Here is a 72,089-nt window from a genome sequence, read left to right as displayed (position 1 = left end):
TTAATTGCGATCGTGAATTGAGTGTGTTAAGTTGTGAAATATTTGTTGCAGACAGTGTCAGAAAGCAAAAAAGATCCTGTTTCTGCAAAACTTATCAAAATTTATGCTGACATCGAAAACTTCGACGTAACATTTGGTCGCTTGCCATTAAATTCAAATAGTATATTGGAATTTTTTAATGATTTGCAGCTTAAGATTCCGCATATATACACCTGCAACGCAAGTGTCCGTCGAACGGGCATTCTCAGCCCTACACTTTATATTAAGTGAACGAAGAAGTTCGATTAGTGCAGAAAATCTAATGCCTTACAACAACAATCACGCCCAATCACATGAGCTGCTGCTTTCAAAAATCATCAGCCAAAGAACGAGAACAACACGGTTTGACTAAATAGTGTGCCTCTGTGTTACGCGATAAACTTTTTCTTTTCTATCTTGTTTTTTCTTATTCTTCATAGTTGAAACTATATCAACACCGCCTGTCATCATCATTATTTTTAGTTGATCTTTGGTCGAGTAAGAAACTTACTTCCTCCTTGACAACACGACACCCTTTTAAACAGCAACAATTCCTGATATCTTTGCACTTGCAGCTGCAGATATCAAATAATCTATGGGACTCTGATAAAAATGTTCTAATCTTTTCTTGGTATTTTATGTTAGTTTGACGGCCTTGACATGGTTTCATTAATCTCCTGTATTTGCCGTGGTAGGAAAAAATCAATTGTAAAATTCCTTTTACACTTACAGTTGGCAGTGAAGATTTTTGCAATGTTTTTAGAACGTCAACCGCTAATCTTTCAGATATTTCAAGAACTGTTGTCTCCTTTGTTGTTTTATCGTTCTTCAATTCATGTTTTATGAACATGTCATCAGATCATAATACGTAGGTAAGTGAGAAACAGGTAACTTCTCCGGCAAAACAAAGACAGAACACCTCGTTGTTTGTCGTGTTTTAACTTGAGACATATTTCTACAGTCAAAACAAGTAATAAGTACTAATTACAGTTAAAAGCTAAACTACAAGCATCAAATATACATGAATAATACTAATTACAGTAAGTATTCCGATTACAGCTGTAAAATTTGATGTAACAAATAAATGAACGACGAACAAGTGAACTGCTATAAGCGCGCGACTAAATGTATGTATGTAGGTATCAACTTAGGTTTTTTCCTTTTGTTAAATCAAACCACTTTATTCGACTTCAAACATAAGATCATGGTACAAGGGAGTAAGGTAAGTGGCCATTCACAGTTCTTAACCTACCCTGAACAATAAAACAAAATTTTTATACTCTCGCAACAAAGTTGCTAAGGAGAGTATTATAGTTTTGTTCACATAACGGTTGTTTGTAAGTCCTAAGACTAAAAGAGTCAGATATAGGGTTATATATACCAAAGTGATCAGGGTGACAAGTAGAGTTGAAATCCGGATGTCTGTCTGTCCGTCCGTCCGTGCAAGCTGTAACTTGAGTAAAAATTGAGATATCATGATGAAACACGTGGTACACGTATTTCTTGGCTCCATAATAAGGTTAAGTTCGAAGATGGGCAAAATCGGCCAACTGCCACGCCCACAAAATGGCGAAAACCGAAAACCTATAAAGTGTCATAACTAAGCCATAAATAAAGATATTAAAATGAAATTTGGCACAAAGGATCGCATTAAGGAGGGGCATATGTGGACGTAATTTTTTTGGAAAAGTGGGCGTGGCCCCGCCACCTACTAAGTTTTTTGTACATATCTCGGAAACTACTATAGCTATGTCAACCAAACTCTATAGAGTCGTTTCCTTCAGGAATTTCCATATACAGTTCAAAAATGGAAGAAATCGGATGATAACCACGCCCACCTCCCATACAAAGGTTATGTTGAAAATCACTAAAAGTGCGTTAACCGACTAACAAAAAATGTCAGAAACACTAAATTTTACGGAAGAATTGGCAGAAGGAAGTTGCACCCAGGTTTTTTTTTTTAAATTGAAAATGGGTGCGGCGTCGCCCACTTATGGACCAAAAACCATATCTCAGGAACTACTAGACCGATTTCAATGAAATTTGGTATATAATATTCTCTTATCACCCTGATGATATGTACGAAATATGGGTGAAATCGGTTCACAACCACGCCTTCTTCCAATATAACGCTATTTTGAATTCCATCTGATGCCTTCTCTGTATAATATATACATTAGGAACCAATGATGATAGCGGAATAAAACTTTACACAAATACGGTATTTGAAAAATATGTAAATGACGGATAATGAGATCTCGATTATCACTTTATCATGCGAGAGTATAAAATGTTCGGTGACACCCGAACTTAGCCCTTCCTTATTTGTTCATTGTAAGATAAATCAAGAGAGAGATAAATCATGTTTCCTATACTTTAAGTATAAATTTGTTTAATCACAAACTACATACACTTTCTATATGATAGAATTTAGCTATACGCCGGCGATCAGGAATCCTACCCGTTCCCAAATGAAGTGTTTGTGTAGGAATGTGAGTATCATTTTCTTTGCTCTAATCGATTTAGTAAGTTTTTTCAGCATTTAGAAATGGAAATATAATATATGTTTGTATATTTTATGAACAACTTTTTACATAAAAAATTACCATATTAATTTTTAGTTCTCAACTAAGTTTTTACATTAATAGGCTTCTTAAAGAAATTATTTTTTGAATTTGCAATATCTTTATAGTATAAATACAGAAAATATATTTCTTTCATAAAAAGTAGTTTAAATTAGCTTACGCAACACTATTTCGCCATGCTCAATAGCAATACTGGCAAGATATTTGAATATTGTCGGGATTTTGATGGATCGGCATCTTGAGCTTCGGTATTTTAAGTGTATCCCCAAACGTTTAGGTAATTTATGAAGCTTGCAGATTAAAATAATTAAATAAAAACAAACAAATTGTCTTGCAAAAATATAAATTTGGCTCTGAATAAGTATTCCAGACCCCACTATTTGGCATGGTTGCTTATATGCACCTAACATTCTTCTGTGGTGAACATTTATTAACTTACCACAGTTAAAAAGAGGCATAAATAAAAAACTTAATTTTTCATGTATTTGCTCATATTGTTCTCTTCTTTAAGAATACATATGTATATATTAAAATAAAACGATTTTCTTTTGAAAATATATTAAAGTTTTATATATAACCAATATTTTTGGGAAAACTTTTCCATAAATTTTAAGAAAATAACACAATGCAACCATTTTCCGGTTAAAAGTCGGCCATCTTGGATTGCAATAGAAACTCAACCCCGGACTACACTTGACGTTTCTACATGGACACCTCTCAGCTGTGCCTTTGTTTACATAACATCAGCTGATACTTTCCCTACACCTCCTTTACGATTCTAAAGTTGCTTACTTAAATCTACCGTTATTTGGATATTGTTGGCCTGGGATTGTGGAAAGTGAGTGCCTGGGAAAATTAGCATCACATATGGAATGTGGGAAGTTTTGGAGTGTGGAATGTGGAATGTGAAATTGAAGTGCGGAACTTAGCTATGTTATTATATTACGGTTAGAGAGTAATATATTTGTTTTATGATCATTTATTTCTATCTTACATTAACATAGCATCTCTTAGAACATCAAATTACATTTATAAAATGTTTGCGAATTTATGAGTATTTGGCATAAATTTTAAAAACTTCGATTCGATGGGAGCACCTCTAAACATAGCATGAGATTACTGATTTTTCTTGTGTTTAATATTTACCCAAAACATCAACTTTCTACAGGTATACCGAAACAGAAATCAAAAATTAATAAAATCGCTCCAACCTAATATACATCATACCAAAGGTGGTAGATTTAATATATAATAGATATTTTTTTGCAAACAAAGAAGCAAGAATAAGAGCTAAGTTCGGGTTTAACCGAACATTTTATACTCTCGCAAAGTAAAGTCATATATGGGATTTTCACATATATTTTAATTAAAATTATTGACCGATAAATGAGATATAAAGTCAACCGGAAGTTCGAAAATATAAGGGCAATATTGACCCGCTTTTAACCATTTTTGGCATACTTTCATCTTCAATATATTCTCCCCGAATATCAATTACTAGAACTCACATATTGTTCGATATGTTCAGTAAAAAATTAGTAAAATACACTACGGTCGAGATATTTTGTGTATAGGTCCTTTAAAAGTAAAAGCCCAATTTCGCTAATACCTCGAGGGCAGTACTTGTGTAAAGTTTTATCCTGATTATCTATAGTAGGAATGTTTGATAAACCTCGCATATCATATTTAAATATGGTCAGGTAGTTTCTGAGTTGCACGAAATGCCGACCAACGTGAAATTAGCACGCGCAAGGGACAGGATTTGCAACTGGAAAAATAATAGCATTGTCAACAGTAGTACCACCACAGCGAGGTAACGGGGATTGTTTGCATACACACATGCGCTTTACTGCACGTGGAAAGCGTCTATGTGTGTTTATAAAATGGACGCTTGTTTGCAGTGTTCGACTGGGGCTGCAATTTGGAGTCCTTCACGCTCCCTTTTACCTTATCAAGCGTACGCATGCACACTGGTTCAGGAGCGTCTGCGCATGGTTTACGCTGAGTGCTGAGGATTAAAGGCGACAATATGTGTGCCTAAACAAATGAAATGATAGGCTAATAATAGAATGTGTGCGGCGGAGGGGGCTGTTTGTAAACATCAACAAACCCGCAGAGCATTTTAAAACAAAGCAAAAGCAACAACTAACACTCCATTGGACTATCTGACTGTTAACTGCGAATCTATAAGCGTTTTACGGAAATTCCAAAACCAAAACCGGTGCTATTTCACAGCAGTGCATTTGCTGCGGGCCATTAAATACATGTGTAGCTACACATGTCTATACACATGCATGTATGTATGCATGTATGTATTTATGTGTACATAATGTGGGCGCGCACACAAGGTAAATCAAGCGAAACGAATTTGTATGTTATTTTGGTTGAGAAAATATAAATTCATTTGCCAAATTTGTGTGTGACAGAAGCATTATTGTTAAAACACAACAACGGTACTGGAAGATATGTCAACATCCAAAACATTCGCGTTGTGAAAATTAATTTGGATTGTGATAATTGCACTTTAGGGACACACCGAAGCTATCTATTGGGTTTCACTTGAATAATTTTGCCCATAAAATCGAAAATTAATTAGCCAATCACCCCTGTTGTTTCTTTGAAAACATGACGAAAAACTGGATTTGAGATTCATACTTTTTTCATTCCTTGTTATAATAGGTTCGTATCCCAACCGCTAGTAGCTGCTAGCTATCAAGTTACCCTCTTCTTTTTCTTTATTAGCGTAGACACCGCTTACGCGATTATAGCCGAGTTAACAACAGCGCACAGTCCCTTCTCCACCTGGTCCTTCCAACGGAGTGGAGGTCTTCCCCTTCCTCTGCTTCCCCCGACGGGTACTGCGTCGAATACTTTCAGAGCTGGAGTGTTTTCGTCCATTCGGACAACATGACCTAGCCAGCGTAGCTGCTGTCTTCTAATTCGCTGATTTATGTCAATGTCGTCGTATATCTCATACAGCTCATCGAATTCGATATTCGCCGTGGCCAATGCGCAAAGGACCAATAAATCTTTCATAGAAGCTTTCTCTCGAAAACTCGCAACGTCGACTCATCAGTTGTTGTCATCGTCCAAGCCTCTGCACCCGATATCAGGAGGGGAATAATGAGGACTTTACTTCCCTATTGCCTACTCAGTGACAGCGAAACTAGAGTGCTACACCGGAGATTTCTGGCTTATCTCCGCGTACATGCCACACGATGATGTGGTGGAGCCACCTCCCTTACTGCTGAGAAGGACCTTAGCCGAGGCGTCTAAGACTGGTACCAGCATCATCCTCGGTTCCGACTCTAACGCGCGACACCAAATCTGGGGTAGCTCGGATACCAATAATAGAGGTGAGTCGCTTTTTGATTTTATTGTTAGCGAAAATCTCCGCATCTGTAACAGAGGAAACTCCCCTACTTTTGTGACCGCAGGCAGGATGGAGGTTATCGACCTCACCCTAGCCTCACAAGGGATTGCACCGCGGATCTCGAACTCGAGGGTCCTCGACGATCACTCCTTTTCAGATCACAGGTACATCGAGTTTAGTTTAGGCGGAGAAGGTCCGACTAGGAAATCTTTCAGAAACCCTATGATCACGGATTGGGAAGTTTACCGCAGGACGCTTCGGCTAACTCTCTCACGCGCACCGGGAGTGGACTCGTTGGCCACTACCGATGCGGTGGAGGAGTGGGTTGAAGTCTTCAGCACGGCTTGCAATGCTGCGCTGGAGAGGTCCTGTCTACTACCGAGCTCTCAGATATTAGGACGTCATGTAGGCGTTTATTCAACAGGGCCCGCAGAAGTGGGTTGTCTGATGACTGGGTTTTGTATAAAACAGGACTTTAAATATACAAGTCCGAGTTAAGAAAGGCTAAGAGGATCTCGTGAAAGAGCTTCTGTGAAAAAGTGGAAGGCTGTCACGAGTCCTCTAGATTCAGACGTATTCTCGCAAAAAATCCAGTGTCACTGGGGTATCTCAAGGACGCAAATAGGAAGTGGACCCACAGCAGTGAAGAAACACTTCAGATGCTTCTCGACGCCCACTTCCCGAGCAACACGTCCTCTGCGAAGGGATCTCTCGGGGTGCTGGATGACGATTGTGCGGCCTTTGTCGGCATTCTGGATGAGCGACACTTGACGTGGGCGATTAATTCGTTCAAACCTTTCAAGTCCCCGGGACCAGACGGCATCATGCCAGCGCAGCTGCAACAGGCTGTTAAGGTGTCATGCAGCTGGTTGGCACCTATCTATGCGAACTGCATCAGATTAGGTTACATCCCGGGGGCCTGGAGGCGAGTCAAGGCTACGTTCATCCCGAAGGATGGTAGGGGCTCTCATGTCACGGCCAAGGATTTCAGGCCAATCAGCCTCTCCTCCTTTCTGCTTAAGACTCTGGAGAGGCTGATAGACTGGTATTTAAGGGGGCGCATTCCGAGAGACTATCTGTCAGGAGAACTACATGCTTATCGTAAAGGCAGGTCCGTGAATACTGCCTTGCATACTATCGTGTCATGGCTCGAGAAAGCCATTGAAGCCAAGGACTTCGCTGTTGTGACCTTCCTTGATATCGAGTGAGCTTTCAACAATGTCCTGCCTGAGGCAGTAGTCACTGCTCTTGACGGTCTTGGGGTTGAATCGAACCTCAAACACCTCATTCTCAATCTTCTGTGCGACAGAGTGATCGAAACATAATGGGGCAGCGCGCGTGCGAGGCGAAGCGTTAGTAGGGGAACACCACAAGGTGGGGTTCTCTCTCCTCTTCTATGGATCCTAGTCGTTAACGAATTGCTAAAAGACTAGAGGATCGCGGCTGTCTGGTGATTACCTAAGCAGACGGTGTAGCACTTAGGGTCAAAGGAAAGTTCCTTAGCACCGTGTACGAGTTGACGCAGGGATATCTCAGCGTTGTAACAAAATGGGCGGTCGGTAGTAAACTCGCCATTAACCCAAATAAAACGGAAATGGTTTTATTCAGCAGAAAATATAAGATCCCGTTGGCACCGCTACCGCAAATGAGAGGTATTCGCCTGCAACCGGCGGATACAGTGAAATATTTAGGTCTCATCCTGGATAAGAAGCTTTCATGGAAGCCGAATATCGAGGAGAGAGCAAAAAAGGCATCATTTGCCTTATACTTCTGTAGAGGAGCTATTGGCAAAAGATGGGGCCTCTCACCGAAAGTGTTCCTCTGGCCCTGTGACACCATAGTCAAGCCCATCTTGTTCTATGGTGTTCTTATGTGGTGGAGGGCTTTAGGGAAGACCACACTTGCCAAGAAACTCGAAAGCGTTCAACGGGCTGCCCTAATTAGCACATGCGGTGCATTAAGATCCACCCCAACCATGGCACTTAATGCAATTTTGAACAGTAAAGGTGGCTATCAGATTCAGAGAATCTAGATTCTTGAAGGATCGCGTTTGACTGCATACCGGATCATCTGGATCATGGTGTCGCCTTATCGAACTCTGGCGGCTCCTTCTCTGCCCATATACCGGCGAGGGAGATATGGGTGGGAAGAAGCTGTTGGAGGAGAGAGGCAGCAAGCTTCTTCACGGATGGGTCAAAGCTTGGGGATAGGTCGGTGGAGAGGTCTACTGTCGGAAGCTCTCCATAAATCTTGTTTTAAGCTTCCCGACTACTGCGGTGTATTCCAGGATGAGGTCGCAGTCATCAAGGTAGCAGCAGATTTGCTGCTACGGAGTGCATCCACCTTCAGAGAAGTAACCATTCACTCAGATAGCAGAGCGGCAATACTAGCCTTAAACTGATTCACAGTGCGTTCAGGGTTGGTCGAAGAATGTCTAACGTCGCTATCTCTAGCAGCTAGAGTTTTTGTGATTAGACTGGTATCGGTGCCGGGCCACAGCGGAATTGCAGGCAATTGCAAAGCTGATGAGTTAGCAAGGAAGGGCAACCTACAATCATTATCCGTAGAATGAGAACGGATCGGTGCTCCTGTATCCTCTTTCTACTATTAGATAGCTCGGCCACGCGGATGCTAGTCCAACCCTGGGCCAGCATCGGCACTTGTGCGGTTGCAAAAGCCTTTTGGCCCAAGATAGATCGCAGGAGATGTAGTGATCTCTTATCCCTCAGTAAGGCTAACCTCTCATTAGTAGTGGGACTCTTGACAGGCCACTGTCCTATTGGCATACATGCGGTAAGAATGGGTATCTTACCAGATGCCGACTGTAGAAGCTGTTTGGAAGAAGATGCGGTAGAAACAAGCCATCATTTCCTGCTTGACTGTCCCGCGTTTGGGAGGTCAAGACTTAGACACTTGGGGGCGCGTACCTTCGGACATCCCACCGAACAGGCGGGTGTTGAAGTTAAGCGTCTGTGTAATTATGTATTGGATACAAAGCGCTTCGCCAATCTGTAAGTCCGAACACGGGAGTTCTTTATCAATGGCATCACAAAGGACTACATTATTAGTCTACGTGTGATCTTTGATCGGCCATTTAACCTAACCTAACCTAACCTATACTGGTTCCAAGACAGGCGAAACTATCTACGACTTCAAACTTATGACTGTCAACAGTGACGTGCGACGACTATTTGTTTGATGACAGGAGATTTTCGTTCCATTTGCTTTGCCTTCTTGTCCAGTCTGGAAAAAGCTGAACTAACGGCGCGGGTGTTGAGGCTGATGATATCAATATCATCCGGCCGGCATCGCCGCTTTGTTGTTGTTCAGACGGGTAATTGCTATTCGAACTTCTTCATGTTCGGGCAATGGAACGTCTGCTGCATCGTCATCGATTGGGGAATCAGCTTCGTCTTCTCCTGGCGTTGTACTTTCACTGCCATTCAGCAGGCTGGAGAAGTGTTCTCTCCATAATTTTAGTTGTAGTAGTATAGTAGTAGTTCAGGAGGTGTGAGTGGGTAAGGTTTTTAAACCAACAAAACAGGATATATTTGTGTTTTTTACAGCAACATGAGTAATATAATTTTATTGAATTTAATGACATATTATTGTACAACCTTTGAAGTATATTAGAAACGATTTTGAATGAAAAATATTAATAAATAAGCCTGTAACGGTGAATCAAGCGATTACTCGAGGTAATTAGAAAGAGTTTTTTTCCATTTTTGCAGCACTTGGAAGTAAAAAGCGCGATTTTACCTCAAAAAATCAAAAATCGCGGTTAATTTGTTAATAAAAAATAGAAAAAAAATGAAAAAAACTCAATCGAGTTGTAATGTTCACCGTTTTTTTTTTCAAGGCGCTTCTGGAGATTCACCGTCACAGGCTTATTTATTAATATTTTTCATTGAAAATTTTTTCTAATATACTACTTCAAAAGTTGTACAATAATATGTCATTCAATTTAATAAAATTATATTACTCATGGCGCCGCAAAAAAAACACAAATATACCCTTTTTTTTGCCTTTAATCCTTAATAAGGCGCATGGGGTCAGGGCCACTTGAAATTAAAAAAAAAGTTTTACAGTGGTTAGATCGCGCTCGCGCTTTTTCTAGCTTCTTCACTCCGCGCGGGGTACGCAAATTAGTCGCGTCCAGAACATCAACGCGTACGCACGTATCGCTGCTCTCTAGAACGCTGACCCCATGCGACCAAATGCGACCAGTTACGTAACATTTTTTGGAGGAGGTAAGTTTTAACTCTTGTTATACGCTCGCAACAATGTTGCTAAGGAGAGTATTATATGTAGTTTTGTTCACATAACGGTTGTTTGTAAGTCCTAAAACTAAAAGAGTCAGATATAGGGTTATATATACCAAAGTGATCAGGGTGACGAGTAGAGTCGAAATCCGGATGTCTGTCTGTCCGTCCGTCCGTCTGTCCGTCCGTCTGTCCGTCCGTCCGTCCGTGCAAGCTGTAACTTGAGTAAAAATTGAGATATCATGATGAAACTTGGTACACGTATTCCTTGGCTCCATAAGAAGGTTAAGTTCGAAGATGGGCAAAATCGGCCCACTGCCACGCCCACAAAATGGCGGAAACCGAAAACCTATAAAGTGTCATAACTAAGCCATAAATAAAGATATTAAAGTGAAATTTGGCACAAAGGATCGCATTAGGAGGGGCATATTTGGACGTAATTTTTTTGGAAAAGTGGGCGTGGCCCCGCCCCTACTAAGTTTTTTGTACGTATCTCGGAAACTACTATAGCTATGTCAACCAAACTCTACAGAGTCGTTTTCTTCAGGCATTTCCATATACAGTTCAAAAATGGAAGAAATCGGATATTAACCACGCCCACCTCCCATATAAAGGTTATGTTGAAAATCACTAAAAGTGCGTTAACCGACTAACAAAAAACGTCAGAAACACTAAATTTTACGGAAGAAATTGCAGAAGGAAGCTGCACCCAGGCTTTTTTTAAAAATTGAAAATGGGCGTGGCCTCGCCCACTTATGGACCAAAAACCATATCTCAGGAACTACTATACCGATTTCAATGAAATTCGGTATATAATATTTTCTTAACACCCTGATGACATGTACGAAATATAGGTGAAATCGGTTCACAACCACGCCTTCTTCCAATATAACGCTATTTTGAATTCCATCTGATACCTTCTCTGTATAATATATAGTACATTAGGAACCAATGATGATAGCGGAATAAAACTTTACAGAAATACGGTATTTGAAAAATATGTAAATGACGTATAATGAAATCTCGATTATCACTTTATCATGCGAGAGTATAAAATGTTCGGTGACACCCGAACTTAGCCCTTCCTTACTTGTTATGGTTGCGAAAGGTAAGTTCCCTTTTACAAAATGTTAAAATGAAGGTATTAGTTTTGCCTTTTACAAAATGCATACACCACCTTGTAAACATTCTGTAAAAGGGAAAATTATAAGATTTCAAAATCATAAAAGCAATTTGTTGTTGTTTTTTCAAGGTGACACCCGAAGTATCTCGGGTTTTCTTAAAAAGAACACAGACTACATCAGCTGTCGAGACCTATAACGGCATTATTGGCCGCATCATTCAAAAAAATGGAAATCTTTTCAAATTTGTTAAAGCTCTTATTGATGAAGAGTTTAATATACTTTCTTAAATTTCCAAGCATTTTAATTCGAATTGTTAGGTCTCTTTCATTAGGGGTTATTACATAATGAAAGAAACCCTAACGATTTCGATTTTCTTTCATTTTTAAAATTAGGCTTTCCTTCATCTTTAAAGTTATAACGTTCTTTCACTTTCTTGTTAGGCGTTCTTGTTTAGGCATTATTTTATTTTTAAAAATTAGGCGTTAGTTCGTTAGGCCTTTATTCACTGAGCCCTACTCGTCACCCTGATCACTTTGGTATATATAACCCATAAATCTGACTCTTTTAGTTTTAGGACTTACAAACAACCGTTATGTGAACAAAACTATAATACTCTCCTTAGCAACTTTGTTGCGAGAGTATAAAAAAACAGCCAGAGGCCATCTTTTTGTTCTTCTTCCAACATTATAATTGCTGCAAAGTTGGTCATTACAATCTACACCGCCTTTGGTACTATTGTAATAAGTAATTATTTCTGGTTTCTGAGCGCTGGTTGTTGTTTCGTCAATGGCGTTATCATAGTGCATGGTGGAAAGTAATACAACAGCTTTCTTTGGCTTAGGAACATATGAAACTATAGTCATTTGATTATGAAATCAGAAAACTGAACTACATGGTGGTCTATTTTTGTTTGGCAAAAATTCGGTTGGAATATCAGGTTTCCTTTTATTCAAAGTGCCAACAAGGGTCAATTTGTATTCAGGCTTTAGCAACTCCTTAGCTAGTTTTGTACTTGTGTACCAATTGTTAGTTGTTATGTTTCGACCACTACGCTTTGTTGGTTCAACTAGACGTTTTACAATCTCATCTGGAGAGTTAGATATCTGATATTCTCCATCTGGTTGTTTTTTAGAATAAACTTCAAAATTGCACATGTAATATTATATGTTTTCGAGTCCACCATGGCTTGGACTTTTATTCCATACTTGTTAGGTTTGTTTGGCATGCAAACCTTCTCTATAAACCGACCACGAAAACCAATCAACTGTTCATCGATAGTTACATTCTCGCCGAGGCAATAAGCAGCTAAAAACTTTCTCTCTATATTTTGACGGCAAAAATCTTATCGCTGCCATATTATCAATTTTTAGTCTTTCCTCACGATCTGACGTATTATCAAACCGTAGACATCTCAACAAAAATAGAAAACGTTTAAAAGACATTGTTAGCCTAAACATTTCTACGCCTGATCCATCTTCTGCCCATAAATCAATAAAGTTCAAGTGCGACGCTTTTAGGACTCCAGCCATAATTAGTAAGCCCAAAAATGCATTCATTTCGATATCACCTGATGGGAGTGCATCCCGATCTCTTTCAAACTTTGCCTTTATTTTACCTATATACAAATTAGTATTTGTGACCAAAAGTTCAATAACATCTCTGTCAAAGAATAATTGAAAGCATTCAAGGGGAGATTTGGCATTTCTGGCATACTCTTTCACTCCCGGTAAGTGAAGAATAATATTTTGTGCTCGGGCTCTTACTGCGTTTGACGGTGGTACTTTAGACCATTTCTCTGAGTATGTCGAGATAAAAAATAGTTACCTTCCGATGGTTCGGAGATGTTTTGAATATCTTCGGATTCTTCAATTTCGCTTTCTGAATCATGAGCACTTTCAATAGCAGCATCATTTACCGTTTGGTCTTCCGAATCCGAACCAACTACATCTTGCTCTATATCAGACACTTCGTCCAGCCATTGCAATATTTGCCTTTCGTTAGACATTTCAAATCGGTGAAAAACTAAAAAAAAAGAATCAAAATAAACTCAAAAACACATAAAACAATTACGCAATTTATAAATACATACACATAAAGAAAAATAATTAACAATATAATTAACAATATACTAATATAAACTAAAAGAAAACACAAGTAAGGAAGGGCTAAGTTCGGGTGTCACCGAACATTTTATACTCTCGCATGATAAAGTGATAATCGAGATTTCATTATACGTCATTTACATATTTTTCAAATACCGTATTTGTGTAAAGTTTTATTCCGCTATCATCATTGGTGCCTAATGTATGTATATATTACACAGAAAAGGCATCAGATGGAATTCAAAATAGCGTTATATTGGAAGAAGGCGTGGTTGTGAACCGATTTCACCTATATTTCGTACATGTCATCAGGGTGTTAAGAAAATATTATATACCGAATTTCATTGAAATCGGTCTAGTAGTTCCTGAGATATGGTTTTTGGTCCATAAGTGGGCGAGGCCACGCCCATTTTCAATTTTTAAAAAAAGCCTGGGTGCAGCTTCCTTCTGCAATTTCTTCCGTAAAATTTAGTGTTTCTGACGTTTTTTGTTAGTCGGTTAACGCACTTTTAGTGATTTTCAACATAACCTTTGTATGGGAGGTGGGCGTGGTTAATATCCGATTTCTTCCATTTTTGAACTGTATATGGAAATGCCTGAAGAAAACGACTCTGTAGAGTTTGGTTAGCATAGCTATAGTAGTTTACGAGATACGTACAAAAAACTTAGTAGGGGGCGGGGCCACGCCCACTTTTCCAAAAAAATTACGTCCAAATATGCCCCTCCCTAATGCGATCCTTTGTGCCAAATTTCACTTTAATATCTTTATTTATGGCTTAGTTATGACACTTTATAGGTTTTCGGTTTCCGCCATTTTGTGGGCGTGGCAGTGGGCCGATTTTGCCCATCTTCGAACTTAACCTTCTTATGGAGCCAAGGAATACGTGTACCAAGTTTCATCATGATATCTCAATTTTTACTCAAGTTACAGCTTGCACGGACGGACGGACGGACAGACAGACATCCGGATTTCGACTCTACTCGTCACCCTGATCACTTTGGTATATATAACCCTATATCTGACTCTTTTAGTTTTAGGACTTACAAACAACCGTTATGTGAACAAAACTATAATACTCTCCTTAGCAACATTCTTGCGAGAGTATAAAAATCACACTTTTAGCAAAATGAAAAATCGCCTAACATTAATGAAAGAAAGCCTAACAATCAAAAATGAATAAATACCTAATTAGGCGTTTCTTCATTTTTATACTCTCGCAACAATGTTGCTAAGGAGAGTATTATAGTTTTGTTCACATAACGGTTGTTTGTAAGTCCTAAAACTAAAAGAGTCAGATATAGGGTTATATATACAAAAGTGATCAGGGTGACGAGTAGAGTTGAAAACCGTCTGTCCGTCCGTCCGTGCAAGCTGTAACTTGAGTAAAAATTGAGATATGATGATGAAACTTGGTACACGTATCTCTTGGCTCCATAAGAAGGTTAAGTTTGAAGATGGGCAAAATCGGCCAACTACCACGCCCACAAAATGGTGGAAACCGAAAACCTATAAAGTGTCATAACTAAGCCATAAATAAAGATATTAAAGTGAAATTTGGCACAAAGGATCGCACTAGGAAGGGGCATATTTGGACGTAATTTTTTTGGAAAAGTGGAAGTGGCCCCGCCCCTACTAAGTTTTTTATACATATCTCGGAAACTACTATAGCTATGTCAACCAAACTCTATAGAGTCGTTTCCTTCAAGCATTTCCATATACAGTTCAAAAATGGAAGAAATCGGATGATAACCACGCCCACCTCCTATACAAAGGTTATGTTGAAAATCATTAAAAGTGCGTTAACCGACTAACAAAAAACGTCAGAAACACAAAATTTTACGGAAGAAATGGCAGAAGGAAGCTCCACAAAGGCTTTTTTAAAAATTGAAAATGGGCGTGGCGTCGCCCCCTTATGGACCAAGAACCATATCTCAGGAACTACTCACCCTGATGACATGTACGAAATGGGTGAAATCGGTTCACAACCACGCCTTCTTCCAATATAACGCTATTTTGAATTCCATCTGATGCGGATATAAGACTTTACACAAATACGGTATTTGAAAAATATGTAAATGACGGATAATGAAATCTCGATTATCACTTTATCATGCGAGAGTATAAAATGTTCGGTGACTCCCGAACTTAGCCCTTCCTTACTTGTTCATCTTGCAAACGTATCCGGCATCAATGCGTTTGTCATACACAAAGCAAATACTGATAAGGGTATCACGCATATAAGGCGGATATTTTTTGGAGCAGCAGCACCAGTGACAGATCACCAAAAACGTCGCCTACAACTTCGTGCTGTACCAACGACAACAAAGAAACGGCTCCGTGAAGTTCATGATGTGGACGAGACGGTCTAGAAAGAATTTTTTGTCGTTCTTTCAACAACAAAATGCTTCAAGTGTCATAAATTTATTTGTCTTCAACACTCGAGAGCTTACTGCGTCGGATGCAGAACAGAAGAATCCGCTGATGAGACTGATTAGTTTTTTTTTTAATTTGATCTCGGCTATGCCAAAAAAATAGTTTAAGAGAAGTTACGTTTTTTAATTTTTTTTTATTAGATATAATGTTCCAGTTATGTTTTTGTTTCTTAAATTTAAAAATAATAAAGAACTTTATTAATTACTATAAAATTAATTTCATATTATTTCGTTTTGACATATGTCCTAATATTTGTTTGGGGTCACTCAAGACCCCATGCGCCTAATTGTGTGATTTTTTCGAAGCGCTTAAGTAAGGGGTTAAAAGGAAGTAGGAAAGTCATTCCACCAGGATCTTAAAGTGATGGAAGAAAGGTATCAATATTAATGGGATCGTCGCTTGATGGCAGATTACTGCTAGTGCTTAAAAAGAAAAAGAGGCAACTGGGAAATTAAAAAAGAAAAACTAAAAACAAGTGTTTTTGTCGTTTCATGCGTTCTGATACTTGTAATGTCAAATAAAAATAAAGGCTTAAAATAAACATTTTCTTTCCATCTTACAAAATCATTGACACTTCCATAAATTTTGAGCTCACATATATGTATGTATAATAAGTCTTAAATCTGGGGCAACAAAATCACTGTAGACCAGTGTTATCGAAATACACTAATCGCTACTCACAATCCGTTTATTGTTTCTGATAAAAATATTATAATTACATATACAACATAAATAATATAACTATTTCACATATATATTGCTCCAAAGAAATTGAGATGGATCGACTTATCGCACTCTCAGTATGAATAATAAACATGGACAATAAACGTTTATCATACTCGACACAGATCAAAATGTTAATACATATGCAAACCATCAACTACTTTGGGTCATAAATGCAATATGTCAGTATATCGTTATGCAATTTTTTTTTAATATTTCGCTAGAATCATTTTGCACTCATGGATTTGCAAATTAATGTCGACAAATGATCTGAAGGTATATGATGCTGAGTGAGTGTGTGTGTGCCGGCGTGCATTTATGTAATTATAATTATAAAACCAACACACACACATAAGCGTGGTAAAAAAGAAAACATTGCAAAAATAACAAATTCAACAAAAATTAAGCATAGCGTGAAAATGAAATACATAGAAGTATAAATATTATTTTTCAATTAGCAATCAGCGGGAGCATCAGTGGCAATTAAAGTTTATAATAACCCGAGGATAGGCGTCAACTTTAAAATGTCACGCACATAAAGTTGTAAGCTTACACAAAATTAAATGAAAATCAAAAACTTCAACACAGCAACACGTTTTATTTCTGACCCACCCGACTGTCGCCCACAAAAATTTATATGTTGCATATGTCGGATGGAGTTTCGGCGCACTGGTGAGGTGACACATTTGAATGGATGTTTGCGAACACGGCTGGTGAAAATTTCGTGCGATTTAAAGAAAATTTTACATTGGCGCAAATGGCCAAGCGGATTAGTTTCGGTCGCAAATGAAATAATAAAGCCACGGTCCACGCTATCTACATATGCTCTGATTGGTAGCTGAGAGTGCTTTTTGTGCTGCCATAACACTAAGGATATGTAGTTCGGTACTGGTGTATATGGTAAACAGTGTTGCATTTTTCTGCAGAATAACATTTTCACAAGTGGTCAAATTCTCAAAATGCAACACAACACATACAAAATTTTTCCCCTCACAATGAATACATGGCGGTTGTGATTGCAACGTGTCCAGGTGTTTTGTTTTTCAATTTGCAAATTGCAATCCAATGTTTGCATTTCCATTCACATTTGCATACCGTCAGTCGGTATTTGTTTGCCTTAAAAGTGTTCAATTGCCCCTGTGTAGATGTGTCTGCTTACAATACTTGCATACATTAAACAATACATATGTGGGAGTTTGCGTGCTTGTCCATTAGTGTGCGGGTTTGAATAAAATCGGATGTGCCAGGGCATTAATTTAATCTGTTATCTAATTTTATGGAATTGAACCACTTGTTTTAACTTAATCAAACATCTCAATGAAACTTTGTACACGTGCCCTTGACACCCTGCGAAAGTTGATGTTGACGCTGAGCGGAATCTCACCATTGCCACGTTTTCATTATGTTATTCAGAAAACTATAAGAGGCCAGAAAGACAGAACACTGTAATTTAGGACAGAGTACACTACAGAAAGCGACATCTGTGACGTAAGATCAAAACAAACCAAACATTGAGTTCCAATCCTGCTGCCACTTCATTATACAGGGAGAAACACATACTCATCCCCATATAACGACATGTTTAAAATTTGACAGGTCGCTTTAACGCTTCGCTTCCTTATTCAGTCTGGGGAAAGCAGAACTAACTGCACGGTGGTTAATGTCAATGATATCAGCTGCTGCACACTCTTATAGAAGATTTTACCTTCTCTATTTATGTAGCTCTGTAGCAAAGAATCACTATTTTCTCCAGCAATAGATTGAAGAAGTCACACGATAGGGAATCTCGTTGTCTGAAACCTCGCCTGGTATCGAACGGCTCGGAGAGGTTCTTCCCGATCCTAACGAAGGGTTTGTCCGGAAAGTAATTAGACTGATTTTCTTCAGCTGCATCTGTACTTCGGAACGTGCCCACACCGACTGTATTCGGTAGAGGGCGTTCCTCGCTAACAAACGAGCGGCAGGTCAGTTGTCTCCGAGCACCTGGAGAGACACGACAAAAATTTTCGCGCAACGTGTTTCTGAGGTACGCGATTAAAACTGTGTGAAACTCGGTAAATCTGCAACAGAGACGTTTGATATGATCAAGCAGGCTTATGGATCTCTGAGTATGATCCCAAGACAAAGAGACAATCTTCCGAGTGGCACACGCCGGCGTCCCCTCATTTCCGATCCTGATACTCATTTTCTTCTTTTAAATTGACTCAGTCCTATTACTTTCCGGACAAACCCTGTTGTTTTGCGGGGATACCAAATTCAGAGATAGCGGCATAGAGGCAGTTCCTTTTCGTGCGGCTTTAAAATCGACGCAGAGATGGTGTGTGTCGATCTTCCTTTCACGGGTCTTTTCCAAGATTTGACGCATGAAGAAAATCTGGTCGATAGTGGACTCCTTATATACGATACTAAGGAGGATTATCCTAAGATAATTGGCGCAGATTGTAGAATTAGCAGAGCACGCTAATTTTTGTGGAATTGGCAGAGCACACTGAGGTTCCCATCGTCGGGCAAGCTTTCTTTCAACCATGTGTTTTTAAAAAATAATTTTGCGCTCCTTTATGTGACCGCTGCAATAAATTTCATGGTATTTCTTGGACGATGGTGATGTCAGCCTTTACTTTTACGAGCACATCAACCAGGACATATAATGTTTTGCCAGGACCTGATGGTATTCCAGCTTTGGTCCTGGCAAGTTGCAAAAGAATGAAATTTTTGGTTTCACCTGAACTTAGTCCATCCTTTTTTGTTTAAGACGTCATTAATTGTTACTCTCGCTAACATCATAATAATCGCATAACACTACGCGAACAGCCGCAAAATCAAGGCACGAAATTAAAATAAAGAGATTTAAAAATCCTATTACAAAGTTCAAAAAATTTTTTTTAGTTTTTTGGTACATGAGTTCTAACGGGGTTTTCAATAAGAGCGCAACAAAAATTAAATTTATTAAGCCAAAAACGGTTTGGGACATCAATGAAATTCTTTATTCCTGTGAAAGTACATTCGATGCTATTATGTTTAGAAATCGATTTCTTTTGAGTGGCCACCACGGGCATATTTGCAGAATTTCACTTTCGATATTCGTACTAAGTTCATCACTCTTCGCTGGCTTGTTGGCATACATCACAAACTTGACGTAGCCTCACAGGAAGTAGTCTAACGGCGTCAAATCGAACGACCGAGACGGCCAGTTGACTGGGCCCTTTCGTGAGATAACACGTTCAAAACTTGGTTTTCAATAAATCGATTATGTCGTACGCTGTATGGCTTCTGGCGTCGTCTTGTTGGATCCACGTATTGTTCAAGTACATATCATCCAAATCGGGCCAAAAATATTCGGTTATCATTGAGCAGTAGCGATTTCCATTTTCAGTAACGTGCAGGTCTTGATAATCACGGAAAAAGTACGGCCCAATGACGCCACCGCCCCATTAACCGCACCTAACTGTATATTATCGGGATACAATGGTGACCCATAGAGTACGTACGAATATCCTTTCACATGAATAAATAATTTCATTGATATCCCAAACTGTTTTTGTTTTATTTAAAAAAAAATCTTTTGTATCGCTCTTATTTAAAACCCCGCTCTTAAAGTTGAGGCCATGTGTGTTCTTTACTGGCGTAGACACCGCTTACGCGATTATAGCCGAGTTAACAACAGCGCACAGTCCCTTCACCACCTAGTCTTTCCAACCGAGTGGAGCTCTTCCTCTGCATCCCTCGGCGGGTATTGTGTCGAATTCTTTCAGAGCTGGAGTGTTTTCATTCGTACGTACGACATGACCTAGCCGGCACAACCGCTGTCCTTTAATTCGTTAAACTATGTCAATGTCGTCGTATATCTCATACAGCTCATCGTTCCATCGAATGCGATATTCGCCGTGGCCAACTCGCAAAGAACCATAAATCTTCCGCAAAACCTTTCTCTCGAAAACTTGTAACGTCAATTCATCAGATGTTGTCATCGTCCATGTCTCTGCGCCCGATAGCAGGACGGGAATAATGAGCGACTGCGATCAATTTAATTTTTAATTTATACTTCGCGTGTTTTTCGAATTCCTAAATTTTAGTTTCTATAAGTTAATAGTATTGTTAGTGACTTCTCAGCTAAATTTCAAGTCAAAATATTCATTAGTATTTGAGATTAGTATAGAGTTTGGTTTTTCTTTGTCGGGAGAGGACTTTACTTCTCAATTGCCTACTCAGTCCAAAGTAGCACCTGTTGGCAAGCGTTATTCTGCGTTGGATTTCGAACTCTCCAAGGGGCATTGAACAATCGCTCCTTTCATCCTTTCCCAAATAGGGAAACCCATTTATTGTGTAGTTACTATTGACGTCATACGGCTACCAGAACTTTATTCTAAAATTGTCTGGTTTGCTTGGCATGTATTGGGTGAATCTACACCTAGTATTCGGCGGAAAAAACTGCTCATCAACAGCAATATACGCACCAGGTTTATACATAACAATTTTGTGAATTTTCAATAAATAGTAGATATCATGGCAAATTTATTGGTTTGTAAAAGCCCATTTATTTAACTCTTCTTATCAAATCATATAAACTTCATAATTTCAGTAAAGCCATTTCGGCTCATTGTTTTCGAAAAAAAACAGGAAATTATTACACCATGTTAGGAATGAAGGATGTAGTCATGTGTAGAAGTTAACGCAAGTGAGGAAAGTTCTCTGATCGCCATTCACTTGGGAGTGGCCAGAAACGATTCTTTTACATATGACTCAAGCAGCTCACGACTTTCGGTCTTTGACCAAGTACCCTCTGGGTAGCCTAAGAACATCCGTTTGAAGGCGAGCTAAAGTGAAAAGGCGAAACATCCCCTGCATAGGGTTGTGCGCTGGGTTTGGGACCCGCCACGTACAAAACACTCCAATGAAAAAGCAACAACAGCCTCGGATGAGAGACCCCCTTTTGATGACGACCATGGCAAACGAAATAAGGACTACGAATTGAGGGCATGCACCTGGAATGTCCGGTCCCTTAATTGGGAAGGTGCCGCTGCCCAGCTGGTTGATGTCCTCGTAAAAATAAAGGCTGACATCACCGCCGTCCAATAAATGCGATGGACGGGACAAGGACAGAGACGAGTAGGTCCTTGTGGCATTTACTACAGTGGCCATATAAAGGAGCACAAGTTTGGTGTGGGATTCGTGGTGGGAGAAAGACTGCGTCGCCGAGTACTATCATTCACTCCGGTGAATGAACGTCTAGCCACAATCCCCATCAAAGTGAGGTTCTTCAACATATCGCTGATTTGCGCCCACGCCCCGACGGAAGAGAAGGACGATGTGACCAAGATGCCTTTCATGAGTGCTTGGAGCGCACTTATGAGGGCTGCCCCCGCCACGTTGTCAAAATCGTGCTTGGCGACTTTAACGCCAGGGTGGGCAAAGAAGGTATATCTGGCACTACGGTCGGTAAATTCAGCCTCCACGACGAAATATCCCCAAATGGGTTGAGGCTGATCGACTTCGCCGGGGCCCGAAATATGATTATCTGTAGTACTAGATTTCAGCATAAGAAGATTCATCAAGCTACCTGGCTGTCTCCGGATCGAAAAACTATCAACCAGATCTATCATGTTGTGATAGACGGAAGACACGTCTCCAGTGTTTTAGATGTTCGTGCGCTCCGAGGTCCTCACATCGACTCGGACCACTATCTTGTTGCAGCTAAGATTCGCACACGCCTCTGTGCAGCAAAAAGCGCACGCCAGCAAACACAAGGAAGGTTCGACGTCGACGAGGCTTGCACTCCTGATCTCTGACAGCACGCGTCAACAACTCGGTATAAGAGAACTGTGGGACGGCATTTCAAACTCCTTACGCTGCAACCGAAACCATTGGTTTTCGGAAAGTGCAAAAGAACAGCTGGTACGACGAGGAGTGCCGTGTCGCAGCGGAGAGAAAACAGACTGCCTACCTCGCAACGTTACGATCGACCACAACACGTGCGGGATGGGATAGATACCGAGAGTTGAAGAGGGAAGCGAGACTCATTTGCAGACAGAAAAAGAAAGAAGCCGAAATGCGTGAGTACGAAGAGCTTGATAAGCTGGCCGACAGGAGTAATGCTCGAAAATTCTACAAAAAAAATGCGGCGGCTTACAGAAGGTTTCAAGACCGGCGCATACTCTTGTAGAACCCCCAGAGCATACTTAGATTATGGAGTGAACACTTCTCCAGCCTGCTGAATGCCAGTGAACGCACAACACCAGGAGAAAGCGAACCCGATTCCCCAATAGGTGACGATGGAGCAGATGTTCCATTACCCGACCATGAAGAAGTTCGAATAGCAATTGCCCGCCTGAAGAATAACAAAGCGGCAGGGGCCGACGGATTGCCGGCTAAGCTATTCAAACACGGCGACGAAGAACTGATAAGGAGCATGTATCAGCTTCTTTGTAAAATGTGGTCGGACGAAAGCATGCCCAACGATTGGAATTTAAGTCTGCTATGCCCAATCCATAAAAAGGGAGACCCTACAATCTGCGCCAACTACCGTGGGATTAGCCTCCTCAACAACGCATATAAGGTTCTAGCGAGCGTATTGTGTGAAAGATTAAAGCCCACCGTCAACAAACTGATTGGACCTTATCAGTGTGGCTTTAGACCTGGCAAATCAACAACCGACCAAATATTCACCGTGCGCCAAATCTTGGAAAATACCCGTGAAAGGAGAATCGACACACACCACCTCTTCGTCGATTTCAAAGCTGCTTTCGACAGCACGAAAAGGAGCTGCCTTTATGCCGCGATATCTGAATTTGGTATCCCCGCAAACCTAATACGGCTGTGTAAGCTGACGTTGAGCAACACCAAAAGCTCCGTCAGAATATTGATATTGATATCATCGGCCTCAACACCCGCGCCGTAAGTTCTGCTTGCTCCAGGCTGGACAAGGAAGCAAAAGAAATGGGTCTGGAAGTGAACGAGGGCAAGACGAAATATCTCCTGTCATCAAACAAACAGTCGTCGCGCTCGCGACTTGGCACTCACGTCACTGTTGACAGTCATAACTTTGAAGTTGTAGATAATTTCGTCTATCTTGGAACCAGCGTAAACACCACCAACAATGTCAGCCTAGAAATCCAACGCAGAATAACTCTTGCCAACAGGTGCTACTCCTTACTGAGTAGGCAATTGAGAAGCAAAGTCCTCTCTTGACAAACAAAAACCAAACTCTATAAGTCACTCATAATTCCCGTCCTGCTATATGATGCAGAGGCTTGGATGATGACATCAACTGATGAGTCGACGTTGCGAGTTTTCGAGAGAAAAGTTCTGCGGAAGATTTATGGTCCTTTGCGCGTTGGCCACGGCGAATATCGCATTCGATGGAACGATGAGCTGTACGAGATATACGACGACATCGACATAGTTCAGCGAATTAAATGACAGCGGCTACGCTGGCTATGTCATGTTGTCCGGATGGACGAAAACACTTCAGCTCTGAAAGTATTCGAGGAAGACCTCCACTCCGTTGGAAGGACCAAGTGGAGAAGAACCTGGCATCGCTTGGAATATCCAATTGGCGCCACGTAGCGAAAAGAAGAAACGACTGGCGCGCGGGTGTTAGCTCGGCTATAATCGCGTAAGCGGTGTCTACGCCAATTAAGAAGAAGAAGTTAGGAATAAAAAATTTACATCCAAGTATTAATACTTTACCTTCTCCTCTTCAAATAAAGCATTGTAAAAATTGTAATTGTAATTGCATAAGAAACTCTTTAGAAGTGCCCTACTTGACACTGTAATCAATCAATACTACTACTACTACTACTACTTTTTCTTTTGAGAAATCGCCATTTTCTGTCAAAAGATTTTATTTTGCTTATTCCCTCGATTTGTTTTCCTAGATTTAACATTAATTTAACAAAAACTGTTTGTTTTTTTTTTTTAATTTCAAAGGATTCAGTTCAGAGGTATGGTGGTCAGAGCAAAACGTCTTTTTTGAGAGAAGCTCCCGGAGATCAGCTATAGTTCCTTTCCAAATAAATATTTTTAAGAATACTAAGTCTTAAAATACAGTTAAGCGATACCATAATAGGTGTAATAATTTTTGGACCAATAAATTTAAAAGCTTCTTTCAGCTTACAGTTAGAAGTAAATAACCCCTTAAAAATTTCTGATGTTCGAATATCCCATCAAAAAAACGACATGAAGAATTTCCTTGTTTCTTCAGTAAGGAAGATGAACTCTTTTTTGTAATGACGTAAAAGGTTTATTTGAAGAAATTGGTATTCATTGTAATACAACTGAACTGCGTTTTAAAATATCTATTGTATATTGAATCTCAAATGGATTATATGTATCTTTTAACTTTTTTCACATATCATGAGGTATATCGTGGAGTGTATAAACAACTTTTTTCGGAATTTTTTAATGACATCTGTCGCAGAAATGGCTGGGTGAATGAGATGCGTTTTTTCACTGGCGGACACGATTTCTCATGTTTGGATCACCTGAAACACAAAACCCAATTTATTCTTAAAAAGTTCGTGAATGGTTATCGTCCCTAGTAGAATAATGAAAAAATTTTGATAAATAAAAAAGTAATTAACGTTTTTTTTTAATTTTCCGCATGTTTTTTACATAACATTTGTCATAACATTGTCAATAAATTATAAAAAATTATGAATCTAGCAGGGACGATAGCCAGGCGTTTTGTGAACATTAAAAAAAATTAAGCAAATTGGTTGAGTAGTTCGACCGGAATCATGTCGGGCAGTTTAAAAAAGTGTGTGTTTGAGAAAAACACGTTTAAAGTTTGATGTGTGCACTCTGAGCGCTCCAAACGTCGAGCGATATTATTCTTTTTGGGCCTTTTTCGAAACCTTCCAATGGTAAAGTGGATTTTTACATTAATTTTAAGGGTATAAGGGAATAGAAAATGCAAAAAAACAAAAATTTTGAAAAAGATTACCCTACTAAGACCTTAATAAATTATTGATATGTAAAATGTTTGTGTATTTTATTGGCCACTATTTACACATACAAGTACATCAAAGCAAATTGAAAACTGTTTTCTTATTCTTATTCTTACTTTGTGTGGTGCTGTAATTAATTCGATGTTTATACATCTTCTTACAATAGGCAATTATTTAACCGTTTTAAATAAATTTTAATAAAATTCAAAACTCTGTCTCACATATTTCAGAAAAATAATTTTTCTCAAATCTTTTTTTATTGAATTAATGTATGTAGATATATTTTTTCCTTTAAAATCTCAACCCAAACAGTTAACTTACCTTTCACTTACCAAGAAATGTCGTACAAATCCATTGATGCTTTGAACTCAGAACCACCTCAAGTTTTGGGACGCACATATACTTGCTTTGCTTCTAATTTTGGCTCGAGAAGCGACAATCTTGATACTTTATTTTCCTAAAAGATCAGTACAGCTTTCGACTTTTTCATTAGAAACAACCAAAGTTGCTATTTATGTACCTTCGGTGACTACACATGCAAATGCACATTTAAATATGTGTGAGTGCGGATAAGGAGCTGCTTTGTACTATACATATGTACGAATATATATTTACCAATATATGCCTTAAGTTATTTTTGAAAATTAATTTTAGTATATACTTACATGATGTAGTGCATTAATGTGGTACTGCAAATACAATCAGAATTATACCAATACCACTATTACGTCCGTCGCCCAAAACATGTTCGCTTCTTACAAGAAATCAAAACCTTTGGCTGATATAAATTCATTAGTAAACAACTATTTGGCATAAAGATTCTAACAGTTCTGAATACTCTTGCTCGATTGTCAGACGAAATTGGAATCTTTGTTTCAAAACTAATGTTCATCTATTTACTCAGCTAATCCTTTCCCAATTTGAGAAACTCTTTTTTGGTATTTTATTTATTTCTTGTATATACATACATACTCTTTGTACCTTTTTTTCCAAGGGTTGATGTGTGGTAGAATAAATATTTGCATGTGATCTGTTGTGGTGCCGTTCGCACGACAATCGGCTCTACGTAACCGGAACGGACTAGCATTTTCTATCCGGTCGGGGCTGCCAACTTGGCAGAATGCTGCAGCTACAAAAACCACAAAAAACATCCGGAAATTGTAACTAAAAGTAGTGCGTTGCGATTTTTACAGTGGATAAAAATATCGAACAAAGAATTTGTCTCAAATTTTATATTTCTAACCAAATTTCGTGTGCGGAATCGTTGCGAATGTTGGAAAAGGATTACGGTTATTCAGTTTTAGCAAAACCACAAGCCGACGAGTGGTTCAAAGCCCTCAAAACGGTCAAGAGTCGTTGAAGACATGCCTTGGTCTGGACAACCTTCGACCTCTTCAACTGATCAAAATATTAAAAAAGTAAAGGACATGGCTCCTGAAAATCGTCAAGCAAGCGTTAGAGAGATGGCAAGAGAGCGCGACATCTCTAGCGAGCCCGTTCGAATGATTTTGGGTATTATTCGCGTTCTTGCTCAACTTGTCCCGATTATGCTGAATTTGTTTCAAAAAGAGTACCGTAGATGTCCTTGATCGTGCGAATTACGATCCCACATAGATGGAAAGCAAGGCTCGGTGTGATTTTTTTTTGTTCCCCAAACTGAAATTGCTGCTCCGTGGAACCCGTTTTCAGTCGATCGAACAGATAAAACAAAACTCGCTGAATGAGCTAACGTCCATTCCAAAAAGTGCTAATGAAAAGTGTTTGAGTACTGGAAAAATCGTTGGAATAAAAGTATTAGATTACATCTGGTGGGGATATTTTGTATTTTATTTACAATTTCCGGGTTTAATTTTGTCACAATTTATGCTTCAGAACTACTTCACAATATATAATATATTTTTTTCTACCTATAAATTTAACTCTAAAATTGTTTAATTTATGATAGAAGCTACACATTTCACTTACCTACTTAATTAACTGTTACTTAACTTTATTTTTCTCAGTGCTAATGTCAGTATTGTACGATCGCTGATTGCATCTCGTGCAATATTGTCACTCATTCTTTTACTTGCGAGTATTCGCTCAACTTCAATTTCGCTTGACGGTGGCATATATTTAGCTCTCAATGGGTGCAAAGTCTCAACGAAGTGCGCTCATCTCCACCACCCAACCCAATACTTCTTAGTATGTATGTGTATAACATGCATTAATATATATAACACGCACACCAAGAAATGCTAATATACACAAATACGAATATGTAAGTATTATGTGTGTAGAAATTTACTCACCCATTATATGACACATGTGGCGTGCGGCGAACTCCGTCTGCGTGTATGGTATTTACTTTTGCCGGCAACCGGCGTATGCTTCATGCTGGCACAGCGCATTCCACTCATGATCAGTTCAGTTTCGTACGTCGAGTTGTAACCAAGTGCTTTGCCCACAACTGTTCCGTTCTCTGCTCCAACATTTATATCAAAGTATCACCGGAGTTTTCTTTGTGCGCAGGATATACCAACAATTGTGTATCTTCAAATCCATACTAATTGAAATTAAACCAAACGTGTGTGTGGTCCGAAATTTGAATCGAGTAAAATTTAATTAAAAATCTGCTAAAAAGCGTCGAGGATTTTCACAGGCGAATCCGAATTTCTGAGCGCAGGAACACAAAGCAATAAAAACAGCACTTAAACGTTAATTTGCGAGTTTCCTGTCGGAGCTAAATAAATACACTTTTAACGAAATGAGGGAAATCGTGCACTTGCAAGCCGGTCAATGTGGCAATCAAATCGGTGCTAAGGTAAGTGGGAATTTCTCGAAACTCGATCATCGATCGTTTGGCGACCGTTCGACTGATCCAAGCTCAACTCTATCAACTCACAAACGCTCGAGCGAGTTTCCTTTTTTCGCATTGTCAGCGGTGATCATAAAACGAGCAACAAAAAAGTTGAAAAATGTATTGCATTTTAATTTCGGTCAGGCAAAGTTTCGTTGTTTGCTTCTTTTCATAAATTTTGGCTGTATTTTAGGCGCGCGCACATTGTGGCAGGCTGCAGCTTGTACTGCGATTCTCTTTGTTTTTTGGTTACTATTGCTTTTGATTGTTGCTTTATTTTAATGTTTTTTATTTGCGTCAAGTTTTCGTTGCGTTGTGCTTTTGCGGTGCGGATCGTAGAATTTCTGAGGCAAAACCGCGCTTGCGCACTTTTAGGTAATTTGGAGAAAATCCAGTTTTGTCAGCGGATTTCCTTAGTAATTTTTTAAATTGTCAGTAGCCACGAAGTGTATGCCATGTGTACATATGTTTATTTGTGGCGAGCTTTGCATTTTTAGTTGAACGTGCGTAAATGCCTTTGCAATATTGGTAAAGAAGCTGATTGATGATCTCAACCACTGAAAATCAATGTCAAGGATTCCTGTACATAATTGAAAAATCGCAATGCAACATTTTTGAAATTCCAAAGAAAAATATTTTTAATTAATTCGCATCATCATAACAATTGGAATAATAGTTATAATTAATAACGTAATACATACTTTTGCTAGATTCGACTTCAAGATAGTGATCCAATCAAAGAATCTAAAAATTGTAACGAGGTTTTATATTTATAGAATATTAAATTCATTTTTAAGGTGCCAACGAAAGCCGCCGAGAAAGCAAATATTTTGTTTGCCAATTGAAGGCCTCAAATTGAATTTCCCCGTTGCTTAGGTTACTTGCGATAACCAGCTTCTCTAACATCAAATAAATAAACTGATCTTCAAACGCATATTAAATGATTCACAAACATATTTATACGTACTCATACACAAAATTCGAGCGATCTTTAAAGAATTGTGTGTTTACCCCACACATGACTGAAAGGTCCGTGGCGGCTGTATGGAAATCCACACAGTCATACGTACTTTCAGAGCAGAAGCACATCTACGCATATGTGTATATTCAAATGTGTAATCGTTTGTTTAGTAGGAAATTACCTATCGTAGTACATATGTATATACATATGTATGTAACATGTCATACAAATGCATGTAAATGCCTCAAAAAATATAAGTATGCAATTTATGTACTTAAATGATTTCAATCGGCCTGATGCATATTTCCACTTTTTATGCTCTATACAATATTGTAAATATGTAATAATATGTTTGTATGGATAGGTAATAAAGGTAATTATTATCAACATGAAATAATACTTAGTGATTATATACATGCATATGTATTTCGGCATTTCATTGTAATTCTAAGTGTTTATATAAATACTTCATTAATCAATTCTCAAGGAGCTTAATATTGTTATTATGTATGTATAAGTTTGTCACGAAATTTGTAACACTTAAAAGGAAACGCCAGAAAATCTATAATTCATCTACTATAATTGATCAGCATTACGAGCTGAGTCGATTTTGCCATATCTGTCTGTCCTGAAAATTTGCATCAGTATTTTTCTCCCCAAGAAGCGGTTCCGCCATATAGAGCCACTATTGGAGGAGAAATTCACGAAATTTGGCATAGAATGTTTTAAAAGACAACGCTACAGTCTTTGAATTTTTGAAAAATTTCAGATGGGATCACTTTAGGATATAGCTGCCATACAAACAACCGAAATCATGTTCTTTTAGAGAAAACTTTTTCATTTGTCTGGGGTATTCTAGTTTCCGCGCAATCGTTAACGATAAGGTTTTTCTTGTTTTTGTTTTGATAAGGCCTACAAATATGAGTAATTTTTAGCGATTTTCGATAAAATTTTATGTGGTGCACATTTTATTTAAAGAAAATAGTAATGAATACAATAACATAGGTAGAGAAGTGGACAATAGTAAATGTTAATGTTGTGATAAAAATATGATTAGATCGAGTAAGAATAAGAATAATATGTTTATTCATAAATTTTGCTTATGGGCGGTTTATATACCATGTTAAAATTTCTTTTACTAGTCAATAACTAGTTTAAGATTCTGATATGAATATACATTATTATAGTCTGTAGATTCCAAAGCATACGGGGATCGATTAGCCTATCCTTGTATACATATCATATTGATTGAAATTTGAGAGATGCACTGTGATCTGTGCCCCATATAACATGTTAGAGCTTTGGCTCGGATAATACTGTAAATTGTTTAAAATTATAGAGGCTAACTAAAAGATAGTTCTAGTTTCTAGTTTCTAAGTTGGTTTCTAAGTTGGTAATTTTAATTGGAATAACCACAAAAATGTTTCCTGTAAAGGTTAAAAATTGCAATTTCTTCCTATTTTGTTTTAATAAGCTGTTTTCAAAATAAAGTAAAGCTTTTGGCAAAGGACGAATGTCTTGGCCGACAAACTGCAGTTTTCTCTTATCAAAATCACTTTCACTTATCAACATTGTTTCCACCGTTCCAGTATGCACAAATGTATATACATATTTTCTCATATGTACTCACATATATATCGAACTTTATATACAAATATACTATATCAATTCAATACTATTTATGAATATATTTTCTTTAAAGACTAGACGCATCAGCATATCTTATACGATGACTTTACTTTAGTCTGGCAAACTGTCTCATATTTCTTTATCTAATAAACACAATCAACACACATATGTATGTACATATGTACTATACATAGGTGCATGCTTGTTATGTACATACATATGTGAGTGAGTGCTGTCATATATTAAACATTCAGTTGCCTAAAACCCATATTTTGATATTCAGCCAAGTAATCGGAAACGGCTTGCATTTGAGAAACCATATCGCAGAATAGAAGGAGATATGTATATTGTATGTATGTGCATTTATTGGCATAAGAATATACTTAGGACATAAATACATGTGCAGTTACATGTACATACATAAGTATATACATACGCACGCTCAATCTTCAGTTTCAAATTACCACAACAGTGCGCAGAATATCGGGGTCTAGGCTTGAAGTATCGCAAGTTTGAACCTTAACTCGTTGGTTTTTGTAAGTATTACTTGTGTTCTAAGTATGTATGTTCTTTTGTATGTATGTTTTCAATTAACCTCATTTGAAATCTTCATATAGTGTACATGTATGTATAAAACATTTCGTAAGAACACATATGGAAATGCAAATTCTTAATAACCTTATGCAATGACACACAAAGATAAGAATATTCCGTTGGGTTAATAAAATGCAGACATAAATGACTCAAGTAGACACGACGAAGCAAGTGCAATAAAAGTATTTGACTACTTTGCTTACACAAATGTTTCAGAATGACTCATCGGCCAGTAGGCGACATGCGGAAGTAATGTCCATACAATCACCTCGTGTTCTTCGGGACGCAGGACGAGCTCAAATTACGAGAAGTTTAAGCATAAACACAATGCATATCCAAACATGCGGAAAATAAGTGTATGTAGATAGACAAGTGTTTTTAATTAATGATTTCATTTATAGGTCTTCTTTACAAAATTTCGTTTTACATACATATCCTTAAAATTTGGGAATAATCCGGCTAATGGACTATATATTTATACAAACGTATATTTATAGTGACAGCTTTATTTTTAGAAACACTTTCATAATATAGATTACTTTTTTCAAATCTAATTGGAGCTTAGCCGTACTAAATGATTTCTATGAAACTCTAAAAAACCAAAAGAACAAACAATTCCTAAACAGAAAAATGTTAACTTCTACTGCATCAGATCGATATTCGAAAAGCTAAAGAACTAGCTTGCGTACATTCAGACAGACGGACATGGCCATTGTCAAAATGCTCTTATGAAACTTTACATACGTTCATATGAAGAGTGTACTAACCAAACAACTGGTAGAAACTGGTATGAGAGGAAATTCGATTCAAACTGTAAATGTCTTGAGAACTAAAAACCACTAATATTGGCCATTTCAATTATTTAACATTGTTTAATTTAAAGTAAGAGTTCTGTATCTTAAAAAACACCCTTTTTATCATAAATACATTTATGTTTGTTAGTGTAATAATGTTAACCCTGCACCAAATCGAAGAAATATAGTAAAAAAGTGCTTTGTTTTATTGAGCTTCGCGTGTTTCTTTCGAGTTCATTGTCATTGCCGTGAATTATGGTTGCAACGAATATGAATTTTATACATTGCATGTAAATAATTATCTCCAACTCATATAACGATTATTTCTGAAACGAGAACATAAACAAATACATATGTAAATAGAAGGGGTATTCAGAACGAACTTGTTAATCTGGTAATTCGTTAGTTGATAAATACTCAGTAGTGAGTGTAAATTTTGTTCCAAAATAGCTGATTCAATTTTATTAAATACTTACTTTTGAAAAATTTGTTAGAAACGGTTTTGTAGTGGACAGCAAATGTATTCTTCCGCAATGAATCAAGTTAACTTTTGAGACAACAACGGAAAGCAAGCATCCGAGTGATGAGCCAATTTAACGAAAAAGATATCATGCTTGACAGTCTTGTACTTCAATACTCGATAAAATTTGTTAATTTTACAAAAACAAAACGCACGTAAAAAACTGCCGAGTAACGTCTAAAGAATTTACAAAGCTGGTCTGAATACCCCTGAAGTAATCAGATAATTTATACCCACGGTACATTCATTTTTATATACTCGTATTAAAATGAACAATGGCATTGCACAATCCCAAAATGTTGGCTCCAAAGAAATATTTCCAAATGTTTGTTATGTTCACATATAAATAATTCTTCAATAATGTATTATACATATGTATATTTTTTATAGAAAAACGTCAATGCACTCATAAAAATAGAAGGAGTTTATCGGTGGTCAATCGAAAAAAGGAGTATGTGGTAAATTTTTATAACTAATTCACTAGTTGCATTGGATTTATCTTCTAAAGTATATAAACATCACGAACATAAGTCAGATGCCTTGGTCTTCCACTGACCTAAACATGAGCATTTACAACTATAAACTGAGTTAGCCCTCCTACAGCCTTACGCTTTTATATGACATATTTGTGGACTATACATACATATGTGCATATGCACAAAAATGTAATGTGGGATAACCGATTACTAATTTATTATTGACAGAAAAAGTTTTCATATGATCGACTTATGAAGTTTGTCTAACTGCATTTTATGACGGGATATGAATATGACATATCGTACTAAAATTAATTATACGATGCTGCAAATACCAGCAGTTAATTGCCGCTGTATATTTTTATAATTTCATTTTAAAAATGTCTAATCTGGCGCGAATATTTCCAGCTGAGGAATTTTTGAGGTTACTTGCAGTCGAGCTCGCTCTTTCTTTCGTTTTTATATTGGCACAGTTGCATTACCAAAGCAATTCGAATGTACATACCCGTACAAATGCATACATATACATAAGCACACATATGTATGTAACTGTATGGGTACAATAGTTTTGCACAAGTTTAGGCTGCAAGTACCATACATTGTGCACTGATTTGGAAATATTTCATGTCTTTGTTAAAAGAAAAGATTGAAATGAAAGGCGTACGAACCCACACTGATGCAGATAATCATTGTTTTTGTTATTGTATGGTGAAAAAGTAGTTGCAGACGAAACTGTCCGGAGTAGATACATATGTATGTGTGTACATAAATGCTAAGTTATCAATCAAAATAATTAATTAACGCTCATTAAAATCAAAGGACTGTTATGGTGAACAAAGTCTGGACTGTTTAATTATTATTAAAAATTGTATTTTATAAAATATAGTTTTTCAATATAATCACAGTCACGCTCCTATACAGAAATGCATATGCAGTGTACTGTTTCCCATATCTCAAGTATTAGCACTCAAATGGTGATCCCATCATATTAATTATTAAATTAAATTGTTTTTTTCGTATCATCTCTTTATCGGCAACACTGTGATCAAAACTATCGTATATTCGAGTATGTGCATATGTATGTAAATTACGGAGGTACGCCTCAAGTACGGCGACTGAAGAAATGTGAAATTAATCTTTTATGTACTCGGAACCGGTACTACTATACTTGTAGGCCGTCACGTATACATATCAGTCTCAATTGCAACTTATTATAAAATTTTAAATTAAAACTGTTTTCCTATGCCCTAAGATGATAAGATAAGAGCAGATGTACTATTTACTTCCAGCCTTATATGTACTATATCCATGATAACACGCAAACCTTACCACTTAAGTTTTTTAAATTTTTTTTCAGAGTTTTTCGTTCATTCGGGATTTTCCTCAATTTTGTTCTTTTTTATGTTCTTAGTAAGCATAAGTAAACTAAATTATATTATCTAATTATAATAATAGTTTTTAATTTATTACGTTTAATGAGTAAAACACAAATTAGCCTTTTTGTGCTTATACTAAAGCGGCCAATTTTATTGTTTTTAAAGTGATACATATACTAAACTTCGTGTTTCAATTAAAATAAAAAATTAAACAAAGTATCAATTTCAATTATAGTGTAATAAATTCAAAAAATAAAAAATATACTTTTTTCATCGCATGTCAGTCTCTTACATTTCGAACTCATTTTGTAAAGCTCATTATCTTTCAACTGATTTATCTATAGCTGAATGTGTTTTGTTTTTAATATTTTTGAAATATGATGTCATTAACTTATTTCTAAATAAAAAATTTCAATACCACAAAAAGTACCGCTATAAAGTGTTGTCAAATATGTACAATACTTGGAAATTTTGAGTGGTAAGATTTGCGTGGCCACGTTTGTATAATCTTCTGTAATATTTCAAAACTTTCAATTCTTCCGAAAGCAATTACCTACCAAAGTGTCTTGGCCCTCTTACAAAAGGGAAATTTCAAATATCCAAAAATTAAATTAATGGCTAATTGCAAATAAGAAGCAGTATATTTGGAAGACGAACGTATTGATTCATACTTACCTACAAGCGCCGATAGATATGAATGGTATGTAGCTTTCGCGCGGAAGAAATCGTTTGATAGTATAATATTTACTGTCCTTCTTTCCGCTTCTTAACGCCACTTGAGTGCGATCTATTTGGGTGGGAAATCACTGACGCACACTTGTGTGCGTATGCTTCAGTGATGTACATTATTTCAGAACCTTTCTAAAGTATGGTACAATCGTCGCAATTTCTTTATTTTATGCTTCACTGTTCCCTCTAATTAAAATTAACACAGCAACGGGCGCTGCTGTGGCCAGGCCAGCGCTGTAGACATCGCCAAGAAACGACCAGCAACCCAAGACAACGGCCAATGACCGTCTGTGGAAAAAAGGTCTATCCACGAATACGCCGACATACATATGTATATAAAAACATGCATGCAACGTGACTGTAAATTTGTGCTAGCAGCGAAAAGTTGAAACAATTCAAAAAGTCAAGTAAAACATAGTAAAATGTGAGAGAAAGTAAAAATACTCGCATTATTGACACAGAGGTTTTACAAAAAGCTTATAACATATTGCGCGCTGTCTAAAGTGTTTAGAATAAATTCAGTCTATGATATGTAGTATACCCATACAATATACATATGTATGTCACATTATATACAACTGTATTAAAATGATGCCTCATCAATACAGGTAACTTTATTAGCCTTTATTTCAAACCCACCAAAGTGAAAATAATAGAAAGTGAGTCGTTAGGGGGCAATCATTAAAACATGAGCAGTTAGTAGGGTACGAGCACATGTCCCTTATATAATTGTTTGAAAGTCAGGATTGGCAATCTACTTGATACCTGTATTTTTGTATAGGTAAAGTGCTATAAAGGCCTCCTTACATTCATACCCATGTCAAGGTGGAAAATGAAATGAATAATGAAAGAAAACTGAGAAAATTTAATGAAATTATTGCAAATATTCATCGATCTATTCGCTGGCCATATAAATGTTGTTGCTATATTTTTATTGACATTACTGGCGTTTTTGTTGCTTTCCCTAAGAATTTAAGCCTTGTTTGAATTAAAACATTATAATAATAGTAATGAGTACATAAACTTTTAAGCAGTTAATTAAATATTGTTTTTGTATTTGTTTACAACGAGTAGGCAGTAAACCTTTGCTCATTTTCAGCGTTGTAATTTTGTTTTAATTATGGCAATAAACACTTTCTCCAAAAACGAAACAAACGCATTTGCTCTCTAAATGCCGTCCAAGTAGACATACATATGTAAAGTATACATACATATGATTCGATGTGTTTGTATGAATGTACACATGTGAATTTCGAAATAATTTGAAAAAAGAATGAGCTTTGTCCAGTTATTAATTTATCTGATGGCAGATTGTACTTAGAAAAAGAGTCGTCTGCAAGCATGCATAATAAATTTTCAGAACAATAATAATTAAAGAGATCATCATACAGACTTCTTAATTACATATATGACAAAATCAATCGAGTGATGAAAACAAACAGTATTTCTACATTTTTGTGGATCAATTGACTGGAAAAACGATTTTCGAATTTGTAAGTATGGTACATTCTACTACTGGTACTATTTTTATAAGTAAATATTAAATTAAATTAATTCTTGAGCATAAATAAACTTACCATTACTGAGAGAGAGAGAGAGAGGATTACTGCATTACTTGAAATTAAAAACATCACATTCTCGCATTTGAAATGTTTCCCTTTTTTCAGTATTTCTAATTACCGCACTTCGTTTACCCTTTCTCATTTTAATGAACATAAATCTTTCAATTTTAAAGCTCTTGAACGCTGCGAAGCGTTGCATCGAAATTGAGATGCTGCACCGTCATCTAACTGATGTTCCAGAAGCCACAATGACTTCTTACATAACATATGTACATAAATACATAGGAAAGAACTAAACATACCTATGTACATCAATAGTACATACGAAAGAATATAAATAAAATAATAATATGTGTGGTATAATGCACAAAACGTTCAACTGTAACAAATTAGTATAAAAATCTTTCAATTGCTCATTCATATCTGATTTCTAAAGATCGAGATGTGTGTATGGCCCATCCAGCTGAGAATGAACTCACTCATATCGGGGTAAGTGCATCATTACAGACAGCCAGCACACTTTAAAGTATATTAATTGCCATTGGAATTTAACCCAAAAGCACAGTTAAGTGTAGCTATTAATATGTTTTAGAGAAGTTATTCACCATGATTATTATTGCTAGCTAATTGCTTACATCCGATATTAGTGTTTCCTTAATTGAAGTAATTATAGCCTAACAATATCGGATTATATATACTTACTATATCTCGCTGTGATCATTGTGACAGAAACCTATTAGTACCCTGAAAAAAATCATGACATGCAACACACAATTAAATATTAAACTATATAGAAAGTGACATGAAAGAGTCCATTGTCCCCATAGTCATGATTATGTTTTTATACCGTCCGTCCGTGCTAAGCTGTAACTTGAGTAAAAATTGAGATATCGTCATGAAACTTGGTACACGTATTTATTGGCTCCATAAGAAGGTTAAGTTCGAAGATGGGCAAAATCGGCACACTGCCACGCCCACAAAATGGCGGAAACCGAAAACCTATAAAGTGTCATAACTAAGCCATAAATAAAGATATTAAAATGAAATTTGGCACAAGGGATCGCATTAGGTAGGGGCATATTTTGACGTAATTTTTTTGGAAAAGTGGGCGTAGCCCCGCCCCCTACTAAGTTTTTTGTACGTATCTCGGAAACTACTATAGCTATGTCAACCAAACTCTACAGAGTCGTTTTCTTCAGGCATTTCCATATACAGTTCAAAAATGGAAGAAATCGGATAATAACCACGCCCACCTCCCATACAAAGGTTATGTTGAAAATCACTAATTTTGCGTTAACGGACTAACAAAAAACGTCAGAAACACTAAATTTTAAGGAAGAAATTGCAGAAAGAAGCTGCACCCAGGCTTCTTTTAAAAATTGAAAATGGGCGTGGCCTCGCCCACTTATGGACCAAAAACCATATCTCAGGAACTACTATACCGATTTCAATGAAATTCGGTATATAATATTTTCTTTACACCCTGATGACATGTACGAAATATAAGTGAAATCGGTTCACAACCACGCTTTCTTCCAATATAACGCTATTTTGAATTCCATCTGATGCCTTCTCTGTATAATATATACATTAGGAACCAATGATGATAGCGGAATAAAACTTTACACAAATACGGTATTTGAAAAATATGTAAATGACTGATAATGAAATCTCGATTATCACTTTATCGTGCTAGAGTATAAAATGTTCGGTGACACCCGAACTTAGCCCTTCCTTACTTGTTTTTTTTTTTGCAATATTTCCATTATTGGTGGCTAAAGTGGTACACCGAGAAACTAAAAGATCGTTCACTCAGAGCTGCGCAATTCCGGGCATAGCTATCCCGATAATCTTCCAGAGAGTTCACAATGATCGATTTTGTTTGCATCTGTACCTGGTAAAGTACTACTGTTGGCCGTGTGTGTTCGATGGATCTTCTTCTTCAATTTTTTTTTCTATCCCAATAATTCTCTGGAAATAGCTATGCCCCTTTGTGAATTTACATAGTATAACAATTCCTGATTTAAAGAGAATTTCTTCTGAACTCCCGCTTATCAAAGCAGTGATATAAAACTGCCTCTCCTGTGTCAAACTGGAAGACGAACGAATTGAACAAACAACTTTAACTCAAATAGATTAGCAAACAGAAAAAGTTCGATTTTGAAAAAGTTTGGATAACTTTGTTGTTGCTTTCAACCTTAAATTTTTTGGTTGCAGAGCGGTCTGAAGCCAACCAAACATAGAAATGGGCGACAGTAGTACTTTGCATAGTCATTTCCTTAATCCATTTTATAAAAAAAAAATTAGGGAGATCTGTAGAGCTTTTCTAGAAATAACGACAATATTGATAAAATTTATTTCAGTATTTAATTGCAATTTTGATAAAGTTTTCGAAACCAAGCGAAGTGTGAGAGTACATAGAAATTTCATTTAATTTTGTTTTTATTAAGAAAACTATGAACTTAGTGATGCATAAATAGATGACTCATCACAACCACAATTATAAGCCCAAAACCAAATTTTTGAATGCATATTTAAAAATGCTTTTTAGCCAAATTTCCTCGATATTGTGTCAACCGCCGTACACTAATTACAAATCTCCTGAAATGTGTTTGTCACAGTTATGCGTTGCACTCCCAGACCGCATTGCATGAGTTGACTTACAAAAGTACTTTCCTGAGATATTTTTGAAATTATGTATCCACATATCATTTGTCAGCCACAAATGTTCCCCAGGAGCGGAATGCTTTTTTAGCCCCTTCTACAGTTCGCTTCTGCAGCATGCGAACGCTCAGCAGCAGCCTAAAATAGGCGACAACAAATTTATTTCACATTTCGGGGCTATTTTCGGAATACACAAATGCAATGCAATGGTGTACGCATAGGAAAGTTGCCGCATTCCCAGTTGAGAGTGTCTTGGGGAAATGGCGACGCTGTGCCCAAGTGTTAAGTTGTGGAAACTCCACTCGAGCGCAACCGGAAAGCATTTTTAGCTGACACCGCACACACACACACAGATGTGTGCGCAGATACAATTAGTTTAAATTTAGCTCTAAATCAGGGCAACGCAGAGTTAAGAACTGTGTGGCTGTGTGGTGGAGGCTTAGGCAGGCAATAAACTGTCATTTCAACCATAATTACATGTGTACATACTTATTACATACATATGTATGTATATACTGTATATATCTGTATGTAGGTGTATTGAAGAGTCATAAACCATTGATCCTCCAATGCTTTATTTTGGGACATCGAATGACTTTCTTATGTAGAATTACATGAAGTCACAATGCAGTGCAATGCTTTGGGTCATAACGTCTTTCTACTTTATCACCAGAATAATACATCCTAGTTTTAATTAATTTTTTTTCCTTGATTGTTACATTTATTCGTTCACCTTCCATTTCAAAGTAACAATACAACACTCCTTTTACAAATTCGATATCATTGTTGGTTAATTTTCAGCTCATGAATGAGAGGTTATCTTTAAAATTTAAGTACTCGTAAGTACTTTATTATTCTATTTCATTTTATAGAATGAATCAGCAAACGTGTTCTAGTTACTTCAAGTAAAGCGAGTATATGGAACGTCACTCGTATTCGTTTTCTGAATAGGGTACGTGTGTAATTTATGCCCAAATATAGGTACAGCCTAAAACGCACCACAAGCTGTAAATATATAATATATTTACACACACATTCTCGCACTTTTAAATTTAGTCATTGAGCTCGAAAGAGCCATTCCAAATACATCTAATACAACTTAATGAATTAAACACAAACTTTTGCTAATTGCGACAATATCACCGACAGATTAAAATTGTAAAATATATTGTATATATTTTTCGCTACTTGAGTGAAATCTTAAATAAAATAAAATCGGTAAATGATAATAGATTGTTTAATTAAACAAAAAGAAAAGTACATATTTTTCTGTCCCTTTTACCTCAGATTCAGTATGGTTTGTTTCTTAGAGCCCTCACTTCCTTGCACTGAAATCTCGCTTCTAAAATGGGTGTCTATCTGCATACCAGTTTGAAAACCTCCTCTCGTTCCTATGAGTAAGAGTCATTTCATCCCGGTAGAGCTCACTATGAACCAAATACAAGCAAGAATTGACGATTCTGGGGAGTGTTCAATCCAAATAGTCTGAATTTATGATTCCATGACAATTGATGAAACTTGTACCCATAATTGCAAGCCGGAATACAATCAACAATCAATTGTAGATAGTTCAAAAACAAGCACGATCTTAAAATGTTTGAAAGATGAAATCCCTTAAAAATGAAAATCTGTTAAATAACAAATTCGATTTTTTGGAAATTTTTATTTGGTCAAGGACTCTTATGAAGTACAATTACGGTATTACATAATTTAATTTATTGTGTTTTTAGTTTTGGGAGATCATCTCAGAGGAACATGGAATCGACAGCAATGGAATTTACAATGGCGACAGCGATTTACAATTGGAGCGGGTCAGCGTTTATTACAATGAAGCTTCAGGTAAAAAAAACCGTTAAATAAATCTATAAAATGAGATTTTCCCCAGGTGGCCACCTCGAAACTTTTAAATTCTATATTTAGCGGGGTTGTTATGGTCAGTTTAAGTTCGAGGCGATAGTCATTCACACAAATGCAATTTTCCAAACGTTTAATTTGCCGAAGTATCACCGTAGAAACGGCTGTAAGAGGTTAACAGAAGAAGATTACATTTGCATTTCCAAAGTTGCCAAGTACAGTACAATGGCATTGAAGACAAAATCTTTCGTAGCTGATATTCGACATTTTGTTTTGTATTTTGTTCCTATATTAATAACTAATTTTACAAAGGACCGGATTGATGACTCTCACAAAATGAAAGAAGTGAATATTTTTAGTGACTTACCTATTCATCAGAACATTTAAAAATTTATAAACTTATAATGATCCCAGTGAATAGCGCCATTTTCGGAAACTATTTAAAAAAAATATATATATCACACAGTAAGCTAGATTTGTAATACAAGTATGTGTGTGGAGAAATATGTGAGATCAATCGTAAGATCTCATACTTTTCCTGTTATTTTTTTATGTTGTATGTGTCATTAATCTCAAAAGTTAAAAATTAATATACGGATCACACAAAAGTTCGGATATTAGCGTGATTTATTAAGTACGGGTTCACAAATGATCAAATAAATAATGAAAAACCTAGCTTTTGTTTATGTTTACATTAAATTTATACCATACTGGGTGAACGTTAGTTTATATGTCGGCCTCCAGCTTTCAGTTTTGGCTATCAACACCATTGGCCAGTGAGATGGGAAAGGGCGTCACAATTTTGACTAAGAAAGCGGCGATACTCTCAATCGCTGTCATTGTCCCCACAGTGTTTGTCGCAAACTTCCTTGTTTGGTCAACGCTGAGCATGTTGCCTACCGCTTTGGTTGCAAAGGCACTCATGTGCGCACGTGCTATGCATTTTAAAAACCTCAATTGTGATTTAAGACACAGCCACTGACAAAAAATAAAAAAAATGAATATTAGCACGTCGCCAAAGTGGAAGGGGCGACTATGAGGTATTAAACTAGGCTTAACAATTTCCAATGCCGTGGCCAGATATTTCTACATAATTCCATAAAAACACTCTGCTATCTATTCCAAACAGTGCCTTTCATTTTCTACCCATACAAATAAATACTATCGATTTTCATGTGATTTTCTCATTTTAACACTTTTGTCTTTTTAATTTTTTTATTAACTTGCATATGATTTATGCGCTTTTCCAGCTGTGACGCGTTCCTCTGGCGGAAAATATGTGCCCCGTGCCATTCTTCTCGATCTTGAACCAGGTACCATGGAATCGGTGCGATCCGGCCCCTATGGGCAACTTTTTCGTCCAGACAACTTCGTATTCGGTCAGTCGGGAGCCGGTAATAATTGGGCCAAAGGTCATTACACCGAAGGTGCGGAACTGGTGGATAATGTGTTGGATGTAGTGCGTAAAGAATGCGAGAACTGTGACTGCTTGCAGGTAAGTGTTATTAATTTAAAAAGCGTTCCTGTTTATATGTGTATGTTTTATTTATAAAAATTATTGCTTTTCACCTTAGGGCTTTCAATTAACTCACTCATTGGGTGGAGGCACTGGCTCTGGTATGGGCACATTACTCATTTCAAAAATACGTGAAGAGTATCCGGATCGTATAATGAATACCTACTCGGTAGTACCTTCACCCAAGGTATCCGACACTGTTGTTGAGCCATATAATGCCACTCTCTCCATACATCAGTTGGTGGAAAATACTGATGAGACCTATTGCATTGACAACGAGGCACTCTATGACATTTGTTTCCGTACATTAAAGGTATCCAATCCAAGTTATGGCGATCTCAATCATCTCGTATCGCTGACTATGTCCGGTGTGACCACATGCTTACGCTTCCCTGGTCAATTGAATGCTGATCTTCGCAAGCTAGCTGTGAACATGGTACCCTTTCCACGTCTGCATTTCTTTATGCCCGGTTTTGCGCCACTCACTTCGCGAGGTTCTCAACAATATCGTGCTCTGACCGTACCCGAGTTGACACAACAAATGTTTGACGCCAAAAACATGATGGCCGCCTGTGATCCTCGACATGGCCGATATTTGACTGTCGCTGCCGTTTTCCGTGGCCGTATGTCCATGAAGGAGGTCGACGAACAAATGTTAGCGGTGCAAAATAAGAATAGCTCCTACTTTGTTGAATGGATACCGAATAATGTAAAGACGGCGGTATGTGACATCCCACCCAAGGGATTGAAGATGTCCTCAACCTTTATTGGTAATACAACCGCCATACAAGAGCTATTCAAGCGTATTTCAGAACAATTTTCGGCAATGTTCAGGCGTAAAGCTTTCTTGCATTGGTACACAGGCGAGGGTATGGATGAGATGGAGTTTACCGAAGCGGAGAGTAATATGAATGATTTGGTGTCCGAGTACCAACAATACCAGGAGGCCACCGCTGACGATGAATTCGATCAGGATGTGAATCAGGAGGAGGTAGAGGGCGATTGTATTTAATGTTGAGACCAGAGGAATGAGGAGCGTGCGGAGTGCGGCGGGAAAGAGGGGAATAACAGCATTAACTTTACGAGAACGTCTATGGCTATCGGGAATGCATTTCGATTGGCGAGAGAGATATGATAGCTGCGAAATTCTTTAAGACACTGAATTATGAAGAATTAAAAATTTTGCACACTTTTCCGCTGTGTACATGTTCAAAACTGGAAAAGTTAAAACTACAAGACAAAGAGTTAAAATCAAATTTAAATTAGTATTTCGCACATAAAAACAATGTTCCATTTTCAATTTAGTTTATTATGTAGCGCGTATGTACGTGAAATTTTCGACACCAACCTACGCAGGCATATGTATATGTATGTCTTAATTAGAAAGAACTTATTAGTAACTTATATTCGACCATGTTAATTAACAAATCTAGGGCACGTCTATCGCATTTCTCTGCTGGTGGTTTGGAACTCTTCATGAAATCATCAATATAGTGGTTACAATTCAAATACTCGTAATCTTTCTACCCAAAATACTATTTATTTTTTATAGTCATTATACTATTATATACATAATTCTACACACCATTTCAAGCATTTCATTCATTTGCCATCTTCAGTCTGTTTGTACATCGATTTTAACACATCATATTTTTCTAAACAAAATCTCATATGGATTTAGAATTTTTAGTACTAACAAACGGCAAATAAAAAGTCATCTTACTATAGTATGGAATTTCCTTAAGGGGTCCCGTTTTAATTATTCTATATTTTCTTAAGGTCAAGTTTACGTAGACTAAAATATGCATAATTACTCAATTTTTTTTCCTTGCGAAATATAAATTCATGTATCGAAAAAATTTCCGTCGATGAATTCAAATCGTCACCTGAAATTCAAAATAACGTATCATCAAAAAATTCGAAATTGAGTGTCTTATTGATTATGATTAACTACTTCAAATTACAAACATAATATTACATATGTCCAACATTTTCAGGTTCTGCGCTCAGATATGAACCAGTTTTAACCAATATTAAAAATTTGTTTCACTCATGTTCCATTTTATGTCGTTTTAATTCATGCCACTGTAAATTTCCGAAAATGTTGTTACGTTATTTTGCATTTCAGATGACGAAATATACTATATAGTTGCAAAAAAGGCTTAAAACTCATACATATGTACATATGTAGGTACTTGCTTATGTAAACTCGCATTCACTATATAAAAATTTCACAATCTGAATTTACAAAACCTTAATTCGTTACCACACCACTTACTATTTTCTAAACAACTAAGCAACGGGCCAATATAAATTCTCCTAATATATGTATGTACATATATTCGAAAAAATATCTGAATTTTTAAATACAAAAGTTATTGTACCAGTTTAAAAAATATATTCACGAAGCATAATTAAACACGGTATTCTTAGCAATATTTAAGAGTTTTCTCTGACTTATATTAATTTGTATTTTCGCATAAAAATCAAAATCATAATTTTGTTATTCAAATAAAATTCAACTAAATTATACAATATTTGATTTATTATTCGCAAAGCAGTGATGAACGATTTAATTTGAGTGGCTGAAGGCCATATGGTGGCCTAAAACAGGTAAATACCATAAACTATTTTATATAATTATAAACTATTTTTAATCAATTATTTTGCACAAATGTCTGTTGAGCTTGTGAAGAAAACTCCGAAACTAAATAAGACAAGATACAAGTTAGGAGGGAGATTAAGGGATTGTGTTGTTATGTTGTGAACATGAGGGGTATTTTTAGGGATGCACTTTTTGATTAAAATAAAAATTTCGAAACGTTTTACTCTTCCTGCGCCATTTTGTGTTTAATCCACCGAGCATAGATCCTTAATATTTAAGACCAACGTTAAAATAATTCCCACGGAGATTTTTGCATAATTATATGTATACATACATGTGTAAGTTATGGGTTTACTTGTCGAAAGTAAAAATATCTTCTTTTTCTGGTCTTACGACCTTTATTGTTCAACCGCTCGCTTAACTCTAAACTTAACAAAATTTTATATGTAATTCTTATGGTAACTTAATGCGCTTGCAGTTCTGCTGACATCGGTTCCCACGTTCCGCTGGATTTCCAGAGAATCACGCCACACTGCGCTAGACGTATCGTCAGCACTTTTGCGAGTAGAACGGATGCGCGTGTTTTTTGATTGCTTTAAATGTTATTGTTGCTAACTTGTATATTTAATACAGAATTTACAGCCGTCCTCGCATACTTTTGTGGAAATATCTTTTATTACATGCTTCATTATTTAAATGGAAAGAACTAATGAATCTGCAGCAGACATTATTTAAAAATAATTCAGTTGTCAATGCTGTCAATAAACCTTTATCTTACTTCGTATTAAGGGGGTATTCTCATGTAATCACTTCGAAAAATCGATTTTTTTTTTTATATTTTGACAGTAAAACCTATTGAAAACATGCTGTGAAAAATTCAGACCGAAATTCATAGTATTTGATAAGTTACAGCTCATAGTCGCCGACGTGTCGTCTGCAGCTGCTACGTTTCTAAACGAATTTTTCTCAAATCATTTTCTGAAACTGTCATGGTCCTAAAAAAAAAATTATTCAACCGATTGTGTTTAGGATTATTTACGTTAGTTTTAAGTTTATTTTCTTATAATGTTAAGTCTGATCTGGCAATACTGTTTTATCTAAGTTTTCTATTTCTCATCTCTCTTTTATCATACATTTCTGTTTGATATTATCTTTGTTTATTCATATTTCGAAGTTACGGTATTTTAAATTCCTTTGAACTCCTATAAATACGGGAGTTCATGTATGTACAACGCTCTTCTCTGATTGTAACTTAGTGCTGATGGTACTCATCTCAATAAAGCATTGAGAACTCTACCCGCTGGTAAAATTAATTATTTAACATTTTGGTGCCTCCTGTGAGGACAAATATTTTTAAATTTAGTTTGTAATTGTTTGTTATTGCGGTTGTGTGGTTTCATGGCGGAACTTAATTGGCGATCATCGGCGGTGAAAGCAATAAAGCGCATACATGCACGTGTCTTGGAAGGTGCCATGGAAAACCGTGATGTGTTTCATCTCCAACAAGAGCTTAAGTCGCTTGAATCGCATTTTGAGCGCTTCATGGAGAACCATAATCGTTTGGTTGGAGGAGCTACGTCCACCGAGATGGGGCCACATGATGCACTTTTGGAATCAGTAGAGGAGCTGTATACTGCAGCATGCAGCAGACTTAATCGTCTCATCGCATCGTCAAGGGTTGAGTCTAATGTCGCTGACGGAACGCAAAATTGCCCCACGACATCTCTCGATGGGCATTTGGTTGATCTCAAATTAGACCCGTTAGCTATCCCGTTGTTTGATGGAGACATGTGTAAATGGTTAGCGTTCAAAGATGCCTTTGAAACACTGGTACATAATTCGACATATCCAGAAGCGTTTAAGTTGGGAAAACTTCGGCAGGCGGTAAATGCGACTACTGTTCCTTTAATTGGTGGGATATATTCAGGTGGCTATCAGGAGGTGTGGAAGGCTCTCAAGGACCGCTATGACAACAAAAAGCAGCTAGCGGAAATACACGTATCCCGTTTTCTTAACCTAAAGCCAACTACTCATGAGTCATCACAAACGTTATTGACTATTGTGGATACGGTTCATGAATCGCTGCGTGCATTGCGTGTTATGGACATCCCTATAAATCAGTGGGACGCATTGGCTGTACCAATCGTGGTGGCTAAGCTTCCAGCCGTAACTAAGCGTGACTGGTGTATGAGGTGCTCCACTACAGATATACCACAATTAGAAGATTTATTGAAATTTCTGGAAAGACGTGCTCACAGCCTAGCTCCTGAACCATCGGTCTCAGTAATAGCTTGCCGTCAGCAACGACCACTGAGGGCGCATGTGGCTACTACGGACGCCGCCCTGTGTGCTCATTGCGGGTTAGCGCATCGAATTGTCAAGTGTCCTGCAATATTGGCTCTTAGCATCGAGCAACGATTTGAAGCCCTTAAGAGATTGAAATTGTGTTACAACTGTTTACGTTCGAGTCATTCCTATCGTCAGTGTTCGTCTGGTAATTGTAGAAATTGTGGACGCAAGCATAACACGATCCTATGTCGAGACAAGTTCAACAACACGTCAACGTTTTCTTCTACAACTACGCCAGCCGTATGCAGTGAGGTACCTACGGAGGTGCCGATAATCACAACAGCATGACTAGCCGCACCAGCAAAGCCTCTCGCTGCCAATCCAAAACCGATAACTCTTTTAGCAACAGCGCGTGCATATGCCTTTGGAGAAGCATCGGTGCAGCGAGTGGCACGAGTCCTGTGTGATCCCGGATCACAGGTCAGCTTTATAACGGATCGCCTAGCAAACTGTTTGCAGTTATATCGACGAAAATGTGACTTGATGGTAGAAGGTGTAGGCGCGACCATCAATATTCGAGTGAAAGGCAGCGTTACGTTCACTCTGAGATCAACAACATCTAATTTTGAAATGCGAATTGATGCATTGGTTTTATCGTCCATTACTTCACCGACTCCAGCAGTGAAGATTGACATGAACCAATGGCCATACTTGAGAGGCATAGACTTGGCGGACAACCAGTTTGGTACGCCTGGAGTTATCGACGTTCTTATTGGCGCGGACGTGTGGGGGCGTCTCATAGAAGGTGAAGTCATCGGTGGAAGACCAGACGAACCTTTTGCCCAGCGTACCCGCTTCGGATGGGTGGTGTTTGGTCCAGCAGCAGTGACCTTTCCTTCAACGGAATCATTGCTCACACTCACCACTTCGCTAGACACGGAGGACTACCGGTTGGAGGAACTGGTGTCAAAGTTCTGGCAAATGGAGGAAATAGCGGTGGTTGACGATCTGCCACAGCACGAGTGTGAGCAGATTTTCGAAACCACTCATAGCCGTACCCTAGACGGCCGTTATATGGTACAGTTACCCTTGCGGCGAAAGGCAACGGAACTAGGTGACTCGTACACACTGGCATTACAGCAATTTCATAGACTAGAGCGTCGTATGGTTGCGGATCCAGTCCTTAGAGAAAACTACATTTCATTTATGAGAGAATATGCAGCCCTTGATCACATGGAGATAGTACAACCACCTTACAATCACACAAATTGCTACTACATTCCTCATCATGCGGTCACAGCAAAGTTTCGCGTGGTGTTCAACGCTTCGGCACCTACCAGCACTGGAATCTCACTGAACGATGTTCAACTGGTAGGTCCAACGGTTCAGGATTCGTTGAGTAGTATACTTTTACGTTTTCGTCGCTATCGAGTGGCGATAACTGCGGACATAGAGAAAATGTTCAGGCAAGTGTTGGTTGCACCTGAACATCGCGACTATCAACGAATTATATGGCGTGAGTCTCCTGCAGACGATATCCGAGTATATCGCCTGAAGACTATCACATATGGTATGGCATGCAGTCCTTACAATGCAGTACGAACCCTGCAACAATGTGCGTATGACAATTACGCTGTGGTTCCTGACCTACAACAAGCGGCTCGTGCTCGAAGTGCGATATTAACTTCGTTTTATGTTGACGACTTCTTGACAAGTTGTGAAAGCGGTACTGATGCAGTGGAGCTGGCTACGAACGTGGATGCCATTTTATCTGCTGGAAAGTTCAGCCTAAGAAAATGGAACTCGAACGATAGTCAGGTGATGATGCGTTTATCTAATGAGCCGTCTCTTTCTAGCTATATCTTCCATCCTGGGGAGACTTCCGTTTTGGGCCTAAGATGGGACGCACTGTCGGATCAGTTATTCTTTCGCGTCGATCTACGTCAAAGAGGAGAGATACCCACAAAGCGTCGTGTACTCAGCGAGGTGGCACGACTCTTTGATCCTACTGGATTGTTATCGCCTGTTATCGTTACTGGGAAAATATTCATTCAGAGATTGTGGTCTGCCGGTCTATCTTGGGACTCACCATTACCTGACGATCTTTGCCGCGAATGGCTGAAGTATCGGGCACAGCTTCCAGAGCTTAATCAAATTCGAATCGAGCGGTGGATGGGCATGATTCCACGCATTGAAACATCATTTCACGGGTTTTGTGATGCTAGCTCACACGCGTATGCAGCGGTGATTTATGCGAAGACGTTGCACACAGACGGTTCAGTACGTTTCACTCTTCTTACGGCACGTACCAGGGTAGCACCACTCAAGGCTACTACCATTCCACGCTTGGAACTTGCGGCAGCGCTACTTCTTGCCGAAACATTCCAGAACGTTCGGGATTCTTTGGGACTAGTTGACGTTCCCTACTATCTATGGTCGGACTCAGCTATCGTACTGTGTTGGCTGAGGAAGGATTCAGCAACACTAAAACCATTCATATCAAATCGGGTTCGTAGAATACAAGAGCTGACATCCCCCACGCGATGGCATCACATTCGTTCTGCTCATAACCCAGCTGATTGTGCCAGTAGAGGAATCACACCTGGCGAGCTACTGGTACATCCACTTTGGTGGCATGGACCTAAGGAGGCAGAGATGATCTATTTGGACAGTAGTGATGTTCCTCTCAGCAAGGATGAGTCAGAGGTCTTACTCGCCGAAAAGCGAAATACGAACAAATTGATTGCACTCGTGTCACATCCACTGTATACACGTCGTCCAAACGGGCATGCTATCCTCTTAACTGAACGGTTCAGTAATATCACACGATTGTTGGGAACGGTGGCCATTATTCTACGTTGGTTAAGAAACCGTCGACACCTTCGCCAACCGGTTATTAGTGCTCAGGAATTGGAAGACGCACTATACACTATAATCCGTTTAGAGCAACAGGAACATTTTGCAGATGAAATCCGTCAATTGAAGTCTAGTTCAGGTTTGGCATCTTCCAGTCGAATAATGCCTTTAAATCCCTTTATAGATAAGAACCGAATCCTACGTGTTGGAGGACGCATTCACAAGGCTGAACTAGGACATGATCAACGATTCCCTATTATTTTACCAAAATCAACGCCGTTGGTCAAGCTTTTACTACACCAGGCACATGAAGCTACACTGCACGGAGGAGCGCAGCTCATGCTACACACTCTTCGTCGCCGCTTCTGGATTTTGAGTTCCAGGCAAGCAGTCAAAGGTTTCATCCATAACTGTGTAGTGTGTCGTCGTCACAGAGGGGAAGTCCTGAAGCAGCAAATGGCTTCCTTACCCGGGCAGAGGATTAGAGCCGCTAGACCGTTCATTTCATCTGGTGTCGATTACTGTGGGCCTTTTACATTACGAATCGGAACGAAACGCTCTCGAACGCTTATCAAAACGTATCTCGCAATTTTCGTTTGTATGGTCACCAAGGCTGTACACATTGAGGTGGTTGATGACCTATCGTCACAAGCCTTTCTAGATGCCTTCACTCGTTTCGTCAGCCGACGCGGTCCCTGTCGGGATTTATATAGTGATAATGGTACAGCGTTTGTTGGTGCCAATCGACTCTTGAAGGAAGACCTTGCAGCATGGCAGGGTGAGAATAATAAGCGATCGTTAGCAAATTCTGGCACGCATTGGCATTTCATAACACCCAGTGCTCCGCATCAAGGAGGCCTCTGGGAGGCGGCAGTGAAATCCGCTAAGCACCATTTGATACGCGCTGCGTAGGTGCGCAGGTCATGTGGTATAGTCAGTTACAGACGCTGGCAGTAAGAATAGAAGCCTGTCTTAACTCCCGTCCTATTACACCACTGTTCGACGATCCGGAGGAGAAACTTGCGTTAACGCCTGGTGATTTCCTGATTGGGTCTCCACTACTGGCGGTCCCCGAACCAGATATCAAGCATATTCCTAGCAACCGGCTGAAGCAATGGCAATGGATACGTCACATACAACAGGTATTTTGGGAGCGATGGAGTGAGGAGTATCTCACCATTCTGCAGAGACGCAACAAATGGCTTCGGCGCTCGAGGAATATAAGGGTGGATGATATCGTCCTAGTCAAACAAGAGAACCTGCCTCCAACTCACTGGTGCCTGGGTCGAGTGACAACAGTACATCCCGGAGCTGATGGAGTGGTCCGCAATGTCACGTTGAGAACAGCTAGAGGATACATGAAACGAGCCGTCCAGAAACTATGTCTTTTGCTAGAGAAGGAAGATTTCGAGTCGACCGACTCGACCGGGCAGGATGTTTAGGATTATTTACGTTAGTTTTAAGTTTATTTTCTTATAATGTTAAGTCTGATCTGGCAATACTGTTTTATCTAAGTTTTCTATTTCTCATCTCTCTTTTATCATACATTTCTGTTTGATATTATCTTTGTTTATTCATATTTCGAAGTTACGGTATTTTAAATTCCTTTGAACTCCTATAAATACGGGAGTTCATGTATGTACAACGCTCTTCTCTGATTGTAACTTAGTGCTGATGGTACTCATCTCAATAAAGCATTGAGAACTCTACCCGCTGGTAAAATTAATTATTTAACAGATTGCTTTAAAATTTACATAAATATGTTCTTCTACTCATTTATAGTTATCGTCCCTACCAGAATTGTTTATTTTCGAAAATATTTTCATATTTTTTTTAAACGATTTTTAACGAAAAAAAACAAGATTTTCGTGACTTATTTTTGAAGTTCGGCATTTTTTTTAATGAAATTGATTATATTTGGTAGGGAAGATAGCCGCAGAACTACTGCTTAATAATCCATTAAATTTTTTTATTTCAGACAACATGAACAGCCGCTATCACCATGACCAGTGAACTACTTTTTTTTGTTGGGGACTACTTTGATTAAAAAAAAAAAATATATTAAAAATGTAAAAAACGAAACAAATTTTTTTTTACATTTCAAAATACAAATAAAAATATATTAAAAAATTAAAATGATTCAATTTTGTTGTCGCATAAAAAAAAATTGCCTAAAATGTATGCGTTCACATGAGAGTAACCCCTTAAAAGGTTAGATTTGATTTGAGTGATCACGAAGGCAAAATTTCCGAAATTACATAATTGTTCCAATTTTTCGTTTAACGAGAGTTTACTTATATGAACATACTGCATATCAGAAGAGCTCAAATTATTTGTATTCGTAAAATATTGCACCAAAAGTTAGCAAAGACAAAGTTCAAAAGTAAAGTTCAGAAGAAGAGTGATAATATAAGTGCGAGGGAATACGTATAATTTATAAAAAAGAGGTATTTTCTTAAAAACCTAATATGAATGAAATAAGAATTACAAAAAATTACCATTATGTCGCCGATAAAATGCATAGTCCCTGGAGTCCAAATAATTCCCTTTTTAGCAATTTGTGTGGAAACTGATTTTATTTTCCATTTTACATTTTTATACTCTTGCAACATGTTGCTACAGTGTTTAATAGTTTGGTTCACCTAACGGTTGTTCGTATCATCTAAAACTAATGGAGATAGATATAGGGAGTATTAAAATTAGTAGGACGCATAACTTTTTCATGTACTATGTGAATCACAAGCCGTTTTGTCAAATTTGTGAACAAAAAAAGGAGTTTGAAAGGCTGATCTGGCAAACTGAATAAATGAGAAAGCACTTTGAACTTTGAAAAATAATTAAATTTTCTATAATTATAAGATACGAGATATTTTTTTTCAAATAGTGGACTATAATATATGTATTAGTCGTCTCTATAGTAAGAAAAATTAAGAAACTGAAAAGCATAAGATCTTTCTATTAATATTAAGAGCTCATACATGGACAGGATTTTTTGAAAGTGTTTACCAACCAAGTTTCCAGACTATTAAATAAAAACTCCAAACTTAGCCTAGACAACAAAGTGCTTTTATATAAAGCGGTCATAAAGCCGATTTGGATGTATGGAATTCAACTGTGGGGTACGACCTGTGCAACTAATATAGACATAATACAAAGGTTTCTGAGTAAAAATGCAGAATCATTTTGCAAATAGTTCGAATAAAAGAAAGAAGTAGAAGACAGCAAATTGAAATATATATCTAAACTCCGTGAGTCCCCAAACCCTTATTATTCTGGGTTCATTCCTGACCATCAAACATCGAAAGATATGCTTAATAAAAAACAAAAACAGTTTTTGACTTTTCATTTTTAATCAGAAAAACTGTCAAAATAAATACATCTCTATTTTAAACCCTGCATATTGTTTCTTACGTATATAAAGAAAAAATAAGTAAGATTATCTAATAAACAAGTTGAGCTCCAGTCCTAATGCTCAGGTGTCGCAATTTCAAACAATACTCATACCTACATATGTGTAAACATAAATACACATATCGCACACTAACTTCAAAAGAATCACAAAAAAAATCAAAAATTTTTAAAATAAACTTCTTTCAATATATCAATTTGTAATACACCTATCTACCCAAAAGGTTTCATTGTCTTCACTATCTCACTTAACTAAAAAATCGCCGATATCTTATATTTTCAAGTTACTGCTTTCACTTATGGAGGATGGAGTCATGTGTAGAAGTTCACGCAAGTGAGGAAAGTTCTCTGATCGCCATTCACTTGGGAATGGCCAGAAACGATTATTTTACATATGGCTACAACAGCTCACGACTTCCTGTATTAGACCAAGTATCGTATGGGTAGCGAAAGTACATTCATTTGAAGTCGAGCTAAAGTGAGAAGGCGAACCATCCATACTCAGGGTTATGCCCTGGGTTTGGGACTCACCACGTAAAAAACGCCCCCATGGAAAAATAATCAACAGCCTCTGATGAGAGACCCCCCTTTTGATGACGACCATGGCAAACAAAATAAGGATTAAGATTTCAGGGCTAGCATCTAGAATGTCCGGTCCCTTAATTGAGAGGGTGCCGCTGCCCAACTGGTTGATGTCCTTGTGAAAATAAAGGCTAACATCACCGCCGTCCAAGAAGTGTGTGGTGGGATGAACGTCTAGCCACAATCCGCATCAAAGCGAAATTCTTCAACCTATCGCTGATTTGCTGATTGCGATCTCAGCTATCGGCAGAAATTTCTGAACTACGAGCTGAAATCGCCACCTTGTCAAAGCAAGTCAGTTTACTTTTGGGAAACCGCGACCGCTCCAGGGGCCGACATCGCTCCAGATCTACGTCGCGCAACAAATTCGTTAACCGAAATCCACACAGCCTTTGTTGATACCACTCTAAACTTGGTAGCAATGCAACAACCAGTTGCAGCTGGCAGCTCACAATAAGCCAGCTGAGTTAGATTAGTATCAGAGGATGGCAACGACGTTTCTATTGCATCAACGTCCGTTGACGAACATAAAGCACATCTTCGCCGTTTGAGAGATTTCAACTTAAGCATCAACGTCTCCAAATCGAAGTTTGAAGTTTCAGAGCTTGAATTCTTGGGACACTCAATAATTAAAGATGGGATCCGTCCACTTCGTAGCCGTACAGCCTTAACGCAGATGGCACTTCCGACAGTCGCCAAGGAACTTAAACGTTTTTTAGCTTTGCTGAACTTTTATCGTCCATTCTTGCTAAACGCGCTGGAACATCAAGGACCACTTTTTGCCATGATCCAAGGTAACCGAAAAAACAACAATAGCACTCTTCATTGGACCGAAACAACTAAACGCCACTTCGAAACTTGCAAATTTAATTAGCAAATTGCGCTATGCTAGCTCATTCGCTGCCCAGTGCAGAACTATCACTTTGGGTAGACGCTTCCGACTTCGCAGCCGGTTCTGTTAAGAAAAAAATCGTTGACGGTTCTCTTCAGCCACTGGGTTTCTTTTCACGCAAATTTTCACCTGCTGAAACTCGGTACAGCACTTATGATCGAGAGCTGACATAATGATCATAAATCTCTCATTTCTGCTTTCCGTCAGTCGTCACACAAGGCGACAGACCGACAAGCCAGGCAGCTCGACTTTATATCCCAGATTACTACCGATGTACGTCATGTCAAAGGTGAAGAAAATGTCGCCGTTGATCTCTTTTCACGAATACAATCGCTGACCGCTGCTGCAACCAATTACGACGAGTTAGCCGAGAATCAAGTCAAGTAATCCATCATTCTTTAAAGGTAAAGAAATTTGTTTTACTTTCAGTTCCAAGAGAGTATTTTGCGATGTCTCTACAGGTCGCCTACGTCCATTTGTAACATCGAAGTTTCGCATAGCATTCCTGCAAGCAACACAAAATTTTTCGCATCCTGGTATACGTTCTACTACACAGCTGATGGTCGAGCAATTTGTTTGGCCCGGCATTCAACGTGACAGTAAGTTGTTTGTGAAGAATTGCATTGCATGCCAACGGAATAAAATCATTCAACACAACAAGAATGTACTACAGCATCGAGAACTTCCCAGCCAAAGCTTCGGGCACTTACACATTGACATAGTGGGCCCGTTTCCGTTGTCGGAAGGCAATAGGTATTGCCTTACGATAATTGATAGATTCACCCTTTGGCCAGAGGCTTTACCAATACCAAACATGACGGCACCGGTAGTTGCTAAGACTTTGTTTAATGGCGGGATTGCGGTTACACTTCAGATGGTCCATCTGTTGAATCCAATTATTAATGACTCGTTCAAGCATTTGGAATGGGATGGTCCACATAGACTTTAGACTTTACATATTCACAAAGGAAAAAGGCTAGCGGTGTGCTGTCACACGGTCTTGGTGGCCAATCGATCGGCTCAAAACGGCCGCTGATTCCACCGGCCTACAAACCATACCAAACACTTTTTTCTTCGTCCTAAATTGGGCAATTTTGTTTGTTTACATACCTATTGAACCAGAAACTGGCCTTATCTCTGAACAAAATTTGGCTCGAAAACGTCGGATCTTCTTGGAACTTTTCAAGAGCAAATAGAGCGAAGCGATGTCGCTTAGGAAGGTCAAACGGCTTCACTTTTTAATTTAAGATCTCCACCTGAAATGCGCCAAGTCGTTTTATACGTGAGTCTGAGTTGTTGCGAGCGGCGCCGAATCGACTTTCCACGGTCTTCGTGTATACTCTCAGCTTCCTGTTTTATTTTCTTCACTGCGTGCTGGACGTGGTCTATTCGGTCGAATATTAGTCACTAACAGCGTTGCCGTTTTGATACAATTGTATCTTTTTTGATACTTTTTTTTCTAAATTTTATGATTTGATACTTTTTTGTTCACAAACGGCCTATTTTGATACTTTTCTGCTGATAGAATTTAATTTTTTGAAACTATGAAAATGTTAAACTAAAAACAAACCTATTGTATCTGGATAGTATTAAAAAGTTGTGGGAATGTAGGCCAATTAAAAAACCCAGAAAAATATAAACTGGACAGAGATATTTTTTTAATTTACTTTAAAGTAATGAGTTTGCCTTATAACTCTGTGGCTGCTAAACTGGATTTTTTTAGATTTAAGGGGAATTGTGAGTCGAAAATGGACTTCTTTTGAAAATTAGTTCTGAACTGAAAAGTCACCAATAAGGTTTCTATTACTTTTTTTTAGAGTTTATTTTTAATCATAATAAAGGAAAAATAAAAACTCATTTATTATGACTTTTAGTTTTCGTTCCATGAGCAAACTGTTGTGAAATAAATTTAAATTAAAAAAAATTATGCTATTTGCAAAAAAATACTTGAGTGTCTTAACTAAAATGTCTATATTTTTAATAAAAACAACCAGAAAAAACTGGTCTGAATTAGATACACAACTTTACTTATTATTTGTTTTTCAAATGAAAATCTTTAAAACAACGGTTGTGCTTTTGATACTTTTTGATACTTTTTTTGCTTCGCAACATATACTTAATTTTTTTTAGCTCGCGGCAACACTTGACAATCGTTTAAACTAACTCTGAACAATCGTTTAAACTCATTTTTGAATCAGTTAAAACAATAGCCGCAGAATTAGATTTAGAAATCAAAATTCCGCGTTTGGCGAAACGGCAAACTAATCGCGACAATTATGAAGGCGAACCGGAAGAATATTACCGCAGATCAATTTATATACCGTTTTTAGATCATTTTTTGGACCAAATCAATGAACGATTTTTAAAACATCGAGAGCTGCTTTCCAAAATTGAAAACATTTTGCCAAATAAGTCTAAGTCTATAAGTCTAGTATGTCCAGTGACAATCACACCATTTCTAATATGTTCGCTGAATTCTTTAGGTCCAATTACTCTTCAAAATCTCCACAAAATGTTCCGCATCAGCACAAGTTATGTGCGATTTCTGTCATTAATGCACCTACCATTTCCGAAGCAGACGTCTTAAATCAGTTAAATATGTTAGAACAATCATACAATTACGGCCCAGATATGATTCCCTCATGCTTTCTTAAGAAATGTGCCAAATATATATACCAACCCCTAACAAAACTATTTAACTCATCTCTTAAGCAAGGCTTATTTCCATCCATATGGAAAAAGTCATTTATAATTCCTTTGCATAAGAGTGGATTTAGGTCATCTATTGAAAACTATAGGGAAATAGCAAAGTTGTCTGCAATACCTAAACTTTTTGAAACAATTATAACAGACGACATAACCTTTCGGATCTCTCCACTAATTTCTTGTTCTCAGCATGGTTTTCGTAAAGGGAAATCTACCACAACTAATTTGCTTGAATTTGTATCACATGTATCAACGGGCTTTAGGGAGAATAAGAATACTGATGTTATATATACAGATTTTAGTAAAGCTTTTGATAAAGTAAACCATTCAATTAAACAACCTAGTTTCTTGGTGTGATAGAATAGATAGGAGCTGTAGACCCTACCTCATACGCAATACAAAACTTTAGGTTGGAGCAAGTATGCAGTTTTGTTGATCTGGGAGTAACTATGGACCCCAAACTCAATTTTAATCTTCACGTATCTTCCACGGTTTTTAAAGCTAAAGGTGCTCTTAGTTTTGTTAAACGTTGGTCTAAAGAATTTAGAGATCCGCTTACCACAAAAATTCTTTTTACATCTCTTGTGAGGCCTATATTGGAGTATGCCAAGTCCATTCGGATAAATTAGAGTCCGTTCAAAAACATTTTTTACTTTTTGCCTTAAATCATTTGCATTGGGATTCCAATTTAAATCTTCCCCCTTACATTAACCGTTTAAAACTTATAAATCTCCCGACACTCGCTAGTCGTAGGGAGATGCTTGGTATAATATTTCTTGTAAAACTCATGAATGGGTCAGTCTGTAGCCCATCTCTCTTATCTGATATTAATTTTAACGTTCCCGCTCGCCCTACCAGGCAGTTTAGACCCTTACTTTTAAAATTTTCTAGAACAAATTTTGAGTCAAACGAATCATTCCGCCGTATATGTCATGATTTCAATTTTCATTCCAGCACATTTGATCTAACAGACTCACTCTTTACCATTAAAAAAATTATTTTATCTACTCTTAACAAGTAACATTTAATAATTATAAACTTTAATCTAATTCTTAATTTCGGCTGTTGAAATTTTTGTTTCTGTAGCTGAGCAGCTTAAGATCGCAACGCTTAAAACTCTCTTACCTTTTATGACTCGGCTAATTCCGCTCGTTCGCGGATTGCGCCCCTCGCGTCGGTTGGGCGGGAGGAGGGTAATCGTTGGGATTATTATTATTATAAAAAATAAATGCATAGATCTTGACGTTATTGCAGAAGATTTTTCGTGTTTTAGAAAAGCAATGGTCCGCTGATGTAGAAGATCCCGATGATTTCGTTGCTGAATTTAGAATGTGGAAAAGGTTAAAAATCTTTTCTTCAGATTATATTTTCTAACTAAAATTTTGAATATATTTTCAGGAACTGGTTAAATCAAACAAAGAGATCCAAAACTTTTTTAGACGCGTTGAATTGTTGCGATGCAAAAATTTTCAAAACAGTGCATCGTTTTTAAAGATTGGAACAACAATCCCTATATCTGTCGCTTCAAGTGAACGCTCGTTTTCCTCACTTCGCAGGCTTAAAACATATTTAAGAAATAAAACTGGAGAAGCACGCCTCAACGGAATGGCTCTCTTGAATATCCATAGAGATATAGACGTGACGGAGGAAGAGATTTTAAATGTTATGGCCCAAAATAAAAGAAGTTTACACTTCAATTTGTGAATAAAATAATGAAACATTGTCTTTTTACCTAAAACCCCCCCCCCCCCCCAATTTTTTTCCTGCGTTCGCCACTGGCTACACTAAAACGATTATGGCTATGTTCGTAAATGCATCATGACTTGCAGCATAAGCAACAGTAGCAACACTGCAAGTTTGACGTTTGATACTTCTTATACAATTTTTGACAATTTGCAGATACATTTGTTTGCATTTTTGAACGCGTATAGTACTAAAATGGAAATTTTGCTGAATCTAACACTAGACGAAATTTGTGAGCAAAGAAATGATAGATTTTCTTTAAATTTAAGAAAAAGAAGGGTATTGAAGTCAAAAAGAAAAATTTGAAGGTACAAATGTTTGTCTTTAAAAAGAAAAATACCTAAAAACAAATCATTTATTAAAACAATAAAGTCGTTTCCCGAGGACATATTCAACCGTACTCTCAGCAATAACTGCGTCTCCGCATTACTGAGATTTTCACTAAAAATTTAAAAATAATAATTTATACAATTATTATTAACATAATTTAACTAAATTCCAATACAAAAATTAAAATAAAACAGTTTTGCACTTACTTTTCGTCAGACATCGTAGTTAAATGCAGTAAACAATTTTTTGATAGAAATTATGTATGACAGTTGATAGAAGTGTTGCTTTTTTGAACGCTTGATTATTGCAGTGTTGCAATATTGCATTTCTGAACGTTCTGTTTGTTATGCAATCGTCATGATGCGCGTCATGATGCATTTACGAACATAGCCTATATTCCCTGCTGGACGACTTAAAGATTTTTCTTGACAACAAAGACCAAAAAATTACTTTCCTTACTGATGAGCAGTGGTTGGCTGATCTGGCTTTCGTGGTTGATATAACTAAATATCTTTCTGAGCTTAACTTGAAACTGCAAGGGAAAGACCAACTATGTACACAGTTATACGAACAGGTTCTAGCTTTCACAAAAAAGCTTTTGTTGTTGGAAAAGCAGCTGGAACAAAAGCAGTTGATTCATTGGGAGACCTTATCTACAAGAAAGCAAGATACCTTGGATTTTGACAAGTACGTGTTGATGATACAAAGATTAAGGAACGAGTTTGACGACAGATTCGCTGACTTCAAATCACAAACTCCCTGCATGAAAGGGATTTGATGTTGAAATTGAAGGCGCTGCGCTGAATTCACAGCTGGAGTTAATAGAATTGCAAAGCAGCTTTCATCCAAAAACAGCATATAATAATTGTCTTCCAAACTTAATTGAATTTTACAAAAAGTATATTACACCCAGTCAATACCCAAACCTTACTAAGCTGGTTATTCAACAAATTTCTTTATTTGGTAGTACATATGTATGTTTGCGAGCAGCTGTTTTCTCGCATGAAATTTAACAAATCAAAAACCAGATCATCTTTATTAGATAGCCATCTTAAAGGCATTATGCGCATAGCCACTTCTAAAACTCCAGCTGACATAGATGCGCTGTGCAAACTGAAAAAATGTCAGACATCTCATTAATTAGATTTTAAAAATAAGAATATCTTTATATGCTAAGGCCATAGTTACATTAAAAATAATATATTAAGATTTATGTGATGCTGCTTTTTATAAATAAATAAATATACCAAAACTGAAGGTCATTTTATTTTTTTTGGCCCGCTACGGTTATGAAAATGCTAAACCTGGCCCTTCACAAAATTATGTTGGACGGCCCTGATCTAAGCAAACAATATACAGTAGCGGACAGTGAAATCCGGACAACTAAAAAATCATAGTTTTTCCTTTTTATTTTAGAGGAATGTTTAAATTTTTTATTTTAAAATAGTAATATATATTTAGTACATTAGTATTAAGCGTAAAAAAGTCAGTATTGTGAATTGCACTTATAATTTTTTTTTATTATTTTTATTTAGTTATTGTATCATTTTGGTAGCTAGCATTATAAACAGTGATAATTTTTTTTTATTTAACATTTATCTATACAAAAACACCTTTTTAGTATTTTGTCAAACCTATTTCACTTTTTATAACGGCTTTATACGTTCGGGAATTGAATTTATCATGTTTTTATTGTTCCTACTAAAATACCATTATACCACGCTTCTTCTAGAATTTCATTCAATTCTACTAAATTCATTATAAACCAAAGGTTCTCAATGGGATTGAGATCCGTACTGTTACCTGGCCACTCCAAAGTCGCGACCCCGATTTTTGATAAATAATTCTTCACCTTAAAGAAAGAAAAAAAGACAAGTAAAAAATTTGTTATTAAAATTGTAGTAATAAACTCTAGTTGTACAAAAAAATTTATACTTACTATTTTGGCTATTTTGGCACTATGTGGCAGGGCGCAGAGTCATCCTGAAAAATAAAAACATCCGCTCGTAAAAAATGGTTTTCCATTGAAAGTATTAAATTTGTCTCAAGTAACTCCTGATACTTAGTCCCATTGCCGGTTCCTTCTATTAGGGCTAGTTGCTCAAGGTCATAGTAGGGAAAGCAACCCCAGACTATTCGGCTGCCTCCCTGCTTAACAGTTCTTTGAACACATTCGTCCATGAACCGCTCACCAGTTCTCCTTCTCACATAGGACATACCGTGGCTGCAAAAAAATAAAAATATTACTTTTTTGCTATTCGGAATTTTTTTTTTAAATGTTAGCATATTTAAGCTTTAACGAAGCACGAGCACGAAACTATTGAAAAAAACTAAAAGTTATAAAAAGTGTACAGAGCACAAATTTATCTGAAAGAATAATCCTTTCGACAGAAAATTACACTTGTCGGTTACAATCGTGTTTTAAAAACCCCGCTACTGTATATGTAAACAAACCTAAATAAATAATATAAACTGTATCTAAACAAGCTATCAACTAGTAATAAGTAAACATACTAGGTAGTATAAATGGAAGCAAGAACCATTTAATAAGTCAGTCTTAAGAGTATAAATAAAGAGTACACATTTCGGTGCAGCTCAAAATACATTCTTTTGACTCATTTTTACTTCTGATAAAAACTAACTCGGACGAAACATATTCTTTACAGAATGTAAATATTCGTAATAAAGTTGAACGATTTGTAAACGTTGTTCAGGCGCAAGTCTCTTCATGACGAAATGACAAACAACACTGATCAAACATAACGACAGCTTAATACGACTCACTTGATCTGTCATAAAAATGAATTTAAAAAAAAATACTTCTACTTGGATTACCCGTAATATCCGATCGCCTCCTTCATAATTATTTTTTAGTCAAAAATTCTGCAGTAACTTTTATTTTCTGTCCCGGAATAAAATGATACCTCATTTATTATTCCAAAGTCATTAGTTTTTTATATGAATCACCAAAGCCGTAATTTTTAAATTCGCAAATCGTGTACATACGTAAGTATGTAGTTATTGATTACCTTTTGTTTTTTTGTTATGTGATTACTCGCAATTTTAAAACCAATAGTAATAATACTTTGGAAATACTACACTTACATAAATAATTCTATGAATTATACATACATTAGTATGTGTAGTATGTGTTTCAGTGAAAGTTTTCAAAAGTATTTGATAATAATTATAAAGATGAAGAAAGCGTTAACTTCGGCTGCACCGTAACTTTAATACCCTTCAGAGGTGAATGACAACTACATGTCCAAAGGTTTACACCAATGGAAAAATAGTTTCTTAGGTCTTTCTAGCTACGATGTTTGATATTTTCTTTCTCTATTTACTTTAGTGGTCCGATCTGAACAATTCGTTCGAAGATGCTAGAAGGTATATTAAATTTCGTAAACATATCGTGTCAGCTAAAAAGTTTTCTGTACGTGAACTTGGTTGTGATCAGTAAGTTTCTGTAACAGCTACATATGTATATGCTAAAAGCAGCTTCGCGGCCATGATTAAATCGACTCAGCTTGTTATGTTGATCAATTATACGAGTAAATGTATAAGCTTGATTGGGTTACCTTCTGGGTGTTACAAACTTCGTTCCAAACTTAATATACCCTATTCTAAACATTCTTGAAAATTATATTTATACCCAAGAGTTTTGTTAAGCTAAAACGCCTTTGGTTCATAGCTACACCCCAGTGAATAATTAAATATTATTCGACATAACCTGGACACAGTATACTTTAACACCAAATTATATGAACCCAAACCACGTGCCGAAAATAACATCGCAATTCATAAGTAGATCCGCGATAGTTGTACTCTAAAAATGTTAAGGATTCTAAAATTGTCGTTGATAAATAATTTGGTAAGCGAGAGCACTATGCAAAGTGGGTGCCGTACGAGTTCACAATCAGAAAAATTCACGGTATCTCAAATCCTTGAAAACAATGACAAAATTGCGCTTTTCCTTAATCTCAAACCTCAAGAGAACGCTAGCAGGAAAAATTATAAGTTTAATTTCACTAAAATATATGTTGGGTACAGAGAATTTAACTTTACTCATGGGAACTTCTTTAATTCTAGTTAATGCGATAACAATTTCTAGCTTTTCCGTTAGCTTTCCACTTTAATCCAAATTTGATAATATTCTAGTAAGAAGCATAATTTGCTTTTCTAAACTGAAAGCAGTCTCTCTTACGAGCTTTAATCGTACGGTTGTTCCAATGCCCGAGCTTCGCTTTAAATTGTTTGCTTGCCTTTCTGCGGCTTTCTACTGCAATCTTAGCATTATAGCTGGTGAGTTGATAAAGTAAATGTATGTACATATACCATGCATACATACCTATCTACATAAGTATATATGAAATACTAATTGGAATACTCTCAAAGGTAATTATGCGTGCAAAGAAAATGACTATTTTGGCTATTGTAAGTTATATGAAAACTGCCCGACCCTACAGGATACTCCATTAACGAAGGACATGCTAAACCCTAAGGATTGTAGACACTCCATACTAGTAAGGAATAATAATTTATGTTATGTTAATGTGTGTTCTCACATTAGATATCCTTACGCAGAGTGGTCCTGTTATCTGTTGTCCACGAAGGAGACATCAACAACGGCCTAATAGAAGGCCAGCAAAAACAACGACAACTACAACAGAAAGGACAAGTCGGCGATATATGCACATTGCGTTTAATAAAGAAACCAATATTGGGAATTTAAAAAATATTCATCCGGAAGGATTAGCGCTACTAAACAAGCCCAATTGCGGTAAAATTAATGATGATCGTGTAGCCAATGGTATTAGCGCTACTCAAGGGGAGTTTCCATGGATGGCCATTTTACTTTATACACGGATGGGTGCATTGTGCGGTGGTTCGGTCATAACAGAACGCTTTGTCCTCACAGCGGCCCATTGCATTTCGAACGATTTGTAAGTGTTTAAATATTAAAATGCACTAAATCAAATTTGTGTATGGTATATCTATTCGAAAACAATACCGTTGGCTTTAAATCTTTTTTCAAATACGCAGACAAGCTGTGCGCTTAGGCGAACACAGAAGATCCACTAAAAACGACTGCATACTCCACATTTGCCAAACTCACGTGGACTTTGAAATCGATCCACACCAGAAACCCATAATTCATCCCGATTACAAGTCGTTAGATTACCATAAGGACATTGCTCTGATAAAGCTTAACATGGACATAGATTTTAGACGTAAGTACATCTGAGATCTCTGGAAATTCGATTTCACGATTTATGTATTGGCTCAACTAACTAGAATTAGCAAATAAGGAGAAACTGTGTGTTCTTCAAATAATGGTTTCTCTTTTCTATTTTATTCTCAAAGCTGATAAAAGTAATGACGACTATATATCAAAAATCGGCGAACATTTTTTTGAAATTATTTGGGGTCTTACAGTGAAGACTCGATAATCCGATATGTATGTATGATTCGTTCGCAACAAGCAGTTTAAAATTTTCGGCAAACCAGTCTACAAATCTAAAAATTTGAAGTTCGAAAAATTTCCAAATTTCATTGAATTTAAAACTTTAAACATATACATAAATGCAATGTCTAATCCATTCCACAAAGTTATTAATATATTTCTACTATATACACTTTTAAGGTTACCAGCACATAGCACCCATTTGCTTGCCCATGAAGTCATCGGATTCTTATATTTCTCCACACGATAATTTAGTATTAGCTGGCTGGGGCCTCCAAGAACACGGTAAATTAATTTTATTTACTATTCTTAAATATTTATAAATATATGTATGCATTTAGATCGCTCTATTGACGTACTTCAAAAAGGTCAGTTGAGACTTAAAGGGTTGGATATTTGCAAGAACTTATACCCACGTTTTAGGATTGACAATTCGAAGCTTTGTATTCAAGCTGGTGCTAACCAAACGGTGTCTTGTCGTGGAGATTCTGGAGGTCCACTGTTTTGGAAAACCCCTTTCCTAAGTGGTAATTTCATCAAAAAACATTACACACAAATTGGTTTGGTATCTCTGGGTTATGGCAAGGAATGTGGTGATTTAACTAGCGAGCCTTTCATGTATGAAAACGTAACGGATTCCATGGCTTGGATAACTCACAGTCTTTATAAAGCACATTTTCACAATGAAAATCCATACAATGCTCAACACTATTTCTATTCTAATTTTATGCATTATTAATATTCACACGGATTCAAATAATGTATTATTTCAACATTGTAAAAGTTAGCATTGAATTAAGATTAATTAAAATTTGAGTAAAATCTTGTAAATGCATAATTAATCATATTTCTAGTCTCTTTTGTGAGTACGTACATATACAGTGAAACCTTCTATAACCTATGGGGGATGTCCGCTTATAGGAGTGGACGATTCAAAACTTTACTAAAATTGATACACACACTACTTCTTAGATAAATTACATTTCTTGATCATTTTATTTGCATATATAATTTTTATTGTGATTCATAGTTATAGTAAATTGTACACATTTATTTATGTTTTCAAAAATTCCTTTACCGTAGTTTGTCTCAACTTTCCTTGTTTCTGTTTTATAAACCAGTTTTCAAAATGGCTTTCCAAATTTTTAAGCTACTAAAATCCAGTGACGTCATCACTAACGAATTTTTTAAAGCTGTGAAGTTGGTTTAGTGCTTCGGTGTATCACCCGTATCGTGGGTGCATACTTTATTTAGGTCTACGGTTTCTTTATCAGATAATTCCTCAGTAACATTTTCAACAATGATAATGTCATTTTTATTGTCTTCTGTAGTCACAATTTCGTCGATTTACAAAAAGTCGTCGGAATGCTGCCCTTTCCCACTTTCATTTAAAAGCTTTATCAAAGCCGATAACGTCAATATGGGAATATCATCAAATGTTTTTGAAAGTTTGTTCATTAAAATATCATCTACTCTAGTCATACAATAATAATAAAAATGCATATAGGAATTGTAAACTAAATGGGTAAACGCAACGCATAAATTTACAGTTTAACAAGTAAGAAAGGGCTAAGTTCGGGTGTCACCGAACATTTTATACTCTCGCATGATAAAGTGATAATCGAGATTTCATTATCCGTCATTTACATTCCGCTATCATCATTGGTTCCTAATGTATATATTATACAGAGAAGGCATCAGATGGAATTCAAAATAGCGTTATATTGGAAGAAGGCGTGGTTGTGAACCGATTTCACCCATATTTCGTACATGTCATCAGGGTGTTAAGAAAATATTATATACTGAATTTCATTGAAATCGGTAGAGTAGTTCCCGAGATATGTTTTTGGTCCATAAGTGGGCGACGCCACGCCCATTATCAATTTAAAAAAAAAAACCTGGGTGCAGCTTCCTTCTGCCATTTCTTCCGTAAAATTTAGTGTTTCTGACGTTTTTTGTTAGTCGGTTAGGTTGGTTGGTTGGCAGAGAATATGCTGCAATACATACCAACATACACATATAAGATGAGGTTCCTAAAATAGTACCCTGCGAACCACGGCTACCTGCTTGAGACAAATATTCCAATACAACTACACATTTTTTCTCTATACACTAACACCAACGCACATTTTCGGGTTATTTTTTGTTTACCTAAATGCGATGAAAAAAAGTTTCTTTCATCTATTGATTTATTTGAATGAGTGCGAAGGAGAAAACATTATTGTCAATAGTGACAAAAGAAAATCCCAAAAAGGGTAATGAAAAAACGATTGAAAGACGCATGTCATTCGTGATCGTACTATCGTAAAGGAGGCTCGTACAACAAGAAGGTAAGTGAATGATTTTTTTTAAATAATTTGCAAATAATTACTTCATTTGTTTTTATAGCAATGGAATTAGCAGCTGCAGCAATATCATCAGAAGCAGCAAATTTAAATTGTTAAGTAAGTATGTGAGAAAAAGTGTGTGTTGTTTGAAATTGGATTGCGCAGCTCAACATAATACGCAAAAATAATTATATACATACATATGTACATAAGTATGTATTTTATGCGTTTACGGCGGCCTGCACAATCCAATATAATATGTATGTGAAAACAAATGTTTGCCTTATGTTTTAAATAATCAGATAATATTATTCTTTTATTTCAGATATTATTATGATTTTTATTTAATTATTCTTTTTTTTCAGATTTTATCACTATTTTGATTTAATTAATATTGGCTTTCAGAGTAAATTCTATTTGTATTTAATATATTTTATTCTTTCAGATAATATTAATCTTTTTTTTTCAGATATTATTATCATTTGATACAAGTAATCTTTCTTCAATGTAATTATTATTTATTTTCAGGCATTAATAATCTTTATTTTCAGGTATTTGTCTTTTATAATATTTTTCCACTCTTTTATTTTCAGGTTTTAATAACCTTTATTTAATTTACAGGAATTTGTGTTTTATAATATTTTTCCACACTTTTATTTTCAGGTTTTAAAAATTCTTTTCTTTATTTAATCTTTTTTCAGATATTAAATATTTTTTAAATTAAATATATTTTTATTTATATAAATTGTAATAAATTTTTTGTAAACATATAAAAAATAAAATAAAATAAAAATTTTGAAAATTAAAAAGTTTAGTTTGAAATTTTAAGAAATTTTAAAAGTAGGAATCAAAAAATGCAACCCTGCATCAGCCGTCGATTGGGGATATTAGAGCAGGACAGATATACTGTTTTATATGACACTGCTGAATGAGCGCAACAAAGATGTATGATCACATGGATACGTACGTGACTGGGTAAAATTGTCGCTCGGCCTATGTTAAAGTACACATGATTACCCTATGGATTACCCACTTTCTTACCCACTGATTATCTGGTTTTTTACCCGCTCATGGTTGGCAGAGTATATCGTCCCCTCAATATAACAATAGCGTATAATTTTTTTTGGGTTTTGAGAAAATCGAGTTTAAAGTTTTTGTCAAATCAGATGTCTATTAAAATCTCAATATCGCGGTAAATAAAAATTCTTCATAGTGGATTTTTCGATGAGTACATTATACCGTTTCTTGTCTTTAAATTTACTAAGTTTTTTTATTCTACGCATCCTTTAAGACCATAATTATGTTATTCAAAGCGCAAGTCCTCTACATAGGCCATTTTATTTTTTAAGGAATTCGTATGATGTATCTGATACACTATTTTATTTTGTATGGTATACCCTGTTTTATTCAATAATTTTACGGTATTTTTATTAAAATATTTGATCTCAAAAATATCAATTTGTAACATTATAAAACAGTAATTAATTCATAGTTTTGTTAATTCAGTGGCATTTATTCATTACTTTCCAATTTGGGTTATTATAAACAAAAAATTATGACAAATGAAGCAGAGAACTGCAAAACTCACTTTTTCCTTGAATCAGCTCATACGCAAAAGTTTCTATTCAAGTCCAATCACTGAGCGAAACACAGCGTTGAGTAAAAATCAGCTCATGTTGCCGAATCGCTCATTCGCGTACAATGTGAGCCTTCGGTCCGAAATGCTTTACTCACGTTTGCTCACTTCACGAAATATTTAGCTCATGCTCGCTCACTTTACTAAATGTTTAGCTCACTTTCGCTCAGTGATTGGAATTGAATAGAAACTTTTGCGTATGAGCTGATTTAAGGAAAAAGTGAAGTTCTCTGGTATGTACATATATAGTTTTTGTATGCGTTGTTCGCGATCAGCTTATATATTGCACTAAGAATTTGGTACACAACTTATTTTTAGTATGTATTTGTCATCCCGTCGATATGGAGCAAGAAGATATTTTAGAAAAAATACGTACAAACGCCTACACATTGTCAGCCCGACATAAGGGAAGGAGCCATGTTTGGAATATATTATCTGAAATTATTAAAGAGGATGGCACTATTTGGAATGGATTTACATATATACTGCCAATCCTGTAACAATATTTTAAAATATTTGCCAAAAAATTCTTCAAATTTAAACAGACATATGGGTATTTCCATGGTCGAGAACGCAACAGTCGTACGCCTTTGAAGTGCATAAACCAAAAGTAAAAAAATTAACAAAAAAAAATGTGTTGTTATTATTCGAAAGCTTTTCATTATCACTATGTATAGTACAAAATGTAGGAGCTTTCGATAATTTGTTTCCAATTCATTAGCAATAAACATGGGATCAAGAACGCGACAAAAAATAGAACTTGTTTTCGACTACATATAGAAAAATGCAAGATTCTGCGAAACGCAACAATATATTTTAGAATGATTAATTTAAACTAAAAAGGGCTTCTTTTGATACATTTCTTTTTGATATATTTTCATCGCTGTTTTTTTACAAGCTTAAATCTAATTTAGCACGTGACATTTAGAACGTGACATATTTGCCTTCCATGATTCTAATGACGATTGCTATAATAATTCCAATTCAAAAAATGAAATTGAAAACAAAAATAAAAATTCATATTTGAAAATAAGTAAAAATAAATGAGAAATGTTTTTTTATGAAATATTTTTTTTTCAATGAATATGCGGTTTGAGCTACTTTTAATTTCAAATGATCGTCACAGGAGATCGAATGGAGTTTTAGGGTTTTGATATTTCTTTTCTTGCTAAGCCACATGTTTTACCTATCTATATAAATAAATATACATGCTGAAAAAAGCAAAAAAAAAAATATTTTTCAAAAAAGTTATACTTACGGTAGCGAACGCGACACACTTCAAAAACCAATTAAAATATTTTGTATGAATATAAGATACTGAAACTTTTTTTTTAAATTTAGGTCACTAAAATTGATTTAAATATAAATTTGCAGCCACGTGTTACGATCGATCGCAAACTACTGATAAAAAATAATGATTTACGAACAAGAACGCGACAAAACAATATCAATGAAAGCAAAATAAAAATTTACCGATATCGAGCTTCGTTTGGTCTCGTTGATTTTTTTGTATTCATTGTTGTTTCTAGCAAGATGTAATAAGACTAGTGCAAACATAATAATAATTTACGTATTATCAAAAAATACAAAAAAAAGGGATAAAGGTACACAAATGTTACTTTCTACGCTATTTCAACTTTTAGGTCATTTTTCTAACAAAAACCCTTGAGATAAGCTGCAAATCATATTATATTATAAAAATATATATATATTTTTTTTATATAATATCAGAAAAAACTATTTGTTTATCACTATTTTAATTTTTGCTCCCGGTAGACTTTTCTATTAAGGAGACGGCGCCTTTATTCAAGCACAGTGAGTCTATTCATATGCGTTGAGTTTGCTCATACCCATTGAGTTTGCTCATAGGCGTTGAGTTTGCTCTTTTGTGTTTTTGTTCAACACGAGCGTGAATAAACTCAGCAAGCAAACGAATTTACCGCAATTGAACTGAATTTAGCTCAGTAGCGAAAACATTCACGAATGCCATTTTGAGCGCTTGAGCCGAATGTGCTGATAGTTCGGGTATTGATCGTGCATGAACATTTTTGCGCTCAACGGAAGCCGTTCTCTGAAATGAAGGTATACATTGCGTAAATCAAAAACAACTAGAAATTCATTCGTCTTCATTCTCTTCCTCTGCTACATCTGGCTCATCTAAACAATTTCGC

General features: G+C 36.7%; 4 protein-coding genes across 4 annotated transcripts; all 4 read left to right on the top strand.

The window, feature by feature from the left end:
- The first annotated feature begins 27,979 nt into the window (after nt 1-27,979).
- Nucleotides 27,980-45,454, top strand: LOC126754548 (tubulin beta-3 chain). The gene is made up of 4 exons (XM_050466628.1): nt 27,980-28,369; nt 41,441-41,549; nt 42,815-43,059; nt 43,139-45,454. Exons 1-4 carry the CDS (start codon nt 28,313-28,315, stop codon nt 44,090-44,092), a joined length of 1,365 nt encoding a protein of 454 aa, XP_050322585.1. The 5' UTR covers nt 27,980-28,312; the 3' UTR covers nt 44,093-45,454.
- Nucleotides 45,455-47,083: 1,629 nt separating this feature from the next.
- On the top strand, nt 47,084-48,322 carry LOC126755733 (uncharacterized). Its single transcript, XM_050468476.1, has one exon. It carries the CDS (start codon nt 47,084-47,086, stop codon nt 48,320-48,322), a length of 1,239 nt encoding a protein of 412 aa, XP_050324433.1.
- Nucleotides 48,323-48,517: 195 nt separating this feature from the next.
- On the top strand, nt 48,518-51,742 carry LOC126755732 (uncharacterized). Its single transcript, XM_050468475.1, has one exon. It carries the CDS (start codon nt 48,518-48,520, stop codon nt 51,740-51,742), a length of 3,225 nt encoding a protein of 1,074 aa, XP_050324432.1.
- A 12,926-nt stretch (nt 51,743-64,668) lies between these two features.
- LOC126754555 (serine protease grass-like) lies at nt 64,669-66,802 on the top strand. Its single transcript, XM_050466642.1, has 6 exons — nt 64,669-64,793; nt 64,887-65,014; nt 65,076-65,434; nt 65,535-65,722; nt 66,136-66,240; nt 66,297-66,802. The coding sequence occupies exons 1-6, from the start codon at nt 64,721-64,723 to the stop codon at nt 66,692-66,694; spliced, it is 1,251 nt and encodes a 416-aa protein (XP_050322599.1). The 5' UTR covers nt 64,669-64,720; the 3' UTR covers nt 66,695-66,802.
- Nucleotides 66,803-72,089: the final 5,287 nt, after the last annotated feature.

This window comes from Bactrocera neohumeralis, chromosome 4 (genome assembly GCF_024586455.1).
Source record: "Bactrocera neohumeralis isolate Rockhampton chromosome 4, APGP_CSIRO_Bneo_wtdbg2-racon-allhic-juicebox.fasta_v2, whole genome shotgun sequence".
NCBI lineage: Eukaryota > Metazoa > Arthropoda > Insecta > Diptera > Tephritidae > Bactrocera > Bactrocera neohumeralis.
The sequence above is the reverse complement of the archived record's forward strand: the minus strand, read 5'-3'. Positions and strand labels throughout refer to the sequence as shown.

Excerpts from the sequence above, each read along its gene's own strand:
- LOC126755733 (XM_050468476.1), top strand. The coding sequence starts at position 47,084 with ATGGCGGAACTTAATTGGCGATCATCGGCGGTGAAAGCAATAAAGCGC.
- LOC126754548 (XM_050466628.1), top strand. The coding sequence starts at position 28,313 with ATGAGGGAAATCGTGCACTTGCAAGCCGGTCAATGTGGCAATCAAATC. Across the intron at positions 28,370-41,440 it reads GCAATCAAATCGGTGCTAAG|TTTTGGGAGATCATCTCAGA; the intron begins GTAAGTGGGAAT and ends TTGTGTTTTTAG. Across the intron at positions 41,550-42,814 it reads TTATTACAATGAAGCTTCAG|CTGTGACGCGTTCCTCTGGC; the intron begins GTAAAAAAAACC and ends GCGCTTTTCCAG.
- LOC126754555 (XM_050466642.1), top strand. The coding sequence starts at position 64,721 with ATGCCCGAGCTTCGCTTTAAATTGTTTGCTTGCCTTTCTGCGGCTTTC. Across the intron at positions 64,794-64,886 it reads CAATCTTAGCATTATAGCTG|GTAATTATGCGTGCAAAGAA; the intron begins GTGAGTTGATAA and ends ATACTCTCAAAG. Across the intron at positions 65,015-65,075 it reads ATTGTAGACACTCCATACTA|AGTGGTCCTGTTATCTGTTG; the intron begins GTAAGGAATAAT and ends ATCCTTACGCAG.
- LOC126755732 (XM_050468475.1), top strand. The coding sequence starts at position 48,518 with ATGGTAGAAGGTGTAGGCGCGACCATCAATATTCGAGTGAAAGGCAGC.